The following is a 72,089-nucleotide window of genomic DNA, read 5'->3' on the forward strand; positions in this document are numbered from 1 at the left end:
TAAGAGGAAACAGGGGAGCGCTACAGCGCTGCCCTTCTAGCGCCCCAGCGCTCAAGGCAGAAACACAAACCGCCCAACCTCCCTGCAGGTAGCGCTATAGCGCCCTACACTGGGCGCTGTAGCGCTACCTTCAGCCAGCCAAATCCCAGTTTTTCCTTCCTTCGATTTTACCATTTCTAACCCAAACCAAAAGCTTCCAAATGTCAAATTAACTCCCAAATGAAGCCAAATATCATCTCCACATGTCCTAAGGACCACAACCCCAAGAACCCTAGCCAAAACCCCAACCAATTCCCAAGTTTCCAACCCAAAAACCAGCTGAAACTTAACTTATAAAACAGAGTAAAACCAAGAGTTCTAGTGGCTAGAAACTCACCTTAATCTTGGCAACACACCCTCTTCAATGGTGGAGCACAACCCTAGCTTGGCTAAGCTTGGTTCCTTGGCTCGATTCCTCAAACTGAGCTCGAAAATCCAAAGAGAAAAGAGTAAGAAAATCTATCGGGAGAGAAGAAGGAGAGACTCTGTTTTTCCCCTGTATTTCCACAGCCCTCCAACACTTAAAAGCTGATATAAATCCTTAGGGTCAAAAGACCATAATGCCCCTAAGCCAAATAAACCCCTTTAAAAGCTTCCAAGGGTAAAATCGTCCTTTCCCGCCTATCTCGTTAATTATAATTAACGCTCTCCAATTCCCGCTATCCTCAATATTCCCAAATTCCATTAAATCATATCTCATTACCCTTTAATTCCCGGTAATGCGCTAATCATTAAATTCACCCCGAGACTCACCCAGAGCCCCGAACTTAAACCCGTTATGACTAGACCGAACACTTACATCTCATGATCGTCTCATGTCGATAGCTCAAACCAATCCACCTTATAGTGTGGCTATATTAATTAATCACAATCATGCACCCAAAATATACAATTACGCCCACAGTGGCCAAATTACCAAGATACCCTCACAATGATAAATTCTCCCATATGCATGCATCCACCATCATATAATAATATAATTCACGTAAACATGCATATAATCATTAAATACTATAACAAATCAATTATGGCCCTCCCGGCCTCCTAATCAAGGTCCTAAACCTTATTAGGAAATTTGGGGCATTACATTCATCTCCCGTCTTTGTTGCTCAAACACAGCTTTCTATTTGGTCATCTCTTCAGCGAATGACTCCTGTCGGGTGTTGAATTGTGCCATCTCCTCCTGGAAGGCCCCCATGGCTTCATAGAGTTGTTCAACCTTTGGGGTCATCTCCTCAAGCAAGACCCTGGGCTCATTCTCATGGTCTTGAGGGCTAGGACCTTCTGATCTAGCAGGCTCTTTAGATGAGTCTGGCTTCTTGGAGGCCGCATTGGTGTTCTTGGGCGCCATAATAATACGGTAATTGTGTGTTTTTCTCTTCAGGCTCTCAATGAAAGCACCAAAATGTTGACCACGATTTTGGCCAACGACGAGTAGACATCAAAACTACAATAAACCTTCAAGAGAAAAAACGACATTGATGATTTTTATAGTGGTTTAGCCCCAATGTGTTGGTAATAGCCTAATCCACTTAGAGTTATGATTTATGGATCTACACTCAAGATCAGATGAACTTATGTCAAGTGAGTTTCTTCAGTGTAAATGAAAAGAATACAATATTTCTCTCAGAATACAAACACTCTCTTAGGCAAAATCAGAATTCGAATCCTCTCAATGATGTCATGAGCTCTGTATTTATAGGCCCAGGATCGTACAAACCGAAATCCCTCATAATTGGGATATTTATGCTATTCTTACAATATTTAATTAATAACAAAAGTTAAAATACAACAATATGCGATTTCTTTGGGATAATTTGAGAGATTCCCGCGTAGGTACGACTAATTCTAGCCGAAGGCGTTACTGGAAGTTCGCTGCTTAACGATGATTTGTCTAGTCGGCCAACTTCACTCCTTGAAGAAAGACTGGTCGGCCAAAACACTCCACTAGTCAGCCAAGCACTCCACTGGTCGGCCAAGACAGGTGACTGGTCAGTCAAAAATCTTTACCGGTCGGACAGAAATTCTACCAGGTCGAACAGATCACTTCCAAACCAGATAAATAATTTCCATGTCAGTAATATCACCAGATTAATCTAAAACTTTTGACTCAGTCATTTCTTATCACTTGTCACTTTTATTGCCACGTCATCATTTTCAAATTTTTGGGATAACAGTACTAAATTTAAGTTCTCATCTGGAGTGTCAATTAGAGCTTTGATTCAATGGTTATGTTAGAATCAACACAAGTAGAGAATGAATTGGCCTCTAATTTCTTGTGAACTTTTATGGAAAACTTAACAAAACTTTGTGTAAACATGTTTATAGTTTTTAAATATTTATGTAAAAAATTTGATGGTTTTGCCGTTAGTATTTTAATATGCTAGTTGGTTTTTTTTTTGTCGTTAATTAGGTTCTAGGAACTAAGAAAATTGTGACAGAGTGGGTCTTAAAAAAATTGACGATAATAATAACTAAGAAGTTAATTTTGGTGCAGCTGTAAGTCTATGCCATTAAAACTAAATGAAGACTTGTGTGAAAGCTACATTGTTGGACCTTATTGGCCTAAATCATAATTGATTTATTAAATATTAAAAAGACTATTAAAAATCTATTTTGAAAACTCTAAATACTTAAAAAAAACTTAAATTTATAATTTATTATATATTTAAAAAAACCTATTTTATAATTTATTGAATATTTAAAAAATATAACAAATTTAAAATGAATTACAAAACAAATGATTGAAGCATAAGTTTTAGTATGATTGTTTATTTTAAAATATTCAAATAAAATTAAAACAATTATCAACACATTAAAAACATTAAACCTAACTATCATAATTGATCATCTTCAATCAAAACACACACATATATACCGAAACCTAAGCGTAGTTCAAAAGTTAACAAACCCTACGCGAGTTAGCTTTATTAATAATGAAGCTTTTAGAATCTGAACCATTCAATTGTTTTATAAACTTTCTGATAATATAATATGGCAAAATCTATAGGCAAAGCAAAATATCTACTACCTTCCTATATTGATGCATTTATTAGCCTTGATTAATAATGGCCTCAATAAGTGACAACTATGTTATACGAGCACTGTCTGTATTTGATGAAGTGAAGTATTCTACATGCCTCAAGCACAAATTTTACGCTTTCTAGTTTATTTACTTGTTTAGAAATTATCATCTTTGAGATGTTGGGAACCTGCTTGTTTGGCCAAACCACATGACTAATTAAAAGAGTGATATAATACTATCACATCAATAAATAAATAAAATAATTAATTTGAAAAGTATTTTGAAGGTGGCACCACTTCCAGTCACAATTTTTTATTAATTTTAGATTGCACTGTAGCCTGTTATCCATATTTTTACCAATATTACTAGTAATAGTAATATGAGTAGCCGATTACTCATAAATCAAACATATATGTTAGTGTAACATGTTACCATAATTGGTTAATACATGCAACATTTTACCCATAAGTCAAATACATATACTAAAATTTTCTATTGGTAATAGTTTTTCCTGGTGAAGACAGGTTATCATTATCCATTATTTAACCTAGATATGAAAAAAAGAATGACGGTAATTCTATCCGGAAACAATTTATTTAACCCAAATCTATTTATAAAAAAATAGATCGGAAAACATGAAAGCAACCTGTTATTTAACACAAGTATAAATAAAAAAATTGACAAAAATTACGTAGAATAAAAAATCTAATTTTTTTACATACAGTAAAAAAAATTAAAATAAATAATACAATCATGCAATATAAAAATAATAGAATATACAGTATAAAATATTTATGGAATTGCACATCAATCCTTAATAAATGACGTGAAATGACAAAACTATCCGAAAAATAATCTAATACTTAAATAATTAAACTTAATGATATTATTTTAAAATTACACAAAAACATAATAAAGTTAATTTCATATAATTAATTTATAATTAGAAAAATCATATATTTCATAAAAAATTAAAAGGAAAAATACTAGTTTGAACTATGTGTTTTGTTAAATAACAATTCGGACTATGTGTTTTACAAAATAGATCAAAATAGTACCTTATACTCAACTTCGGTAAAAAATATTTCAAATATAATATTTCATTCTCAGCTCATCGGCCACTTTCTTCATTTCTCTAAACTCATCACATCACTAATGACGTGAGGATTGATTTTATAATTGAAAATATTTTGACCAAAATTGAGTTAATGCCACTATTTTGATCAATTTTGTAAAACACAGGATCCGAATTGTCATTTAACAAAATACAGAGGTCGATCGCATATTCAGAAAAAATACAAGGGCCAAAATAATATTATTTCATATTAATGTAAAAGCTAAAAAAAAGTCCTATATCTTGTAATTTTTTATTTTTTGTTTTAACCAACAATATTTGAATAAATATTGTAAAAAAACAAGATTTGAATAAAATAACTTAATGAAAAATTCATTATAATATTATTGATGAGACTATTTATATTAATTTATTATAATAATATATTAATGTTTTAATATTTAATAATAAGTAATTAAAATGAATTAACTCAACTTAACTATCTTAAATTGAATTAACTCATGTAAAATGGTAGTATGTATGTAGTAGTGTAAAGGTAAGAAAAATCCAATATCTGGTGAATTAATAATATCCCAACAGAAATCCTTCAATAATAATAATAAGAATTATATCCAAATTTTGTCAAAAAATAAAAAATTATGTCCAAGCAGAAATGAATCTTATCCTTAAACCCATAAAATGAATGGCCAAATTAAATAAAAATAAAAGGAAAAGTATAAAAAAGCAAAATGGGTATCACACTTTAGAGACACAGCATAGCCTTCGTTCTCTCCATCCATCTGCACTTTCCTTTCTTCTTCCTAAAGCCCTAATCCCTCTTCATTCTATTTCCTCTCTCGATTCGGGTCCATTTTCGAGCTTCTGTCACTGAGAATCTCTGCTCCAATGGCGGGAAGTCGTGATACTTCATCGAGCAGCAACTCGCCGCCTCCGCCATTTTTGAGCAAAACCTACGACATGGTGGACGACCCGTCCACCAACTCAATCGTCTCGTGGAGCAGTCAAAACAACAGCTTTATCGTCTGGAATGAGCCTCAGTTTGCCAGGGATCTATTGCCTAAGTATTTCAAGCACAATAACTTCTCAAGCTTCGTCAGGCAGTTGAATACTTATGTGAGTATCGCTTCTTCTTTTTCCTTTTTTTATTCACGAGTTCAATTGTATTAGTTTTTATTTTCGATTCGACTGTGGTTTTTCAATTTTTGTTTTTGTTTTTGGGGGTTTTTTTCCCCTGAAATCTTTGATTCATGGAGCTAGATTGGGCTTTTGGGTAGGTTTTAGTGTAAGGATTTTCTGATTTGTGGGAAGTGGGTAGATTTTTGGCAACTGATTTTTATTTTTCCTGAGAAGTTACAATTAGAGTCAGGACTATACGGGACATTTTTTTTTAATTATTTGTTTTGTAGGATTAAGGTTATTGTGATTTGAGTTGAGAGGATGTAGTTGTGCAATATAAGGTATGTGTATATTGCTTCTGTGCTAGATACGTACACTGAACAACCTACGTTCTGCCATGGCGATTTGTTTCAAAAGTTGTGTTAATATTCTTATCCTGTATTGACTTTTAGATTATGTCTATATGTTTTTCCAAATTTGTCTCTCTGTGGTGCCAGCCATTGTGGCTTTATCAAGCCAACTGCTTGATCATTTTACACTTTGATCTGGTTTGAAAGTTTTGGTTCTTGTTAAAAATATTTGTCATTGGAGGATATATATTAATTGACTTGATACAAAATTATTATAATCAAGGATGTCTCGACTCTGACTCTACAGAATCACAGATGACAGCTTTCAAGTAAGGATCCAGTTTTGCTAATTACTTAGTTCGATCATTAATTAAAAACTACCAAGACGCATTGTTGTGTTGCATGGGTGTCTACACCACAGTCCAGAGGTTTGTTTCTTTCCTTTTTTCTCACTTCACTAGAACTTTAGTTTTATTCATCTAGTTAAGTGTCTCAGCGAGTGAAGTGCAACAAACTTTAGATATAAGTAAGCATGGTGAATTTTGTAAGAACAAAAAGTGATTTATTTTGCCCAATATAAGGTCAGGAATTTGGATATTCTTGTGCACGTTATATATAAAACATTGCGATTTTCAGTTGCATGCCTCATTAAAGCATGGGGTTTGCTATTCATTTTTACCTCAATAATTTTTGCTAATATAATATATATTTTTATGGAAAACGTCTTAATAAAATAATACAAGTTATATACAGTCAAGTCAAGCTGATATGACAATATAATTGGCTATTTTTTGTTTTGTTTTTTAGTATGAGCTTTCAATTTTTAAGTTACTGATATCCTTATATGTTTCTTTTTAAAATAATTGGGTCGCATCATGGATCCAAGGCATTCATTAAACCTAAGTTATATCCTTTTGCTTAATTTACTCCAATCCGTGTTTATCTTGTTTCAGCTATTTTTACTTGTTTTGTTTTCAAATTCTTGAAGAGATATAATTACATATATGCATATAAATTTTTGACATGAACAAAAATTACCATCGAAATAACAAAATGCACATAGTACATGGTGACAAGAATACCGTTAAATGGAAGCAAAAGAGAAAAGACCTAGCACGGGCAGTTTAGGATATTTTGTCTTTATAGTGATGGGCTTTAAGGGATTCTTAATTTTGTACACTGTATACATGAACATGTATTGATATAAAGTTCAGTAATTTTTCATTCAAGTCCAATTTCTATTTGGAGGAGAGCTAGTGGTCTATATGCAGTTGTATCTCTCTTGCTTTTTTTTTTCTTTTTCTTTTTTAAATTATCTTGGTGAGTGATAAGTGTATGAGGAGTTGTCTTGAAATTGTGCTTGTATTTTAAGCACTTTGCAATTTAATCCAACCATAGTTATTGTTTTTCTCCAATTTTATGAAGTGAAAGTGGGAGACAAGGTCTTCTCTGCCCTTTTTGCTTGAGAAAGTTATAATATTATATTTTTTCAGTGTTGTTATTAGTTAAGATAGTGTAGGTATTAGTAGTCAGGATATGTAATGTTTTGGCCTTTCTTAATTGAGAGGCATTCTTCTTTCTTTCTTCTGGCAGTGTATGGCGCTACCTGCAAACTTAATTATACAAACAAATGCACTTGGCAGGCTGTGGTAGTGTTTGCATTTTTTTTCTTATTGAAATTTTTGTGAATGACTTGGAACACCCTCCCTTTGCTCTTTACAAGGAAGTAAGAAATGCAAGAATGCTGTAATCAAGAGTTTTTTTTTTTTGGTTACAAGTAATGATGTTATCTACTTTTGGACCTTCATCTCTGACTTTGACATTTCAACGTTTTTGTTTCTTTTTTAGACCTCTATATGATCCTGCACTTTTATCTGTAACTTAAAAGCTTTCATGAATTTTCTCGTACAGGTTTATTTTCACTCTGAGTGACTTTTTTCCTTTTCGAGAAGAGGCTATGATCAGTGTATTATTGAGACTTAAACTATGCTGTTTGACTAGTGAAGCCATCATTTCTTAGCTCAATCTTTGTAGCGGAACTCTAAGCCAAGCATATTTATTTTGGTCAATGTTTTAGTATCTCATGGAGCTATAGTATTTTAAAACTGTTTGGAGCTATAATTCCTTGTGATTGTGCTGTGCCGGGTATATATTAATGGTTAGCTTCATTGGATGTTGGTTATTGTTTCTTTCTATTCTTCTACCCTGCCACATTTTGGATGCACTCAATATAACTTCTGTATGGGTTGGGGCATGGTGTTGTGGTTGCTGAGATAAATAACTGTTGGTGAGTACCCCCTTTGTTTTTTGGTGGGCGTCTTAGTGCTAAACTTTGGCACAGTATTTTCTTGTTTCGTTGTTTTGCGTGAATAAATTTTTTGGGTGTTGGTCTCACTACCTGCAGATTTTATATCAAACATTTATTACACTTGCCTTGTATAGCATCTTGTAATTGAATCTATATTCACGAGTTTTCTATTAGAAGTTATATACAAACTTATGTAGGTGTTCCAAGTTTGAAACTATATTCTTCACCATATATTAATTTGTTAGCAGGTAACTTCAACATTAGGAGTTGTACATAAAGTAAATAGATTAATCAACAAATTTCCATACTGGATACAAGGTGGTAGAGTGCTGGAATTTTTATTTTGGTACCTACCTGTTATTATTGTTTGTCACTATCTGTGTTGCTTGTGCTGCAGAGAGTTAAGCTTTTCTCAAATTAGAAAATGCACGACGGAAAAAAAAAAAAAAGCCATCAATTCATTTGGCTGCTGGTTGTTGGGTAGATAATGATGATTGTGCTTGTTAACCTCTGAGGGGCAGGTCAAACCCATTATCTCCTCCCATGAGGGTCTAGGATTGGGTTCCTTGTGGTTACCTACTTATTGTTCTTATGTAATTGGTTGGTGGTAATATTTTGCAATCTTTTCGCGGGTTTCACCTGAAAATGATGGTATATACTCATTGATTTCAGGGTTTTAAGAAGGTTGACCCAGACCGATGGGAATTTGCTAATGAGGGGTTTCTAAGAGGTCAAAAGCACCTTTTGAAGACTATCAGCAGGAGGAAAACTACTCATGTACATCAACAAGCACAAACTCCAAGCTCTCAGGTTGGAGCATGCGTAGAACTTGGAAATTTTGGGCTGGAGGAGGAGGTTGAAAGACTTAAGCGGGACAAAAATGTTCTTATGCAGGAACTTGTAAGGTTGAGGCAGCAACAGCAAACTACAGATCACCAATTGCAAAATGTGGGTCAACGGGTTCAGGTGATGGAACAGCGGCAGCAGCAAATGATGTCATTCCTCGCAAAGGCTATGCACAGACCTGGTTTGTTGGCCCAGCTAGTACAGCAGCAAAATGAAAGTAACAGGCACATCACTGTAGGCAATAAGAAAAGGAGACTTCCAAGACAAGAAGAAGAAAATTCAGCTAGTGAGCATTTGATTTATTCTCCAGATGGACAAATTGTGAAGTACCAGCCTTCAATGAACGAGGCGGCAAAAGCAATGCTTCGACAGATTTTGAAGATGAACGCATCTCCTAGACGGGAGCCATCAATGAACAATCCTGATGCTTTCCTGATTGACAATGTTCCTTCTTCCAATGCATTAGATAGTGGGAGTAAAGATACCAATAGTAGGATTTCTGAAGTGACCCTTTCAGAGGTTCCGCAAAGTTCTGCACAGTCAGACCCTGGATTTCCTGTCATTTCTTCTTCTAAACCCCCTTCTGAGATCCGGACTTCACCTCTTGTGGGTAGCAATTCTGTGAAGGCAGCTCAATTGCCAGAAGTTAATGTGCAGAGTTCTCATGAGGACAAAACTTTGCCCGATTTCATTCCAATGATAGGAACTCAGCTGCAAAGCACCGAGGAACTCTCTGATGTGAATTTTGTGAACTCTGGAACTACTAATGCAGAAGACGAAGATATGTCAGTGGTTTTGGATGGCTCAACGCTTGTAGAAACTGATGACTTTTCTCCTGATTCTCGTGATGGGGAAATATTGCTGGATGGAGTTCCCAAGCTCCCAGGAATCAATGATTCTTTCTGGGAACAGTTTTTTACAGGAAGCCCACTCACTGGCGGTATGGACGAAATTAATTCAAGTTCTGTAGATTGTGAAATGACGCAGGATGAGGACTTCCTATTAGGGAAGGAGAATGGATGGGATCATACACAACATATGACTAATCTCACCGAAGGAATGGGGCTTTTGGCATCAGAATGCAGAAGGATTTGACTCTTGTCTTCTCAATTGTATATACTTGCCATCTAGAGGTAAATTTACACTGCACCACATTTAATATATGAATGTTAACCATCAACATCAATTTCAAAGGGCCTTTCTTCCTCTTAGGCCATGGATTTATTTATTGTTCTTATACCTTGAGCCTGCCTTTGTATTTTTGTCTCCAAAATTATTTAATACAAATTTATGTTAATTAAGTTTTAAAAAATATATATAGTTTAACTTGGCCAATGTTTAGCGTAATCCTTCTGCTACTTGATATCTGCACTTACAGATTACAAAATTGTTCAACGTGCCATTTTCATCTGCTACTTTCTCATCTTTCATCAAGGGCACGTAATAGCACATATTTTGTTACCATATGATATGACGAGGAGAAACTTATTTTGCTAGTTGATAATTATTGCATGGAACCCTTGGCCTTGGGGCTTGATATCCACAACACGTAGTTCGATCTAGAGATCATTGGGGGCATTTATTGCATTGTATATGAGGGATGATTTAATTGTAGAAGCATAATACTATCGAGTTCCAATTTTGTACATTTAAATGGTTCTTGCAGAGATTGATATTGAGCTGTGCAGCTGTGCTGCCTGAGCATGCAACCTTTTCTTCAAAGAGAATGCCAAGTTACCTTACGATATTGAAGTTTAAATAAATCACCTTTGTATATCACTCTCTCTCTCACTCTCTCTCTCACTCTCTCTCTCACTTATATTCCTTAATACCATCTTATGCAAAGCACTTGTTATAAGGATGTGAAGCTTATTATTACTGTGAAATATGCATATCTTTTTTTCTAATAAATAAATGCTGGAATATCTGGCCAAAGTTGTGTTCCGCAACTCTACGGAATGTCTTGTAGGGAAGGAGGTTTTTGACCATTGCCAGGTATGCTTTGCAGATTTAGGATCGCGTTTGAGCAGGAAAACCTCGTTATGGTTCTTTTTCTTTCTATTTACTAACATACGATTTTAACTTACACGAACACGAGTAACCATGCCATGTGTTCAAAAGTATTGTACTTGTTTGACAAAAAACCATTTTTTTCGAGTTGTTGAAATTATCAAAAGTACTTTAAATTAAATATAGGATATCGTGTTATTTAGAACTACTTAATCTTGAAATAAAATTGACAATGGATATGATTGTGACACAACTACGAGATGGTTGTGTATGAAAATAACATGGTAAAATAAATAGTCAGCAAAATTAGGCATGGTAATGACATTTGAAGATACCTAAGTACTGAGATAATATTAATTACGGTCACGGCAAGTAACTAATAATCAGTCAACGTGTGGCTTGGCAACTTTTATTTTTTGATAAGATGTGGCTTGGCAACTTGCGCGAGCAAATGAATCAGCCCTGAAAAAATATAGTAGTTTAGATGAAAATAAGAAAATATTTGATGTAAGGTTTTGAATACGAGTAATATCATCAGCACAAAATCCACAAAAAAGTAAAATAAAAAGTTATCCACTTTTCATACATAATTATAATGTATTTTTTTTCTTCTAAATATTAATATTAGTAAGGTATAATTTTTTAGTACAGTATATGAATGTGCATCTCAATACAAATATTATAAATACCAGAGTAAATACAACCAACCAATTCACACACAAAATATACACATTATGATGTGTCATTTAATTTAAAATGTGAATTAAGAGTGTCCAGAGTATATGTCTCACCCTAACATTTTTATTCAAATGGAGGAGTCCTAATAAAGTCGAGTAGTCGAAAAGCCTTAAAACTTGCCATAACCATCTTCTCTACCTTTGGCCACTGAAACCAGTTAGTTATTTCATTCATCTTTCTCCCAATTCTCATTGGTGTTTTGTTCCTTACATTCATAGTCGTTAATCGGTTACTGAGTTTTATAGTTTAGCTTCTTCATTAGCTGTTCTTCTTCATTATATTAAGGTCTAAATTGAGTCGAGTACCCTTTTCTTTCAAGGATTCATTTCTGCATTACTTCATAAGCCAAGCTTCGTTTTGGCCATGTCTGGCTGCATAGGTCAAAAGACTTAACTAGAGGAGAGTTTGGTCGAGGATGATTTCAATTTTGTGGACAGACTGTCAAAATGTAGGAGAATTTATGGAACAGTGAATAGCCACTAGATTTTGTTTCTGGGCATGTGGGTTGGAATTTTCTTTACCGTTTTGCAAAGTTTATGTTGCTTAAAAGATTTTTAGATGGATTTGTTATGATTTACTGTGATTTTTATTTTTTATTTTTATGTTTTCAGAGGGGCGTTAATCTCGAGTTTAGGGATAAAAGTGAAGTTGGGTTGAGCTTATCTTCCTCGGGGATGGAAATCAGAAGATAAATTTAGGGACATCTCTAATTTTTAATATCCCTATCGATAGTATAGCCATGAAAATAAGTTCATCATACAATTTGGTGGTCCCAAATTTGTCAATGTTGATGAAGCCTGCTCTTGTTCGTAATCTCCACCGAACTGTTTGCTTCTCTTCTTTAACAACACCACCACCCACCACGCCAAAACCCCAAACTCCACTCTTTCTAAGGCCACCTACACACTCAGCTACCTTGTCTGACCTGCAAAAATGGCACAAATGGGCCAAAAATCTTGCTTCCTCTGTGGGAACAGCATTTGTGGATTTAGATAATGGTCCGGACTCCAGCCTTTTGTGCAGAGAGCTGAAGTGGCTCATGGAAGATGCGACCGAGGAAAGGTTAATACCTTCCCAACTTCATAATGAAAACTTTCAGAGAAATGTTGGGTTGAGGGTGAGTCTGGAAGACCTTTACAGACTATGGAAGCAGAGGATTGAAGAGAGGAGGCCTTTCCAGTACATTGTTGGATGTGAGCATTGGAGGGACTTGGTATTGTGCGTTGAAGAAGGAGTCTTGATTCCGAGGCCTGAGACTGAACAGATTGTTGATTTGGTGGCTGATGTAGTTTCAGGTAATGAAGGATTAAGAGACGGATTGTGGGTTGATTTGGGGACTGGAAGTGGTGCCATTGCCATTGGAATTGGGAATATTGTGAAGAGTTGGGGTAGAGTCATGGCGACAGACCTGAGCCCTTTGGCACTAGCTGTGGCTGCTTTCAATGTCCAGAGGTATGATTTGCAGGTTAGTTTTTACATTAATTTATCAGAAATTTATGTCTGCTGGTTTGAATTTTCACCATGAACATTCGGGTACAGATTTTCATTCAGTGTCTGTCTGGCTTTTCATCATTTTGAGTGAAATATAGATAAAAACATTTGTCGATGCTGGTATGTTGATATTTTTGTGCACGCTGTTCTTTCCCTTTTCCACAAAATCTTAATCTTTTCTTGTCATCTTTTGATTTCACAAATATATAGTGATTTAATGAATAAATTCTCTGAAAAAAGGTATTAGGTTTAATATTATGAGAGCTCATTTTCTTAGTCAGAAGAAATTTCATGGTTCTTTGATATTTACATGATCAACCTCCAACTTTAACGTGCCAATCAGGATGTGATTGAGTTAAGACAAGGATCTTGGTTTGAACCATTGAAGGGTGTGGAAGGAGAACTTGCGGGTATTATCAGCAATCCACCATACATTCCAAGCAGCCATATTTCTGGGCTACAAGCTGAAGTTGGTAGGCATGAACCGAGAACTGCATTGGATGGTGGTATTAGTGGCATGGATGATCTCTTACATCTTTGCAAAGGGGCTGCCTCTATGTTAAAACCTGGTGGATTTTTTGCTTTCGAGGTATTTAATCTCTATTTTATGAAAGAACATCTTTAATCCGCCAAAGTGAAATGCCTAATGCACCTATATTAGCTGAAGTGTGGTAACAGATAAATCTGGTTTGTGGGAAAGAGTACTGTGATTATATTGGTTCCTTAATCTGTGTTCTTAATGAACAGTGCTATATCTTTTGTTAAAAAATATTTTTGGAATTTTACATATTTTTTTCCTTTTGTATGATTATAGAGTAGGCATGTCAAACATTCAGTTGTGCAAGGAAATTGAACTTGTTCAACGGTGATATAGCTAATTATTCTGTTCGTGTTTTTGTTACGTAAATCAATATTTTACAAAAACGTGTTCTTTGCGGATTGCAAGTTAATTTTGTGCAGTGTTTTGTTAAAATAATTCTTTAGGCTGGCATTACATTGTTGAGCTCTTTGAATCTGTACTAACTTCCCTTAACAAAGAATAAGCCAAGCATAAACTAATAGAGGAAGCATAACTGCACATTAAAGTATTTGCTTATATGGAGAGACACATTTGTAATCTCTTTTCTATTGCTTTGTAATTGCAGACAAACGGTGAGGAGCAATGCAAGTACCTTGTTGAGTACATGGCAAATGAAGGTGGAGAGAGTTTTTGTAGTGTAAAAATAGTGCAAGATTTTGCTGGAATTCATAGATTTGTAACTGGATTTCATAAATGATTAATATTTTCTTTGAATATCGGACATTATCAATCCGAGCGCATTCTTTCCATGCCCAAACTGATTAACTAGAGTACAGTTAGATTATGGAACACTTGATTTTGGCTCACTTTAGATAATCAAGCAATGATTTCTATATCTTACAAGAATCTATATGAAGTGGCACTGGAAAGAGTTGGAAAAAAATGAAGGTCTGCACTAAATAAAAGTTTATCAGAGCAAATTATAGCTGTGTAAGAAAATTCATTGAGGTGCTACCACTTATAGATTCGATGCAAGTTGACCTCGTCAGCCTCTTAACTTGTAATGACTGTCCATTGGAATTGAAAGAGAAGAAATGTACAGTGCCAATTGTGCTTTTTCTAAACGTTATTTGCAAATTGTTTGGCAGGCTGAAGGTCGCCAAGTTGAAAATCTTCCTGTTAGCATATAAGTGTAGCACATTTTTACGTATGAATACAAGGTTTCAGGATCATTGCCTTTGTAGAGTTTGTATTGGAGAGAGAAAAAGAATAGTGAGAATTGATGTGCCATCAATTTTTCAAACACCGTTTTGGACATTCTAGTTAGTGACAGTGTAAGTAGGGCTACTATGTGTTAACGTAAGCCTTGAGTGAATCTTATACTGCTGGACTACAATGATTTGATGCAACACACACATGATGCTAGCAAAACCTCTTTCAAATAATACGAGAAAAATTCAGTATGAAAGTGTGATGTGTAGCACCCCATAAAGCATTGATCTTGAATCCAGCATCAGAAAAAAAAAACATGACCAAAGAATAGAAAGGAAAAAAAGTGAGTCATATTGATGACAATTGGTGATGCAATCAACATACATGTGACAGAGGATCTAAACTGCAAGGACACATCCCCAGTTATGAGGTAGGGTAGGGAAGCAGTCAAAAAGGAATAACCACTCTGGTCATAAGCAAGTTAGTTACTAGTCACACGAAATGATTGCGATAAAAAGAACATATATATCGAGAAGTTCTAGTTTTGGAGAGTTCAATTTTCCAAAAATCTGCTTAACCCTACAAAGGTCTAAACTGATTATCATTGGGGTTAGCCGCCACGTGCTTCCCTTCTGGTGGCATCATGCAGTAATTCGACATCTACTCCTTCAGGGGGTAGTTGAACATATCTCACAACTGAACCTCTAATGAAACAATTCCTCACCGAAAGCTGAAACCACGAATAAAAACAGTCTGTTAAATTGGAAAGGTACACACTGCCACCATATCTGAGAGGATTCAATTCAAATGTAAACGAAACATTATGAAGGCTATTGCAACAAAACTTTTGACCATCCAGACGAAATCTTCCATGCGTAAAACAATGAAAGATAGAACAAAATATTAGAAGAACCAAAATTACCACCACGCTAGCTTATCAACTTACAAAAGTAAAGCCTAAAATTCTTGTGAAACTTCATCCCTACAGAATAATGCATAACAAAACACTTTGCAAGTCTTATAAATGACTGAAAAACTGACTAACAAAACTTTTAAAACCATATTAGACTAAGCTACGTTCATTATTCTCATGAGCTACATTATAAAATAAACAAATTGACATACAAAAAAGCTATTTTTGAAAAAACCATAAATCATATATCCTTTTCTCCCTGGCCCACTCCGCTGATAGTCCTGACACTTAATTTTAGAGGAGCTCAAAGGCCTACTCTTACTTTATATGAATGAACCCAGCAATGAAATTAAAGCCAAGATCACCCTTCCTCTAGTATAGTATACGACAATGTCAACAAAATACCATTTTCATTATACATTCAAGTGACCGAAGGACACTATAATTTGATACGCAATGCAATTAAGACAAAATAGGCTAACCCTTCAATGATTTAATAAGATAAAACCTCTCAAGAGAACATAACAAAATATACACTTACATATTAGTCAAAACCAAACATTTGTTGGTAATTAATATCGCATGTAGTATGATATACACCCACCTAAGCACCAACAGGATTCTATCATTTGTGCAGTAAGCAAACATGTGGGTACAGCCCCCAGGGTGAAATATAATTGAAACAACTCATGGAAAAAAAAAAACTACAGAAATTAATCAATTATTCCAACATTTCTGACTATATCACAAGTTCAACATAGTTCAATATTTTACCACTATATTTATCTTCCACAGTGAGCTAGCTAAGGAAAGATTTGGGAAGCAAAAACATGAAATTTTTACGTTATTGTTTATCAAAGTCAAGGTGAGAACAGCCAAAAAAAGGTATAACTTGGCAGTTTATTCGCTAGGAAAAGCACAGAGAACGCAAAACCCTAAACCCTAAAATTCAGAAGAAAAAGAAAAAAAAAAGAAAGAAAATGAATACCATGTGAGGGTACTTGTCTTGATCAACAACCCTAGTGTTCTCGAGCTTGATGTTAAGGTACTGATCGACTGAGTGAAGAGTGCCTTTAATGGCGAGATCGTTCTTGAGCTCCACGGTGACTTCTCTACCCACCAACTCCTTAAAGTAGGAGAAGAACAACTGAAAGAAAACCAAATTCGAAAATCAAATATTAAAAGAAGTTGCAAACTTTGAGAGAAAATCACAAAGAAAAATGAGAGATGTACCATATTTGTAATTGATATTAGGGATTGTGCTTTTGTTTCGAGGGAAATTAGGAATAAAAGAAGAAGAAGAAGAAAAAAAAAAGGTCGTCCTTCTCCTCACCTCAAATCTGCCTCTCTCGTCTTTATAACTTTTATTAAAAGATTGACCACTCGAGCGAATTGCGTAAGCCTAATCACTCGTAAGCTGAGAGATGTTCCAAATAAATAATTGAGAAGCAGACAAAAATTGAAAAAAAATTAAATTCCTATAGAAAAAAAGCTTTATATTTTATTTTAATTTTGTCTATTTAGGATTTTTACCCCAAATTATGACCAATATATTATTGTGCTCTTGTCTTTTTTCAACCCGTTAAAAATTACCCTTAAACTATTCATACTGTTGTAAAGTTGAGCTTCTATTAAGTTTTATACTATGTGGCTAACGGATTACTGGCTTGTCATTGTCATATCAGCGCCACGTGTATAATTTAAAATTAAAAAATATATATTTCTTAAAAGTATTAAAATTAAAAATATTTCAAAATTTAAAAAATATATATCTTTTTCTTTTAAATTCTTAAAATATTAATCTTTTTGAATAAATTCTTAAAAAGATTTGTTTACCGAGTTTTGTGGAAACTAAAAATATGTTATGAAATAAGAGCTGGAAATAAAGGATAAAAGATGGACAATCACAATTTTTACATGGTTGGGGCGTTAATGAGTCTTAGTCCACGAATCACTAGTATTAGGCTTTAGAGATTTTTGACAATGGAGTTTTTCTACAAGTTTTAGCAAAGTTTTTGCTTACAAGAGAAATTTTGGGATCCCCGCTACAGTGCACAACTGGTCCTATTTATAAGCAATCAAGCAGCTCGGACCAGACTAATCCGGGTCTAATAGGGATGTAATTACAATTTGCTCGCTAACGGAGCCATAATACAAAGAAAGTAATGTAATTAGATGTTATTAATCCGGGCCCATTGGACTGACTCAGGCGTGTCCAGGCCTTACAGGTGCCCATTGTACGTTAGCATGGACTGGTCCGCGTGGGCTACTAAGAGGATCCTAGGGACAGGATATGTCAGTGTAGTGGCACTACTGTTTCCTAGGAACAGTGTACGTTCCATGTGTACCATCTTCTGTAGGTTAGTTGGGGAGATCAACTGCCGGATTTCGTGGTGACAGGTCAGCATCAGGGAAAGCTAGGCTTGCCCTATCTGGACGTCTGGTCCGGGTTCATTTACTAATGTTCGGTTCATTTACCGAAGTCCTGGTTCATTCCTGAACTATGACCAATACATTATTGTGCTCCTGTTTTTTTCAAGCCCTTAAAAATTACCCTCAAACTATTCATAATGTTGTAAAGTGGGACTTCTGTTAAGTTTTATCCTATGTGGCTAACAGATTGATGACTTGACATTATCACGTTAGTGCCATGTGTATAATTTAAAATAAAAATGTTGTCTGTATTTTCACCTTCGACACGTGGCGACCCCAGTGGCTGGCTTGGACGTTCATAAACGTCATCAGGACATGTTACTGCCCGAGGACTCTAGTCGGAGTGAGGGTCCTCCTAGGTGAGACCTTGTCTCGGACAGGGGCGTGGGTGCCTTAATAAATTACTTTCTGAGGTTTGTCCTCAGAGATGGAGGTTCTCCTGTTTGGACAATTAAGGCGAGAGCTCTCGTCTCCCAGTCGTCTCACAGGTCAGAGGTTTTGGTTCTCGAACCTAAGATAAGGTGCAACGTGTCAACAAATGTGGGTTTTCAAAGCCAGGTGATCGTCTGACAACCTTTATGGGAGATCTGTCAACAGAGTTGTCGAGTGTACGACTCGACAATTCGCATACCCACTACGCCGTCTGACATGGAGGTACTTACAGCACGCCCTAATAGTACGTGGGGCATGTTCCCTATAAAGTAGGTGCTTTTCTGCAGTGGGCCCCACAAATTTCGCTTGGGCCGTGGTCTCTATTCAATGCAGCCAAACACATTAAATTGGTATTAATCTCCAAATAATGGGAAGAATGTGTATTAATTACATATGAGTAGTATTAATGTGACGCCCCACGTCACCATGGCTGCTTTCTGAAAAGACTCATGTTGGTTTGTAGGGCCAGTCGTCATTCCAGAAAGCAGCCATGGTGACGTGGAGCGTCACAAATGGTATCAGAGCCTTGACCCAGCCGGAAGTGTGGCCGACAAGGACGTCGGGCCCGTAAGGGGGGGTGATTGTGACAGTCAGAATCCCGTGATCCGTAAGGGGAAAGACCGGGTAAGCTGTGCAATCCCACACCTCCTGGGGAAGGTCAAGTGTGATGATTCTACGACTGTGTAGGTATGGGACTACACAGTTGAAGAGGGCTTAAATGGATTGATGGGTACTACCTATATCAACAAGATGCATCTTCTTTTCGGTAGCCCATCACTTGAGAACTCCATGGTTAAGCGTGCTTGACCTGGGGTAATCTAGGGATGGGTGACCTCTTGGGAAGTTTTCCTAGGAAGCATGTGAGTGAGGACAAAGCACGCTGAAAAGACTCATGTTGGTTTGTAGGGCCAGTCATCATTCCAAAAAGCAGCCATGGTGACGTGGGACGTCACAAATGGTATCAGAGCCTTGACCCAGCCGAAAGTGTGGCCGACAGGGACGTCGGGCCCGTAAGGGGGGTGATTGTGACAGTCAGAATCCTGTGATCCGTAAGGGGAAAGACCAGGTAAGTTGTGCAATCCCACACCGCCTGGGGAAGGTCAAGTGTGATGATTCTACGACTGTGTAGGTATGGGACTACACAGTTGAAGATGGCTTAAATGGATTGATGGGTACTACCTATATCAACAAGATGCATCTTCTTTTCGGTAGCCCATCACTTGAGAACTCCAAAGTTAAGCGTGCTTGACCTGGGGTAATCTACGGATGGGTGACCTCCTGGGAAGTTTTCCTAGGAAGCATGTGAGTGAGGACAAAGCACGCTGTAAAGACTCATGTTGGTTTGTAGGGCCAGTCATCATTCCAAAAAGCAGCCATGGTGACGTGGGGCGTCACAATTAATGACCCCAGCCTCTATAAATAGAGTCGGGAGTCTCATTGTAAAGGGTTCGATTTTTTAGAGAGAAAATACGTTGTACTCGGAGCAATCTAAATGCTGCCTAGAATATGCCATTGAAGTTTGCCCTCACAAGCTTCTAAATCTCTTAATACCAGAGACTCGTGGACTAGGGTTCTTTTATAACCTAAACCACGTAAAAATCCTTGTGTTCGATTCGCTTATTTCTTTAATCTCTCTTCTTACTGTCAATAGCGAAAAAGGCAGTCAACAAAAAATAATTTAAAATTATAAAATATTAAAATTCAAAATATTTCAAAATTTCAAAAATATATATTTTTCTTTTAAATTCTTAAAAGATTAATTTTTTTGAATAAATTCTTAAAAGATTAATTAAATAAAATTTTCAAACATTAAAAAAATAGCCAGAAATTTTTTATTTTTTTTTACAAAACTTAAACTATTCTAATTTAAACTTTATTAATTCCATCATTATTAAAATTAAATAATTTCATTTTGTCAAATAAAAAAATTAGACGAGTTTCAGTTTATTTTATTAATATTTAAAAAATTTATTTAATTAATATTTTAAGATTTTATTAAGAAAATTAATATTGTAAGAATTAAAAAGAAAAAAACATTTTTTGAATATTTTTAATTTTAATATTTTATAAGATATATGTAACACCCTAATCTCCAGGGACCGTTACGGTGCGCCTTTAAACGGTGCTAAACTCGCTAATCAAGTCATTTGGCCATAATCGTGTAACTAAGTATGATTAGCAGTTTAGGGTTAAAATTTTTGGTTAAGATGTAACGTTTCACTAAAACGTTTACTATATACATTAGGATCCAGAAAATATAATTTAAAGGTTAATTACAAGAAAATATTTATAACCAGTCGACCTAAGCGGCAAAGTAAGGTTTAACCCTAGTTCCTCTTTCAACCGTCGGCCGTACCGATCGAGTAGCCGCATATGTACACATCGTCACCAAAGCTCTCCAACTCAAGGATGGTCCAGCTTTCTTTTTCCTTTACCTGCACCATATAGCATCCATGAGCCGAAGCCGAGCAAGAAAACTCAATATGCTCATGAACAGTTTTAACATGTCATCATATCATAATGTGCATGCCTACCAATAATAGCCTTAATCACGCATGCAAATAAGTTCAAATAATGATGGTTGTGGGCCCTGCCCTCCTGTATGGATGACTATCAAGTCTATCCTAAATAAATGAGTGATTAACACTTGAGGTTCTAATAACCATGTTGGGGCTTATAGCCCTAATCAAATGAGTGACTAAGGAGTAAGTCACTAACATGGGCTCTACACCCTTGATGAGTGACTCATGAGCAAGTCACTAGTGTGGGTTCCGCACCCTTAGATGAGTGACTGATGAGCAAGTCACTAGTGTGGGTTCTGTGTCCTTAGCGATGTGACAATGCAGTCACCTGGGCCATCTGGCCCTGGCTCTGAGTGACTAGCCATAGGCTAGACAAGCACTAATAGTTTTCATCGAACTTGAGGTCGGTCTGGCATTAATGCTCATGATGAGTCATTCAATGCAGATGTCGATTAGATCTAATCTTTTCGGCTCTGCGTTCATGACGCTTCTGACTCATAGATCAATAACATACGACCAGTGCTCAGTACTGTTGTCGAACTTGACTAGGAAGCCACAACTTCACAGTCAATTCTGACACCATTGCCGATTCTCACTAGTAAGTCAGTGCCACGCACAAGTAAGCAATGCTACCAGGCATATATCACATGTCAAATATCCAAATGTAGGGCATTCAACATGCTTACTTAACAATTGCTAACATAATTAGGATCATGCACAAACACAGAGACTCAAGCCCTGATCAATCTCATATTCAACATTCATGGCATGCCCTAACCACATGTTTCTCATGCATCACATACTGGTGCAGTTTTCTTACCTCTGGTTTGAGCGAGAAATAACAAATGAACGACCCTTGAAAACAATCGATCATTTAATCCCTTAGCGGTCACCTAGTCATAACCAACTATAACTTCCATTAATGAAAATTAACAATAAAATGGTCTTAACCTAAACCTCACTTCTGGGACCCCGAATTGTACCCAAACGGTAAGTATATTCGATTCCGAGCCTTAGGAATTGAAACCCCGAGCCAAAAACCCTCAAAATTGCCCAAAATATGCATCAGGAAAAATAAGGTAGCGCTACAGCCAGAATGAAAAAACCCCTGGCTAGCGCTGTAGCGCTCCCTTTGGGCGCTACAGCGCTAGGACCAGGCAGAATTGCCCTGGTTCTTCCCCTCCTTCGAATCCTCAATTTCCAACCTAAAACTCAAGCTTCCAAACTCCATTTAAACCCCCAATTAAACCCAAAAACCATCTACACATGACCTAGGCATCATAACCTAAGTAACCCTAGCCAAAAACTCCCATTGAAACTCAATTTTCAAACCAAAACCCAACTGAAACTCAAATAGAAAAACAGAGCAAGAACTAAGGTTTTAATGGCCAGAAACTCACCTCAATCTCGGCTTAGAACCCTCTTCAATGGTGGAACACAACCCTAGATTATCAAAGCTTGGCTCCCTGGCTTGGTTCCTCAAAAGAAGCTTCAAAATCCAAAGAGAAATGGAGAGGAAATGATGATCGGTTGAAGAAAGAGGAGGTGCTCTGTTTTGATTAACTTCCACAACCATCTAATGGCTAATATATATTCCTTAGGGTGAAAATTCTAAAATACCCTTAGGTCATTTCAAATTCCCTTAACAGTCACCAAGGGCAAAATCGTCATTTTCTGCCTAACTCGTTAATCATAACTAACGCCCTCCAATTCCCATTATTCTCAATACTCTCCAATGCTAATAAATCACATCCCATTACCCTTTAATTCCCAGCAATGTTCTAATTCTCAAATTACCCCGAGACTCACTCCGAGCCCCGAAACTAATCCCGTTATGACCAGACCGATAACTTGCTGTTTAACACCCAAAACGTGCATCCACTAAGTGGTGGTTGTAGTATAGATCGGGCGGTCGATTCCACAAGGAGACAAAGAAATAAAGTTAATCAATAAATAAATTTAGGAGATAAATAATATGAGGAAAATAGAACAAGTGATATTTTTGTTGTTTTTGAGATTTCTAGATTAGAAATAAAGATAGACTAAAGTGTGATGTAACAATAGGTAACAAGTAGGAAGGATCAAGAGTCACCAATATGCATACTTATTTATTTGGATCTTTGATTCATAAATATTACACAAATGAGAAGTTCACATCCCAACTATTCATTTGGAAGATTTAACATTGAAGCACAAATATGTTTTACAAAAATGTATTCAAGTGATTAATATTCTTTACTATGGAAAGATGAGATAAATCTTATGAGAAATCTATAAATGACATTATATCATTGGCAATAATGTAATAAAAGATTGGACATAAAATCTGACACAAATATTACTTTTACTATTTATAGAATACATAGAAAGAGCATGACTAATTCTATATAGATTTTAGCAAAAGTAAATATATATGAATGAGATGGAGAAAATGATAAAGATATTACCTATATTATTTTCACTAATTTGATAATACATAGAAAGTGCTTGGCAAAATCTATATACTATTAGTAAACATAAATATAGATAACAAGATGAAGAAATAGAAATGAAAGAAAATAAATCACTCAAATATATAAACTTTAAGCATATGGTGAATAAAAAATACTAAACAAGGTCATAGTGCATATAGGATCATCCTAACCTTCCTAAGAAGGTTAGCCTATCATGCTAGACATTCCATGAAATTCTGGAGAAAAAATATGAGAAATGAGACTAAAAGTTGGTAGAGTTTTGCTACCTAAAAATTACATAGAAATTGCGAAAGAAGAGTCTCTATTTATAGAGGGAGAAAATGACTAAAAAGAAATTAAACAACAATTTGAGGTTTACAAAATAAATCTGAAATATTAATAATAAAATATGATTTTGAAAAATCAAATCTTATTATAAATATTAACCTAGTTATTTTGGTGTATGGTCAATATGCCATTTTTCTAAAGCACAAAAAAAGATGAGCTTTAAAGCTCACAATTGCAATTTTGCAAGGCACAATACCCACAAAATATGGGTTGAAGGTGGCTGGTGGCAGATGTGGGTTTTGACCCATTCCCAGCCAATGGGAAGGCGCCACGTAGGCGTTGGCTGGGAGAGGAAAAGGGCTGAGGCGAGTTGGGCTTACGTTGGGCTTGCTATGCTGGGTGAATCTAGGCTTGTTGGATGATAACTCTACAAAATAGAGTTATTTTACCACTTTTTATGTGCTAATTGTTGCTTAATTCTTGAGTTTTTAATTGATTTATTAAGTTTTTAAGTAATTTTGAATTTATTAGGTTTATTTTAATTTTATAGATTTTTTGTGTGTTTTTATAGTTATTTTGTTGTAAAATGTTTGAGTTAATTATTTGAATTATTGTTGTTTAATTTGAGGTAAAAAATGTGGTATTATTGAGCTTATATGTTAAATATAAATTAAGTTATAATTAATATTTTCAAAAAAATTAACTTGATTTATTTTATGGTGAAAATATTTTATTATGATTTATTTTATATTTATTTTGTAGGGAAATTATTGTATTTTTGAGTTTTAAAAAATGAGGAAAAGAAGAAAAAAAAAGTGGTATTTTTGCCTTCACCCATGCTCTGCCAGCCCATGCCTCCTCTGCCCAGCTGTTGGGCCCGCCTGCTACAGTACCCTTCGGCCCAGCACAGAAGACTCCCAAGCCTGCCTGCGCCAGCTGCTTCCCGAAATCACACCACACGCCCACGTTTTTCCACCGCCAGCTGTCCTCACCGACCCAGCAGCTTGACACCAGCTTCTGCCTCACCCAGCCTTCACGCCTAACATTGGCTCCAATTGCTCCAAGCCCACCGTGGGCCTGCTAACCACTCAGGCCTCTTCAACCAGCAAGTCCCCAATCCACATGGCCCAACTCCGAAACTCCACCAAGCTGCCAACACAGCCACCACCAAAAGGCCAAAACTCACATTTTTATTCCCAATGTTTTTTACTCAAATATCAATTATCTCTTCCCTATTTTTCTTACCTAAATAAACATTCCTAATTCATTTTTTTACCCTAGCTTTTCACTAATCTTTTACCCAACCAAACATTTCATCTTTCCAATACTCTTACACTTACTCTATTTATCCTACCACTTCCCAACACAATTAAATTAATCAATTTATTTATTTTAATTTGATTAATTTAATCTCCATATTTTGCCTATAAATAGAGTATTGTAAGACCATTTGGGGAGCTCTTCTTCATCTTTTCAACCTCTCCTACACTTCATATTTTTCTATCTTCTTTTCACTATTTTCTCTACCATTTTCATCTTTTGAAGAGCATGTCAAGTATGTTATTTTGTAATTTTTATTTCAATCTAGTTATGAGCTTCTAATCTTTTTTCAAGATTATTAAGATGATGATGAAGCAAAATGTAACTAGATAGTATTTTTTGTTGTATGTTGATTTCCCATTTGTGCAATATTGTTCATGGATTTTTCTATCAAAGATATGCATTTTTCATCTATTATTGATTGTTAAAGCATATTACACTTAGTTCTTCATTATACAAAAATATGATATTTTTTGATTAAATGTTTTTCATTAAATTGTTCACATCTAATTCTTAGAGCATAAGTATCATATTTTGCCTAAACATAATCTCTTTGATTTTTTGTAGTTTCATTAGGTTGTAACACAACTAATGCTTAGAAATTATATATTATATAAGTGAAGAAAAATCCTACATTTTTTAAAGTAACTTGTGCTTGAATAGAAAATGTATTTTGAAAAAAAATATAATGTGATTTATTTCAACTATATCTAAACTTGGGAATCAATATACTTATAAATATTATTGAACTTGTATTTTGTGGATTCTAATATCTTAATAATCTTGTTTTACATATCTCATTTGAAAATCATTTTTCTATTTAATCATTAATCTTTTTATTACTTGTCTTTTATTTTTCTAAAACAAAATCTCATCAAATATTTGGAACTAGGTTAGAATATTATTGTTTTGTTTGAAATAGTTTCTTTTGATGTTAGTCAACTCCCATGGGTTCGACCTCGTACTTACATGAACATTATATTCCGCAACAATTCGTGCACTTGCGAGTTTAAATATTAAAACACTCTCTTTTGGGATCAACATTGGGATGGAGAAGGCTAGGTCTTTGGGCCTTCGTTGGGGTGCTGGCAACTGAGGAGTTAACCGGGTCAACGGCTGGAGAAGGGAAGGCAGAAGCTGGGCTGCTGGCGGATTGGGCCTTCGAATTTGGGCCAGCTGAGGGAAAAGAGGCTTGCTGCGTTGGGCTTGGAGAAGGGGACCCGAGAGGTTGAGCTCGGCTGGACCTTCTGGGATGCTGAAAGGTGCAAGGCTGTAAACAGGTGGCACTTCAGGGTTGGCTGGCAGGAGGACGCGTGACGTTGCAGGAGCGCGCCACCTGGCGCTGGGAGAGATGAAGGACTGGCTTTGGTGGGCTTGGGGAAGGACGGGCGTGGGCTTCTCCTTCCAATTGGGCCACTTTCTTTAAAGAAAAATACCACTTTCTATTCTTTTTTTTTCCGATTTAATTATTTTAGTTTCTCTTCATTTCAAAGTGTCAAAATACAACTTTAATTCCTACAAAACAACAATAAATTAAATCATAATTAAATATTTTCATTTATAAAATATATCATATTAATTAAATGAAAATAATAATCAAAACTTAATTTATTTTGACATTTAAGATCAATAAAAGTGCACTTTTCACCTCTAATCACTTGCATTCAAATATCGTCTCATGCCGAATGGCTCAAACAAATCCACACATAATGTGGTATTATTCATAATTCACCCACATGCATGAAAATACACAATTACGTCCTCAATAGGCAAAATTACCAAAATGTCCTTATAATTAAAAATGGACGCATATGCATGCATTTATCATCATATTATAATATAACTCACATAAGCATGCATATAATCATTTAATGGCATAATAAATCAATTATGGCATTCTCGGCCTCCTAATCAAGGTCCTAAACCTTATTAGGAATTTTGGGGCATTACAATATATATTTTAAATTTTTTAAAATTATACTCATGGCGCTGACGTGACAATAACAAGTCAACAATCCGTTAGCCACATAGAATAAAACTTAACAAAAGTCCCACTTTACAACACTGTGAATAGTTCAGGGGTAATTTTTAATGGCTCGAAAAAATTAGGGAACACAATAATTTATTGGTCATAGTTCGAGGGACAAAAATCATAAATAACATTTAATTTTTATTATACACTTATAAGAAAAAATATGCGTTTGCATAAAATACTATTTGATTTTTAAAAAAATTCATATGATTTTGGCAATTTCATTATCATTTTAATTAATTTATTATATTTTCTAAACTAATAATAAGTAGTAGTAAAATAAAGTATTTTTAAAACAAAATATCTTATTAATTTTACGAAAATCAAGTACAACATTAATTTTGATATGTATAAATTAAAATTTCTTCCATTTGTTATGAATATGGTGAAGTCATCTTGATTTTCCTAAGTAGGGCAAATATATTTGTGTTTAATCCAAATATAGACTTGATATCTTATGTTTTTAATAATCCTCATCTGATACCTTATAATTTAAAATTGTATATATTTGATACATTTGATGTAATTAAGTAATTAAATTTAGGATAAATACTTATTTAGTCTTATGTGCTTTATCAATACAAACTTGGTATCTGTGTTTTCAATAATACTTATCTAGTACTTTGTAATTTGAAAGCATACATACTGGTACTGGTGTGAAATTTTCTTACTGCGCAAGTATACGCAATCGAATAAACAAGTAATAGTAGTGGAAATATAGTATCGTTCCGTCAGGGAATTGATCTAATAATTACCAATAGCAAACTTTTATTTCTATTTGACCAATGAAAATTTAATGACAATTAACAATGAACAATAAACTAAGAAATCAAGATTTAATTAACGAAATTTAATATAAGCGAAATATTAGAGCATTCTAATTTCATCAACATTCAATTCTATTCAATCAATAATACAACTAATATGTTTCTTTGATCTATGATTATAGCAAGTTTACTATTGACAATTCTATTCTTTCTCAAGATATAAAATATTCAGTTTACCTGTGAATTTTCTATATGTCTGTGATAAATTCAACACATAAACCGCATTAAGAACAAAAACCTAATTGCTACACAAACCAATTTGATACTTTCGTTCTAAATTGAAATCTATGTCTATTGCCTAAAGCTATTCCAATTCGCACTTTTCAGATATTGAATTAAAACCAATTATCATGCAAAATATGGCCAATCAATTACAAGCATTAAACATAAGAACAATAGATAACCATAAATTCAAAAAGTCATAGAAATTGCATTAAAGACGAATATAATATCCAGTGACTACATTAAAATACTCTAAATAAGAATTTAGTTCATAATATTAAACTTCATCACACAATCTAAAATTCAAAAGCATAAATAAACACAAACAAAATAAATGTGGATTCTTCTCTGTTTCTTTCCCTCTGCCGTCAGAATGCTTCCCCTTTTCTCCTTCTTTTGATCTTCTTTTTATTCTTTTTTAAAAATCCAAAAACCTACGAATTTCCATGAAAATTTCCAAAAATGCCCTTGTGCCGATATATCGCCTATGTTGCTGCGATATCTCGCCTGGTGAATGTGCTCGATAAAAACGCAAGTTTCTGATGTCGTTTCTGCTAAGCCAAAAATTGAAACTACTCCTTGTGCCGATATATCGCCCAAGGCAGGCGATATATCGCCTGTACCGAATTTCCCAAATGTTCACCAATTTTGACTACTCAAACAAATATTTATCAACATTCTTGAACAAATCAGAATTATTACGACACACTGCACAAGTTCACCAAACAGATTAAATGGAAACTTTCTCTTGAGAAAAACAACCAAATCAATCTGAAAATATTATAAATAAGCGTATATTTTGTACGCTTATCAGGTACCCTGGCTCAAATTTGGTCAATACAGTTCATGGCTTCGTATGTACTGAAGTGACTGTAGGTCCATTCAGATGCGGCTCCAAGAGAGCTTTATTCGGCCTTTGTATGATCGTCTTCCTCTTCCCTTCCTGACTATCTCCTTCAGTTAGGTAGTTCTGCTTCCGGTGCTAGAGGAAGGATAGAAGGGTAGTTCAGAGCTCGTATCAATATGACCAAACTGCCTTCAATTATATGAGCTTTAAATTCAAATTAATTATTTAATTACATATAATTGTAGGCATTTTGGTCATATTGATCAAATTTGAGTTTAAGGTACCAAGTATGTATGATTTCAAATTACATGGTACCATATCGGCATTATTGAAACATAAGGTACAAAGTCTTTATTTCGATAAAACATTGAGTACCAAATAAGTACATACCCTTAAATTTAAATTTGAAACCCATATAATTGAAGATAGTTTAATTATATTGATCAAATTTGAGTCAAAGTACCAAATATGTACAATTTCAAAGTACCAAATGACCATTATTAAAAAAGAAATTGGTAGGAATGACCTATTTTCTTAAGTAATTTTGCATTCTGTCATACTTTTGATATTTTTTTGCAAAATAACCTCTATCTAAAATTCGATCAGTTGTTTAAATTTTTTGACCAGCTGTCTAAAATTTTCGATTGACTATTTGAATTTTTCGACCAGTTGACAATTTTTAACTAACTATCTAAATTATAAGATGTCATTTTGCAAAAAATTATTAAAACTAGGTTAGACTGTAAAAAGACTTTAAAAAATAAGTTATTTTGCCAAAACAAATAATGTGTAATTAGATAAAACACAATTTCGTTGACACCAATTTTTTGAGTTATCCAAGAATAGTTGTCAACAATTATTATGTATTGAAAAACCACTACAAATTTTATGTATTTTTATTTTCCTAGTTCTAATAATATATACTATTTTACCCTGTTCTTGTACGAAAATAAATCAAATAATATTCTCTTTTGCCTGTATTTTGCTTGTGATTTTGTTACAAATTTAAGTACTTAGCCAATAGTTAGTGATTAACAAATGCAACTCCATGCTAGTCATAATGATTTTTTTTATATATATTTATATAAACTTTACAAAATTACGATAATCCATGGAATAAAATATTATTACCTGGCGGCATGTTTAAGAACTACAGGATCAATTAGATTTTGAACATTTCTTAAGAATTTGGACTGCTTTGCCGTTCAACAATAATTATACCACATAGTTCAGGACACCAGGCCCAATATTCCAGTAAAGTAAGCTCAATTTTAGCATATATCTATATAATCATCATTAACAACCCCATCAATTTTAAAGAAGAAAAAAAATGGTAATATATCCACAAAATTTTAGATTGTAGGCTAAAGATATAATAATGCCAAAAAAGATATATCGTACATAATGAATTAAATTCCTGACTCACATTCTCTGCCATTACAAACTGCACAGCCTCAAGGAGAATAACAAAATCTTTGAATACAGCTTTCCATCTCGATCTGATTTGACAAGGCCAAGCAACCAAAGGCTTTCTTTGCCTCCTCTTCTAAATGAGTTCATTATCCCAAACTTACCACATAACCAACTCTACATTATACACCAAAGCCTCTCCAGGCTCAAGCAATTGATGTCAGCACTCTGCACCCTGCTGCATATACCTTTATTTGTAAAATACGCAAATGTCATCATGTCATTGGGGCATTCCATTTAAGATATAATCATGGTCTACAACATAGTATATTTAGAGTTGACGAAAAACCTACCTACTTGTCTACTTGTCATTTTTCTTGGCTAAACAATTGGAGGCGTTTGATGAGATCTTCTTTCAAAGACTCTGGTATTTGTGAAAGAAAAGTGGATCTGGCATCCGCGATCAACAGCTTCCTGAGTTGTTACAGTGCACAAATGAATTAGACATTGTTGATCGATAGTAAAGACTGGACAGAAAAATAAATCCAAACTCACTTGTCAATTTCACAGTTCAAATCTGAGAAATTTACTAAAAATTAAAACTTGAAACCAAAGTACTTGTATACTATTGAGCTAAATTTTATCTATGAACTCTTTAGTATAAAAGACCCAAGGAGCAACTCAGTGTTTGTTTAATCCTATCCCCGTGTTCTTAGCAATTTGAAAATGTGAACCTTCTACTATGTCGGGTTTTTCCTAGATCACGACACTCTAATTTAGAGCACTCTTGGTAGCCCATCCACAATCCCACACAAAAAAAACAATATATGAAAAAAGCAGATCCCCAATCTTGATCCTGCACGTGACCTGAACTCAACTCTCGGCACAAAATCAAGTTTTGACTTGCTTTGTGGTTAAATAATGAGAAATATTTTTAAGGACTTGTTGCGGGATGGAGTTTCTTTAAAGTAGTTTCTCGTGCTTTAATTTCAGTATGCTTGTACTAGGAAACAGAAGTTAGACAAACATTCACTTTACCATAGTTTATTGTTACTTCACATTGTGGCATTATAGAATATAAAGGAAATCTAGTACTAAAAAGAAATACCACTAAAAATTTCATGACTTGTATAACTGCTACAAGAACATAATTAGTAAAAACTAACCAAGTTTACTTTGTATGGAAATGGAAAATCACAAGAAGCTAGTATACCTTAACACATTGTCAGTTAATGAAGTTGTTCCTGCTTCTTCTGTACGTAACCTCTTCCCTGAACTCATGAAACTATAAACTTTCTCTGACCAACCACATGATCGCAAAACTGAAGAAGCTTCTTTTGCAAGGCTAATGAAATTGATGGGGGGAAAAGGTGTTAAACAAGCATTCATCAAAGTGAAATACACAACAGACATAGTCATCTTCATAAAAGTACATCACGACTCTTCTCAGAACATGTCACAAGACATGATGTAATACCAAATACCAACTTAGACGAATTACAGATTCTGCAGTAAATACTACATACAAACATTTATTTGACAGAAAGAACCATTAAAATACAGACACACCCGAACTGAATAAGTTAGGACTTGACTAACCAGAACACCTAGTTTAAATTGATATATAATTTTGGCATCAATGGGATCAATAATTCTCAATTAACTAGAAAAAAATTTAATCTATAATGTTAATCCCTCCTTTTTGCAAGCATCAGTGAAGTCTCAAGTTCAGAAGACAAACATGATAAAATCGTGATCCACAAAAATAGGAGCATAACAAAAATAAACAAGTGCTGTGTATTTATAATTTGATAACTACTCTACTCGTAATCGCTTAAAAAAGCCAATTAAAAAGGTTAGATTTTATTCACAGTTTTAGTCTAATTTATGCTTCAAAAAAATTATAGATGGATATATGAATTTTTGCTTGATCTTTTAAGTGACTTGAGTATGATGTGAGTGTTTGAGCAAGAAAACACCAGTTAAGGAAACCCACGTCCTGAGTGTTAGAGTCAGAAACATTTATAAAGGGAGTGAGGGAGGGTGAACTTACACTTCTTTCAAATCTTCAATTTTTTTCCGAGACTGAGCATCCTTTGCTAATAAAATGCAAGAATCCTCCCTAGACTTTCTTTTGGAACTAGGCACCTTAACAAGTAAGTTAACACCACCATTAACCAAACCCTGGTGATCGGGCCCGCTTGTTGTTTTCAACTCATCTCTTGTAACATTCTCACTAATCTCCAGTTCTTTTGTATGAGAATTATCACATACTTCTGTGGAAATAGATGCTTGGCTATTCTTACTGGCAATGCCATTAGCTTTCTCATTGTTTTTCATACCATTTTTATTTACTGATATTGACTTAGCCTTCTCTCCTTTCTCCAAACAAATAGTCTCTTTTGCATCCCCGTTAGTTCCCATGGACCCATTCTTTGAAATTTTCCCATTACTGATTGAAGAGGTTCCTTTGGAAATAGAACTTCCATTAATGCTGAACTTAATATGTGGGCTGGAAGCCACTTTATCAACCTTAGACACAGCTAACATATTCATTCGAGAAGATTCTTCACATGGTTTTGCATGCATTCCCTTTAGAGGAAGAGCTGGCTTCAGGCTTTTGGATGTTTCATGACCATTGCAGTCTCGGGACTTTACCCCATTCAAAACACTGCCAGCAAGGGGAGGATTAACAGATTCTGATCTTTGGCTGGTACGAGAAAAGAAAAGAACATAAACCTTTTCTGACAACACATCTTGAACAGTTGAAAGGGAGACATATGAATCATTGCAACAATACCACCGACCCATTGCATCCTACAAAAAGTTAAGAGAACAAGGAACGAATTATTGTTAACTTACAAGTTTTCCTCATACTTACAAATTCAAAAGAGCATTATATACCTTGATATATGCATAATAATGTCCAGATTCAGGCGAGAAGCCTGAATGAACAATGGTACCAAAAAGCTTATACTCTGGTCGTGGATCCTGCATATAAAAGGAGAAAAATGGTTCAGTTAAGATAAAACAAATCTACAAAAATTACTGACTAAAACAAAACACCAATGCCATAAAACTATAGTCTAAATACAGATATCGGAGGAAGAAAATGTTCTTATAACCAAACAGATGAAACAAAAGAAAAAAAGAGACAACAATCTAAGCAATTAAAAACAAAAAAAAAATCAATGAATCAAATGAATGTTATAAAATTTGCAATGTAAAATAAACTCTGAAATTTAAAAATGACAAATGCTCTTCATACATTTTTTTTCTTTTCTTTTGATACAACGGCTTCCCCCTCCCACACACAAACACCCAACCACTTGAGCTAGCCTCAAGTGACCTCCTCCTACATCCAACTGATACACCATCCTTTCATAAGTAAAAAAATTCACTCATTACTTGTATTCAGGGAACCACATGAATACAGAATATAATGCAAAGAATCTCGTGATACTTAAAACCCTTTTATAATGTTATTTGTTAGGGGATAACCTTTTATAAGCTAACAGGAATACAGTATATCCTGTTAGCTTGGCGTGCTTCAAAAGTTTTTGTGAGCTAATTGACTCCTACCACAAATTTGATGGTTTCAGGCAAGGTCATATACATTTTTTTAACGGGGTGAAAGATTACTTTTGAAAAGTAGAATACCAATGTAAGCAACATGATTGATTTCATGAAAAAACAGACCTGCAATACTACCATTTTTTTCCTTTATTAGCAAAAATAAACTTTACCACCCAAAACTTGTGAAAACAATTTATGAGAATATTAGTATAAATTTGAAGTTATGCATACTCTTTGACATGAAGTTCAGAAGTTGTAACTGTTCCCATTCTAAGGAAACTGTGTGCGTGTCGCTTTTAAAATCTATGTTAGCATATCTCTTCTTTCAATGGTAGTTTTCATGGCAAAGTTTGCTTGAAATTAGAAATATATAAAGGGTCTGACTTTGGAAGGATTACTAGATATGGGAAAGAGCTTTTGAAGGATCAATGTCACACACTTTCCAGAATTTCAGAAGCTCATATGGTAATAGACCTATTGCAGTATTCAAGCTCATGAACACAAATACATATGCAGGGGTAGGGGTGGAAATTAAGCTTTGCCTTAGTCAGATTATAGATGACTGAGAAATAGGTTGCGTTTCTGATCTGATTGCAGTACTCTACTTGAATCAGCAAAAATCTGCAGTAGTATATACATAATAGAGGAGTTTTCTTGCAGGTCTTTCATGCATTTCTTAACGACAAATGATAATAGGCATAACTTCCGGCTATTTTATTTACTTTGGAAATCAAAAAGCCCCCAGGTTTAGGTATTCAGCTGGATGTTGGGTTTGAAAGAATTACAAACATAAATTAATGCAGGGGAAAAAAAACGTCCAACAAATTGCTATATATTAAGTGGCCGCTTGCATTCAGTTATTCTAAAGGAAGATGTATAATTAGCCATAGTTTCAATCTAATAGTTAATCAACTAAGGGTAGAGTGGCTGCTGCCTTAGTAATATTAAAGGATTATGGTATGATAAACCATTCAGAAATATGTCATATTCCCGAGAATTTTTCTACGTTCAATTCATAATTAGAAAACTTATATCCTATGAGACTTGCATGGCATTACGTTCCTAGATCAATGTAATATTATGAATCATATAACCATAATTCTAATAAAAAAACCTGAGTTCATTAAATCTACAACTTAACATACCTGGCTTGCTTTACACATGAAGCTTGAAAGCACCAAAACATCTTCAAATGCAATGGACTTATCAATCTTCCCACCAAAAATGCCCTCAAATCTCTAGAAACGAAAACCAAAAAGCGAAAGCAATGAGGTAAAGTTAGAAACAGCAACAATAAAATGGCATCGTTAAGAGAAACATAACAGTTCAAAAAACCATATGTCCACCTTGAGTTGGATCACAAGAATATTTGGGGCTTGACGAATGGACATTTGCTTCCTTGCTGGTACCAATTTCTTGCAACTATACATACAAGCATAACTTCCTCAATCAGAAAATAAGGCCGCAAAAAAGTATAAATGGAAGAATGTAAATATACACAAGTGCGTGTGTGTGTATATACAGGAACACAGGCGCAGGCCGTACCTCTCGCATCTGTATTTATTGTTACCATCCAAAACCTCAGGCTGGAAGAACTTTTGCAAGGCATCTTTAAGAGAATTACTATGCAAAACATCAAGGCTAATATCCATTATCTCATCAACCTTATTGGACTCGGTGCCACAGGAAAGACACTTCACCTGGCTCTGCAAGGCACCCCCAAATATCTCCTTCACAACCGACGTGCTACCGCTGCCACTACCACCGCTCCGCCGCAGCTTTTTAAGGCGGAGGCATGTATTGTGACAGGCGTCAATGACATAGCGGAGAAACTCATGAGCGTCTTCCTGGCGGCCGCCGCGGAAGTGCTCGGAGAAAATCCGAAGGCAGTTCTGAATCTTCATTGGCGCATCGAGGGCGAGATCGACGCTCAAAGACCTAACTATCCGCTTCTCTATAATGCAAAAAGGGCAGTCGCGTTTCCGGTCGGCGTCCGAAGAGTCACCTGAGTGAAAATTACACCAACCAATCAAGCATCAACAATGGCAGAAATTAAATTAAACCTAGGGCACCCAAAAAAAAAAACTTACAGAGAGAAGAATGCTGTTTGCGGAGGCAGAAATTGGCAAGAGGAGGCGTATAGGTGAGACACTGGAGAACGCTATTGAGGTAGCAAGAATTGCCGAGGTTCTTCAACCCTAATGGAGGACCGGTCTTCCGTTTCTGACTCAGTAAACTCGGCTGCCAACTCATTTGCAATTGCAGGCCCATCAACGATGACCTCCCGTTGATGGCGATGCCGCATCGCACGCCGTCGTTTTGATGCTTCCACTCCCCGACCGCCACGCCCGCCCCCGCCGCCACCACCTCAATCGCATGACGCGCCCCCACTTTCCCTCTTTTTCTTTCCCCTCTGTCTCTCTCTCTCACTATTATTTAGCGCCTTCTTCCCAAACCCAAGGCCAACAAAATGTTAAAAATAAGAATAAAAAAAAATAGAATAGAAATAAATCGATTTTTGCTTCGAGGATTTGGAATTATAAGATCTTTATTAATATTATTGATATTACTGCCCAATTTGCAAAGGGAGTTTATTGAAGATGAAGACTAGACTGTAAATATTTATCTTTATTTATATATATATGTGATTTACAAAAAAAATAAATAAATAAATTGTGAAATTGAAGCTGATGGAAAAGGGAAGAAATAATACCAAACCCCAAATCCCTTTTATTTTCTTCTTCTTTAGATTTTGTGACGTTTCACTTCATTTTATTTATGTGTACCGTTTTGTGAGGGGAAAGATGAACATCCTTTTGATTTGAAGAGTCCTTTTTGTAATTTTTAATTAGTAGATCTTTAAAATGTAAAATTTATTGTAAAGCTCAGAAGATATAATAAATAGAAAATATCAAACAAAAACATCATCCTTGATGTCATTTGTACTCTCTAAAATCACACAATCAAACTACATATTTATAGGGCATTTCTAACGTGGGGAAACTTATTTCTTCCCCTTCCATAGGGATCATGACGCATTTTTGGCCATTGGATTAGTTTGGTTGAAAGATAATGTAGGGATGACAACATAGGATTATTTTTTTAAAATTTAAAAATTGCTATTTTTTTTATCTTCCCCGACAAGTTAAATGCCTTTTCAAGTTTCATTTAATTTTTGTGTCTATGGTTGGTGGACTGGAATATTTATTGAGATTGTGAGTGGTAACGAGAAGATAGGGGAAGGGACAGAGTTCAAGAAAACTTTGGATGAGTGTAGACTAATTGATTGTGTAATGACAATTTAGGAAATATATAGTAATGGAACGCAGGATTGGCTCGAGAATTTTCCTAGTTACAGGGTCACCATTTTAGATTGGAGTGGGTCTGATCATAGACCAATTGTGGTTGATGCCCAAGTGATAAATACTGATAACAAATGTGGTAAAGTGAATGAGGAAGCCTGGGTTAGTGATGAGCAGTGCATGAATATTGTGAAAACAAGTTGAAATCGCCTGGGGAGAAGTTCGTGCGCTGGGGACCTAAGACAAACTGAGGAGTTATGGTAGATCTCTGGATAAGTGGAATAGCAGGAAGAAAAAAGAGCTCAGAAAGGAAGTATCGAAATGTAAGAATAGACTTGCTGATCTTTCTAATGTGAATGACCCACGAGTTTGGAGACAGATTAAAGTTGAGGAAAAATTGAATTGTTTGCTTGAGAAAGAGGAAGTGTACTGGAAACAAAGGAGCAGGGCCTTGTGGCTCAGATGGGAAGACAAATATTTCCACCATAAGGGCTCAAGAAGGAGGAAGAAGAATGAGATTCTAGGTCTCCAAGATGAGGAAGCGATTGTTTAGAAAATTATTGGCAACTATTTCCAGAACTTATTCAAGTCTTGTAGGCCTTCTAGGGTGATTATTTTGTCTGTGATTGAGGCTATCACTCCCAAGATTTCCCATGAGATTAACATGGTGTTATTGGCTCCCTTTGTTAGTGAGAATATCAGTCTTGGTGTTAATGAGACGAACCCAACTAAAGTCCCTGGCACCGATGGTCTCCTTCTCTATTTTTTACCTTTTTTTTTTTGTAAATTAATAAAGTTAAACATATATGCACTACTCCCCACTGTAACTTAACTGTACACCACATTTTATCATCTCTTTGATCGTTCATCTGCGCACCTAAATTTGCCCCACCCATACGGACAAAAATAATTACCGTTCTATAGAAGTGCCCCATATTTATACATCCAGTGAGTATTTCATTTGACTATCTTGTCTTTTATAAAAATATATCTATGTATATATTCTCACATACATACTTTAATCAATTTTTTTAAATTTATATTTTAAATTTTTTTGTTTTAATAGTTTTTTATTTTTTTAATGTTAATTTTAACATAATATTTTTATATTTATTAGAATATTCTCATATTTAACTGTAGTTTGTAAACACTTAAACTTAATTAAAATAAAATAAATAATTAAAAAAATTAAAATATAATATTTTTGAGACATTTTACAATGATAATTATTTAAAAATAATAAATAATTAAACAAATTATAATATGATATTTTTTATATATTTTATAATGATAATTATTTTAAAATAATAAATAATTAAACAAATTAAAATATGATATTTTTTAGATATTCTACAATGATAATTATTTAAAAATAATAAAATCATACGTTTTATAACTTAAATAAAATTTAATTAAACTTAAATTAACTTATTAGAATAATATCATATTAAACATATAATATCATCTAATGTGAATTAGCAACAAATTACTTTTTAGAAAAAACGAAACTTAAATTTAAAATCAAGTAAAATATTTAATATTACATTAAACATATAATATATAATCTCTTGTTGTCAGTCTCAAATTCAAAAACTAAAACAAACATAAATTTAAGTAAAAATAAATAAATTATTTAATTAAAATAAGATATTTATTTCAAAATTTATATAACATTAATATAAATTTAATAAATTCTATAAATAAAACTAAACAAGTGTGCATATTGCACGTTACTTATATTTAGTTTATATATACTAGATATAAGTAATGTGCAATATGCACGTTTGCTTAGTTTTATTTATTAATTATTTTTATTAAATTTATATTAATATCATATAAATTTTGAAATAAATATCTTATTTTAATTAAATAATTTATTTATTTTTGTTCTAATTTTTAAATTTGGGAGTAACAACAAGAGATTATATATTATATATTTAATGTAATATTATATATTATACATATATTTTAAATTTAAGTATCTTGCTAGTTTTTTTTAAAAAAAAAATCATTTGTTGCATTCACAGTAGATTATATTATATGTTTAATATAATATTATTCTAATAAGTGAGTTTAAGTTTAATTAAATTTTATTTAAGTTATAAAACGTATGATTTTATTATTTTTAAATAATTATCATGGTAAAATATTATAAATATATCATATTTTAATTTATTTAATTATTTATTATTTTTAAATAATTATTATTGTAAAATATTTAAAAATATATATTATTTTAAGTTGTTTAATTATTTATTATTTTTAAGTAATTATCATTGTAAAATATCTCAAAAATATCATATTTTAATTTTTTAATTATTTTTTTTATTTAAGTTTAAATATTTACAAACTACTGTTAAATATAAAAATATTCCGTTAAAGTTAACATTAACAAAATAAAAAAAACATTTAAAACCAAGAATTTTCGTTATCAATACACTTATTATATAAAAGAGATACAATTGTGAATAAATTTAATTATTATTCCTTCTTTTTTGTCTTATTAATTTTTTTTTTTTCTTTTGTTTTACTAATTTATTTATTTTGTCTTAATTAATCAACTATTTTATCTTTATATGTTTATTTACTTTCTCAATAATGTCTTTTAGCTGCAAAAATTATACTGACTTTTATTTCACACAGTACATATACATAAACACTACTAATGTTTATCTAACATATATATTGCTCAATTATCATCTTGGCTAGGTGCCCATTAAATTTTGTTTTTTTTTAATACTTTCACTTTTATCATAACATATATTTATATACTTTGATTATTTTATTTTATTTCTTCGATTTATAATTATTAGTTTCAATTATTTTATTTTTTTTGTCTTCGTGTGAGTTTTATTAGCATTTTTTTAATAAATCTTTATTTTTTTATCTATCTCTCTAATAAATAAATAAAAATTAATATAAAAATAAAATATGAAAAAATAATTAATTGCAACTAAACTTCATGTACATTTAGTATTTCTTTCTTCTTCTTTTTGTTTGAAAGAGTAGATTTAGTATTTCGTTTGTTAATTTTTAAATTTAGTACAAACTACTTTTACACTAATAAAATTTGCCATATATAATAAAAAAATATTAGATCAAACTTTTTCTTAATAATAAATCAAGATAATCATTTTTTATTGTAATTTTTAAATAAAATGTCAATAAACATTACATGGGAGCACTCCTAACATCTTTTCTACTTTATCTTTCAATATACATAGTTAAAATTCAATTTTTTATTTTATTTTATATTACATCATACAATAATTTCTTTATATTTTTTGTGGGTTCAAAAAATTACAAACTCTAATATAAGGTATGTTGACGCGGTTCTTCGCCAACAGGTAATTATACGTGTTGACGCCGTTTTTCGTCAACAGTGAAAGAAGAGCACGTAAACAATTAACAAATAATGGCCGATTAAAATATGACAATACAAAACACAATTTTTACGTGGTTCAGCAGTTAAATCTGCCTAGTCCACGAGTCTTTGTTATTAAACTCAAGATTATCTCTGAAAATTCTTTAGCATGAATTCTTCAGAGTTTTCTCTCAAGACTCAGAATTTCGGTCATTTACATTGGTGCATGACCTCTCTATTTATAGAGAAGGATGCAGAATACTATCCCACATATTTTGGGTAGTTACTCTTTTTGTGTAAATAAATTAAATGGCTTTAAATGTCTGTAATCCGATATAAAAGGAAACGTCCCCTGAAGACCAGGGGGCGTATAACTAATCAAATAATATCCCATGATTTTATGGGATTTACAATAATAAATGCAGAACACGTCCCTTATAGACAACACTTGTAGATATTCAAGGTCATTATCATATATCTCCAAGCCCTTACTCTACCAGGTTTCTCATCAGCTTTCGAGCTAATGATATCTCCCGAGGTCACATGGCTTTCGAGATCGTACGTGTGTCAGACTCGGAACCCTTGATCTGAGGTCTTTCCTGAGGATAGATGCGTCTCGGAGCTACCCTTCGAGATCGTGAATATTTCGAGGCCACCACGTTCGAGGTCGCCTCAGTCTTGTAGGCTCGATATTTAGTCCTGGAGCATACTTCAAACTTTACGAGTCCATTCGTTGCGAATCTAGCTTTCGAGGTTGCATTTAACATGGCTCGAAATCTGGGTATAACATCTTGCCCCCTCAAAAGTATTTGTTCGAATCCTAAGAGAAGGAAACTTTTGAACTACTTTCTTCGGGAACCGTACCATCATACACTTGAAAATGGACACGCGTCAGTTGGGTATTGCTCATTTTTAGTACTTGAGTACCTTGGAAACATGCCCACGATCATTCGTCTGCCATCTTTTCGGCCACATCATGTCATTGACCCCTGACCGTCGGATTTCATGAAGATCCTGGCCAACGGCCCAGATTAATCATCTTTATCACCTTTCTCCCTTTATATGTTCAAGGTCTTCTTCTTCCTCTTATTTTACACGCATCAGAAACAAAGCAAAGGAAAGGATGAAACCAAAGGCCATCCCAGAGAACCTCTTTCTCGCGCATGTTCTCTCAGCCGAAAAAACAAAGAACCTCCGGTTTGTTCGAGTCCGTGAGCTCATATTTGCAGCCTCTCCTTCAGTCAACGATCTCTCTGCAATCGCCATTATTGTGTAAGTGTGCAATTTTTATTTTCCCTTATGCCAGTTTCTGTCCATAGTGTTCTTGTTATTTCTTGGAATGCGCCGATATATTTCCTTAGTATTATATGCTAAGAAATTTTTGATCAATAGGCTTCTACATTTACGTTCCCATACTAGGTGTTGAATCTTTGGTTTCAAATCCAATTTTTGTGTAGAACAAACCCAAACATGGTTTCTTCATTTTTGGATTTTCAAAATTTAAAAGATGTATCTTGCACACCAAGATATTTGGGTACAAAATCTTGGTTTTTAAAGAATGCACGATACCCCATGTTACCTTTCCTGAATAACCACCACCTTTTTTCCCTGATATTTCGGGATTTTCAAAAAGTTATGTCCATTCTCCTCCTTTTTCCCGTAGAATACACGTTCTGACTTTTTTATAGGGTTTTAGTATCGAGCTCGTTTTGTTCCTAAACTCCGAGCTTGCTATATCGAGCTCGTAATTCTTGCATGCATGGCCCTCACCATTTTTTCTTTCTCGCTAGATGTCATAGAATCTGGAAAAACGGTGGGGGTCGTTGCTGGCAATCCCTTACTCGCCAAAAACCCCGAGCCCGGAGTCGCTGTTCGCTCGGAATCAACGCCGAATTCGGGAGTACGAGCTTGCGCGCGAGCAGGAGGATATCCGAGCTCATTATCGCCGTCAAATAGACGAGGTTATAGAGAAGAAGAGGAGAACTCTTCGGGAGGCCCTTTATCCAGAATCCGACTCAGGGCCTAGGCCGATTCCCCTCGACCCCGCATTAAAGGTCACTATCGCGTATAGTCCAGGAGAACTTCAATTTTCACTAATGGGGGAGCCTTCGTCCTCGCAGCCAAGGAAAGAAATGTTCGAGGCCGAGCACTATTGGAGCTCGGTTACCTCGACTAGTCAGATAACTGACATCTTGGCCCTCCATGGCCTCAGCTTGTCAGGTTCTTTGAAGTGTCGAGCTCCGGCCGCCCATGAACGAAGTTGTTTCGCCCCCGGGGACCGTGACGCCAAGCTGAAATACGCGGCATGGAGCCAGGAACACATGAGGGCGTGGGCACTATTGCCTTTGAATTCTTTTTTCAAGGACTTCACGGATTTTGTTGGGTTGGCTCCGTTCCAACTCAACACCAATTCTTACAGGGTGTTGTCTGCCCTGAGGTCACTTTACCACGAGCTGGAGTGGGAAGGGCCTTCGCCTCAGGAGATTTTATATCTCTTTTGTCTGAAAAGCAACCCCTCCCGAGCTCGGGGAGGAGATGGCTTTTACTATCTTTCGAGCTATCCCAATCATCCACCTGATTTCAAAAAAGCCTTCTTCTGGACAGACGGTCTGTCCCCGTCTTGACACTACTCGTTCAGGCAGATTCATAAGTATTCCAGTTTTCGTTATCTTTGTGCTCGGGATTTTAGCTGTTAGATCCGTACTTAGTTGAAATGTGTCTTGCTTTTCAGCCAATTTTCAGCGTCCCTCTCCTGACGAGGCAATGAAGGGACATAAGGAGACCCTGCTCCAACTCCCTCATGGTAGGAGGTCTCTCCTGTACCTTTTACATGAGGATAAGCTCCGAAAATACGGACTTTTGGGGAAGGGCCAATCCACCTCTAACTGGTCCAATAAAAAGTATGAACACTGGGAGCAGGTGCCTTTGCCCACAAGCGTCCTCCCTCCGAGGAGAGAGGTGAGGCCCCCACTTCCAGTTCGCATAAGGAGTCCGCCGTCGGGGAATGAGGCTAATGATGAAGCCTCGAGCTCAGATTCGGATGAAGGTAAAGCCCTCCTTACCTCGAGAATGTGGTCCCCCACCTTACTAAAGCATAGACCCAATAGGTTAGTCTCATGCCCATATGATGGATACCACTTCTACATATGGAGTTGGATAGACGACTGTGTTCATAGGTTTGATAGTGGGCTCGGGAAGTATGACACCATGTATACTTCGGACGAGGTGTGGAACAAGATAGCTGTCCAATACGGGACCAACGATTATAGGGACCTTTCGAGGTTGTCACCCACCTATAGGGAAGGTACTCCCCCTGCTTCTTCTGAAGATGGGGGAATTTCATGGTCCCCGAGCTCTAGTTCGGGGAAGAGTTCCAGTTAGGTCTTTTCTTTACTTGGTTTTTTTTTTTTTTTTTTTATATTTTCCAAGCTTATTATCATTATGTCTAACTCCGATTGGAACTGTGCAGGTGCCATGGACTCCGACCTTGACAATATCAACGAGAGCGGTGGTGCCAAAAGGACTAAGCGTCCCAGGGCACCATCGGGAAAGGTGGACTGGTCCGCCAAAGTTCCCAAAAGGACCGAGAAGACACCTCATCCCCCAGCTCCTCTCATTACCGGCTCCATCACGACGTCGTCTTCGCAGGTCGGTGCCGCAATTGTGACATCGACTTCGGAGTTCGATGCCTCTAACACGACCGAGCCCCAACTTTCTGCAGTGGTTCGATCGACACTTGGTCCACCTTCTAGAAAGCCTTCTGCTTCTCGAGCTCAGAAGCTGACAGTTTCTACCCACATGGATGCATATGTGGTTGACAATGCCGCTGGGTCCCATGGGTCTACGCTGGTCTCGGATGTTATGTCCCGAATCGGCCAGAGCTTTGGCAGTCTCGAAGCTCCCCAATGGCAATGCTTGAACGACACCCAAGACTGCACTGTCCTTTATGAGAAGAGTATCGAGCTCGTTGCCGCGGTAAGTGTCCTTCTGCAGTCCTACTTCTTGGTTATAATCACACTGTCCTAGAGCTAATGATGATTTCTACCTTTGCCAGTCTCTTGCCTTTACTGCCCAGCTTAACTATAAGTTGAACAACGAGATCCACTCGAGCAAGTCTCATGCTCAGGAGGTGAAGGATCTCCACCTCAAAGCAAGCGATGATCTGAAGGAAGCCAATGCAAAGCTTGATGCAGGAGCTAAGGAGCTTGAGGGCATGGCCTTCGAGCTCGGGAAGCTGAAGGCTAAGCTCGAGGAGCTTGAGAAGGAGAATGCCGAGCTCGAGGATCTTAAGAAGGAGATCACTCGGCTCCAGGAGACCAACAAGAAGCTCGAAGATGAAAAGGCCGCCACCTTTGACATTATGGAGGATGAAAAAGCTCGACTCCTTGCTGAGTATAAAGAGAAGTAGGACCAGGTGGTTGACTCGACCATGTACCAAATGTGGGCCAACAACGAAGACCTGGATACCAGCTTCTTAGGTCCTCACGAGGCGACACTTCTTGACAGGTGGAATGCCCGGCTTGAGAAGGAAGAGGCTGCTCGGGAGGCCGCTTCGGAGGGTGCCCAGAAGGATAGTCATGCTATTCGTCCTGAGGAGTCCGGTGCTGCTGATACTGAGAAGGCCAAGGAGACTCCTCCTTCTTAAATCTGATTTCGGGGAAATCATTTATTGGGGCTGCCTCCCCTTATCTTTGTAATTATTTTAATTTATGCCCACGGGGCTGATACAATTTATTTTATGTTTTACATTTCTCAGCTCGAAATATTTTGCACATTTTATATTGATGAATCATTTATGTTTATTTATTCATACAAACATAGTGTGGATTTAGGTTCGAAACTCGATGCATTCATGCATAGTTTGTTCAAATTATCCGTTTCCGACCTCGTTATTCATCAAAGTCGGATATTACTTTAACCATGAACCCGAAAGTACTTATATGGTATGTAATGTGAATGGTTTGGTTATATCTATTTTGCTTAGTTACTTTTCCTCGTCCTCGGTTTTTACTCCAAGGTTAAGAGTTCGAAACTATTTTTCTTTAAGATATTCCAGCCTCGATCTCGACTTATCCCGAAGTAGGTTTAGGTTCCTACTTATCGTCGATTAGTTTTTTGGCTGGTTTGTTCCAAACCTGTTAAGTTTGTACATCTGGTTAACTCCAAACGTTTTCTGTTTTTGATAATTCGGTTATGTCCGAACTATCTAAGCTTGCGTATCTGGTTATATCCAAATACTTTATGTTTTTGATAATTCGGTTATGTCCGAACTATCTAAGCTCGCGTATCTGGTTATATCCAAATACTTTATGTTTTTTATAATTCGGTTATGTCCGAACTATCTAAGCTCGCGTATCTGGTTATATCCAAATACTTTATGTTTTTTGATAATTCGGTTATGTCCGAACTATCTAAGCTCGCGTATCTGGTTATATCCAAATACTTTATGTTTTTTGATAATTCGGTTATGTCCGAACTATCTAAGCTCGCGTATCTGGTTATATCCAAATACTTTATGTTTTTTGATAATTCGGTTATGTCCGAACTATCTAAGCTCGCGTATCTGGTTATATCCAAATACTTTTATGTATTTTTTTTATTTTTTAAGCTGATGGTATATATACCAACGATGTCCCCTTAATATCCTATGAGTGTGACCATAGGTTATTAAATTAAGAGAGATTGCAAAAATAAAAAGAGATAATATATTGAACGAAATAGATCTTTATTTGATGGAATTCAAAAGCAAACAAACTAATACAGAGAAAATCATGGTTATAGGCAACACTCTTCCTATACTACTGATAGTAAGGTCTAAGGTGTTCGCCATTCCATGCTCGCGGTACCAGGCTCCCGTCCAATCTCGCAAGTTTGTACACACCGGGACGGATGATTGACTCTATCTGGTATGGTCCTTCCCAATTCGGCCCGAGCACTCCAGCTGCTGGATCTCGTGTTGCCAAGAATACGCGTCTCAACACCAGATCTCCCATTCCGAACTTTCGATCTCGAACCCTCTTGTTGAAATACCTGGTAGTTCGTTGCTGGTAAGCAGCGTTTCTCAGCTGAGCCTCTTCTCTCTTTTCTCCAATCAAGTCTAAGGTTTCCTCGAGCTGAGTGTGGTTTGAACTTTGATCGTAAATCTGAGTTCGGATCGTTGGGATTTCGACCTCGATGGGCAACATTGCCTCGCAGCCGTATGCTAGAGAGAACGGGATATGCCCTGTTGATGTTCGAGCTGTGGTCCTATATCCCCAAAGGACTTGGGGCAATTCTTCGGGCCACCGTCCCTTCGCTTCTTCCAAATTTTTCTTCAGAGAACTTTTGAGAGTTTTGTTTACAGCCTCGACCTGGCCATTCGCTTGAGGGTGGGCTACTGATGAAAAACTCTTTATTATACCGTTCTTTTCACAAAAGTTGGTGAACAAGTCGCAATCGAACTGGGTTCCATTGTCGGATACGATCTTCCTTGGTACCCCATATCGGCATACGATGCTTTTTACCACGAAATCAAGGATCTTCTTTGAAGTTATAGTCGCCAATGGTTTAGCCTCCGTCCATTTTGTGAAGTAATCCACGGCGACCACAGCATATTTTACTCCGCCTTTGCCAGTCGGGAGAGAGCCTATGAGGTCGATCCCCCATACCGCGAAAGGCCATGGTGAAGTCAACATGGTCAGCTCGGATGGTGGAGCTCGAGGTATCATGGCGAATCTCTGGCATTTGTCGCATTTCTTCACATACTCAAAAGAATCCGTTTTGATGGTTGGCCAGAAATATCCTTGGCGTATGATCTTCTTGGACAGGCTATGACCCCTGGTGTGATCTCCGCAAAATCCTTCATGAATTTCTTCGATGATCTTCTTAGCTTCGGGAGGGGTTACGCACCTAAGTAACGGCATGGAATATCCCCTTCTGTATAGCTTCCCGTCCAAAATGGTGTAACGGGGAAGTTGATACATCAACTTTCGAGCCTGGTTCCGATCTTTTGGAAGGACTCCGTTCTCGAGATATTCAACTATTGGGGTCATCCAAGTAGGCTCTGTGTCGATCATACATACATCTTCCTCTTCTGGCTCGTTAATGCTAGGTGCTGATAGGTGTTCTATGGGTACAACATTTAGCTCTTCATTTTCGGTGGATGTGGCGAGTCGAGCTAAGGCATCTGCATTTGAGTTCCGTTCTCGGGGAACCTGTTCGATTGCGTAAAACTCGAAACACTCCAATGCGGATTTTGCCTTCTCCAGATAAGCTGCCATTTTTGTACCACGAGCCTGGTATTCTCCTAGGATTTGATTAACCACGAGTTGGGAGTCACTGTAGCAATGTATAGCTCTAGCTTTGAGCTCCTTTGCTATACGAAGTCCCGCGAGTAAAGCCTCGTATTCGGCCTCATTATTCGACGCTTTAAAGCCAAATCTTAAGGCAGAATGAAATCTGCTCCCTGCGGGGGTAACCAAAATGACCCCTGCCCCCGCTCCATTTTCATTTGATGAGCCGTCGACGTAAAGTTTCCACAGCTTGTGGGCCGTGGTTATTACCTCGTCGTTGGCTATTCCAGTACATTCCACTATAAAGTCCACCAATGCATGTGCCCTAATGGTCGTTCTTGGGTGGTAGGTGATCTCGAACTGTCCGAGCTCAACAGCCCATTTAAGAAGTCGACTTGAAGCTTCTGGTTTAGACAAGACTTGCCTAAGCGGTTGATCAGTCAGCACATGGATGGGATGCGCCTGAAAGTAGGGGTGGAGTTTACGAGATGAATGAATTAAACTGAGCGCGAGTTTCTCCATCAATGGGTATCTTGACTCTGCCCCCAGTAATCTTTTACTGATGTAGTAAACGGGTCTTTGCACCTTCTCTTCTTCTCGAACGAGCACTGCGCTTATCGCGTGTTCGGTGGTTGAAAGGTATAGGTACAGTATTTCTCCTGTTTCAGGTTTTGACAGGATGGGTGGTTCTGCAAGGTGCTTTTTGAGCTCCTGAAAGGCCAGCTTGCATTCCTCCGTCCATTCAAATTTCTTACCTCCTCTTAATAAGTTGAAAAATGGAAGACCACGATCTGTAGATTTCGAGATGAATCTGCTTAGGGCTGCCATCCTGCCAGTTAAACTTTGGACATCTTTGTGCCTCCAAGGTGAGGGCATGTCAATCAGGGCCTTAATCTTGTCGGGGTTAGCCTCGATTCCACGAGAGTTTACAATAAAGCCCAGAAATTTTCCTGAAGACACCCCAAAAGTGTACTTCTGAGGATTTAGCTTCATGTTATACTTTCTGAGCACGTCGAAGCACTCTTCGAGGTCATCAACATGGTTCTTGTTGAGTTGAGACTTGACAAGCATGTCATCAACATAAACCTCCATGTTGTTCCCTATTTGTTCTGAAAACATCATGTTTACGAGCCGCTGGTATGTGGCCCCAGCATTTTTTAGCCCGAATGGCATGACATTATAGCAGTATAGCCCTTTATCCGCAATGAAGCTCGTATGTTCTTGGTCGGGGCATGCATGGGAATCTGGTTATATCCAGAATAAGCATCCATGAACAACATCAGGCCATGCCCCGCAATGGCATCCACGAGCTGGTCAATCCTTGGTAACGGAAAACAATCTTTTGGGCAAACTTTGTTGAGGTCTGAGTAGTCAATACAGGTTCGCCACGTCCCATTGGGCTTTGGGACCAACATCGGATTGGCTACCCAGTCAGGGTAAAAGGCATCCTTAATGAATCGGTTTGCCTTTAACCTGTCAACCTCCTCCTTTAGTGCTTTCTTTCTGTCTTCGTCCAGCTGTCTTCACTTTTGTTGCTTCGGGGGGAAGCTTTTGTCTATGTTCAGTGCGTGGCTTGCTATATTCGGGCTTATCCCCACCATGTCTGAGTGTGACCACGCGAAGACATCCTAGTTTTTCTTCAAAAAGCAAATTAATTGCTATTTTGTCTCATCTTGGAGGTGTTTTCCGACCTTCACCTTCTTCGAGGGATCAGCTTCCTCGAGTTGAATTTCTTCGAGCTCCTCTAAAGGTTCGAGGTCAACTTTCTCCTCAATTCTTGGATCAATCTCTTCGTCAATCTCTAAGACCGTTCAGTCTTTGTTTTGTACGATGACAAGTGCTTGTGCGCTCGTCTGTTTCTTTCCTCTCAAGGAGATGTTGTAGCATTCCCTCCCTGCTAATTGGTCTCCTTTCAATGTCCCGACTCCGCTAGGGGTTGGGAACTTAAGAGCCAGATGCCTTACTGATGAAACTGCCCCCAGCCCGACCAGGGCGAGTCTCCTAAGTAGCACATTGTAGGCTGATGGTAAGTCTACTACCACGAACTCCATCATCTTGGTTGCCGAGACTGGGTAGTCTCCCAAGGTCACGGGGAGCTCGATGGATCCCATGCAGGCGGTTCCTTCTCCTGAAAAGCCATACAAAGTAGTTGCACACGCTTTCAGGTCGCGAAAGGAGAGTCCCATCTTCTCGAGGGTTGCTTTGTAAAGAATGTTGACTGAGCTCCCATTACCCTTTTGTTGGCCAGCTGAAGAGTAATGACCAGCGGATCATGGTGAGGAAACTGGACATGGGACGCGTCTTCCTCAGTGAAGGTTATTGGTTGTGTCTCAATCCTCTGGCTTTTTGGGGCCCTAGGTTCAGGTTCATAAGGAGACCCGTCCCCGGTCTTCAGTTCGTTAACATATCTCTTTTGGGCGTTCTTGCCCACTCCTGCGAGATGAGGCCCTCCCGAGATGGTTATTACATCCTCTCCATCTATCGGCGGGGGCCTGTCTTCTTCCCGAGCTCGGGAACTATTGTTTAGTGTCGTCGGAGGCGCGGCTACTCTCTGGCTCGCGGCCGCCTGACTAGTACTCTGGTTTTTGACATATTGCCGGAAGTAACCTCTCGAGATCAATCCTTCGATCTCGTCCTTCAATTGTCGACATTCATCGGTTGTATGCCCGGTGTCTCTGTGAAATCGGCAATACTTACTGGAGTCCCTCTTGGATTTTTGATTTCTCATCGGGTCCGGACGCCTAAAGGGGACCTGGTTTTCATTAGCCAGGTATATGTTCTCCCGAGACTCGTTGAGCTCGGTGTATACTCTATACACGGAGAAATATCTCTCCCCTTTCTTTTTCTTTCCTCCCTCGGCTTCGGGGTTAATTCCTTCGTTCTTTTTCCTCTTGGAGGGGTTCTCCGTGACAGGTTTTGGAGCTGTTGGGTCCGCCGAGGTTGAGGCAGAGTTGACGTTTATCGTTGTAGTTTAGGGCTGGGAAGTCGCATTGAGCGTTGACCTCGCTTCCTCTACATTGACAAACCTCTGCGCTCGTCTGTTAAACTCGGTTATGGACCTTACTGGTTTCCTTTGCATGTCGTCCCAAAGGGCACTTCCCGGAATTACGCCGGCTCGGACAGCTATTAGGTGCCCACTGTCATCCACGTCCCGAGCTCGGGCGACTTCCAAATTAAACCTCGTTAAGTAACTTTTTAGTGTTTCGCCTGGCTGTTGTCGGACGTTAGTCAAAGTGGATGCCTCTGGTCTGACCCCCATCATTGCTTTGAACTGCTTCTTAAAGTCTTTAGACAATTGCTCCTAAGAAGTTATCGAGTGTCTCTTGTATTTTTCGAACCAACTTTTGGCATGTCCTGTTAATGATGCTGGAAACAACATGCACCTGAGCTCGTAACCCACGTTACTGGCTCTCATGATGGTGTTGAATGTGCTCAGGTGACTGCACGGGTCGGTCTTTCCTTCAAACGTTGGGACGTGAGGGATCCGAAACCCTTGAGGAAATGGAGTATTGGAAATATGAGGAGCAAACGGTTCAAGCTCCTCGTCAGAGTCTTCATATCGATCATTCCTTTGCTCATTTTTCAAAAGCTTAAAAGCCTTTTCAAGCTGGTCAATTCTTTCTTGGACTGGGTCCGCAAGAGGCATTGTCTGGAATCGGATGTCATCGATCACAATCCCAGGCTCGCGTCTCCGCAAGGGATCTCTACGCCTATTCAAGCGATTCCTCAAGTCCGGATTTGTTTGGTCACCATTACCCCGACTTTGATTCAGGTGATCTCACAGGTCGGGACGATTTTTGCGGCTTCCAGTATTCTTACGACCTCGATCATGCTTACTGACCGACCTGGTATCTCCGGAATCATCACTGGTAAAACTCGTTGTTTGGTTATTTCGTGATGGATTCTTCCCACGTCGTCTCGTCTCCGCCGTGCGAGACCAAGACGTTTGACTTTTCTCAGATGGGGTGCCTCTCCGCTCCTGGAAAGCCTCCCCAATTCCTTGTCTTCCCCCCATACGCCCTTCGCCCTGATCTCGAACAGGTTGAGCGTTCCTGCAAGGGGGCGAAGGATATCTTATGGGTGATGGAGGGAACCGTATAGGCGACGGTGGCTGCCACCCATGTCGCGGCCTAGAGGGTCCAGAATTTGCCCGAGATGGGTCGGTCACATTTGGTGCGCTCCCAGGTATCTGAGTCCGAGCCTCTGTAGGGGTTCGGTTATTCTCAGTTCCTGCAGGCACTTCCACAGGCGGGTTAGCCGGGGCTCGAGCTCGAGTATTCCTCTGGGGCCTAGGTGGAGCGGATGGCTCTACTGGTGCCGGAGGTTGAGTTGGCCTCCTTGTGGCAGCGTCTTTTCATGGACGCCCACGGGGTGTACGGGGAGGAACATGCACGTCCCTCGGAGGAGGGACTTGGTTTTCGCGCAGAGGCGAGGGCTGAGCCACCTGCGCCTCTGCGGCTATCCTTGTCAACTCCTCATTCCGTTTGTTGGCCTCTGCCAACAGCTGATTCAATTGTCGGTTCTCAAGTTCCACAATAGGAACATACCGCTCAGGATTGTAATACATATCCTCATCTCTTGGTGGAGGAGGTGGTCCCCGGGAATCAAAAGACCCACTTCTCTCTTCAACATCCGGGTTCTCCATTGGCTGTTTTCCAGGACGTCTTGGGTAATTTTCTTCAGGTGTGTTCTGATTGTTAGTGGCCATGACTTTTTCAAAGATGAATGCTTAAGGCTCTCAATGAAAGCACCAAACTGTTGACGCCGTTTTTCGTCAACAGTGAAAGAAGAGCACGTAAACAATTAACAAATAATGGCCGATTAAAATATGACAATACAAAACACGATTTTTACATGGTTCAGCAGTTAAATCTGCCTAGTCCACGAGTCTTTGTTATTAAACTCAAGATTATCTCTGAAAATTCTTTAGCATGAATTCTTCAGAGTTTTCTCTCAAGACTCAAAATTTTGGTCATTTACATTGGTGCATGACCTCTCTATTTATAGAGAAGGATGCAGAATACTATCCCACATATTTTGGGTAGTTACTCTTTTTGTGTAAATAAATTAAATGGCTTTAAATGCCTGTAATCCGATATAAAAGGAAACGTCCCCTGAAGACCAGGGGGCGTATAACTAATCAAATAATATCCCATGATTTTATGGGATTTACAATAATAAATGCAGAACACGTCCCTTATAGACAACACTTGTAGATATTCAAGGTCATTATCATATATCTCCAAGCCCTTACTCTACTAGGTTTCTCATCAGCTTTCGAGCTAATGACATCTCCCGAGGTCACATGGCTTTCGAGATCGTACGTGTGTCAGGCTCGGAACCCTTGATCTGAGGTCTTTCCTGAGGATAGATGCGTCTCGGAGCTACCCTTCGAGATCGTGAATATTTCGAGGCCACCACGTTCGAGGTCGCCTCAGTCTTGTAGGCTCGATATTTAGTCCTGGAGCATACTTCAAACTTTACGAGTCCATTCGTTGCGAATCCAGCTTTCAAGGTTGCATTTAACATGGCTCAAAATCTGGGTATAACAATACGAATAAACGGGATGGATTAGTGCTAAATAGTGAACCGTACTATGAAAATGTCGTAACTCTAAACTGGCGAAATTAGTATCGTGGGAAGGTTATCACTCCTTTTCTTTTTAGGTGGTTCGAAGGTTAAAATTATTCTAGTCCACCAGCCAATATTATTGATATCTCTTGAGTATTCCTTACAGAGTGTTTCTTTACCACAAGAACGCCAGCCATTTGCAACGCCCAGGATCTTGGTATTTATAGGGAGAGGATACTTGGGTGTTGGTAAATGGGGTCATCCCGTGACCTTCTTACCCATCATGTCATCTCTGTGACACTGATGATTAATTCCTAAAACCTGACAATGAGGTGTTGTCTAATCAATAGGTAAGGGGGGATAATGGGCCGCATGGCCCAAACCAGTCATGGGATGCCTGAACACGCACGTTTATACTGCGTGTCCAAGAATTCAGGAATGGAATAGACACGTGATGTCTGATATGTGCACGTTTACATTGCGTGGTAACTTTTACAAGGATTCGAGTATCAAATCTATGCAACACCTCGAGCTTGATGTAGCGCCAGCTCGTGATATCCATACTACTGATCCACTGCCTTCGAGTAGACTGTTAACTCTCTGATCATCTCGGGCTAGGGAGGTGGAGACTCATAACAGCAGCTCCGGGTGGACGATTTACACGTGGCGGACTGAATTATGCTATTTTCCAGCTCGCTAATAACTCGCGAATATTTAGGGCGTACAAGGTATATGACATCAGAAGATCTAAATCTAAATGTTGATAGATTATGATTGAGGTGGAAGAAAAAATAAATTATATGTGCAAACAAATTTTACACGAGAAAGGATAAGTAATAGTTTTTTTTTTTTTAAATATGAAGTGGCAATAAAAAAACAACGGTACGTGTAAGAAAAAAAAGCAAGGTGAGAGTTTTTTTTTTTTTTTTTTTAAAAAGGTTAGAAAAATTGTAGGGTAGGGATATAACTTTAGCCCCTATGGGTTGGGTCTTTTCTCATCTCAGAATGTTTAGAAATTATAATATAATTATTTTATATGATGGTATACATTACAGTTATAGTAGGCATCCTACTAATTTTTAATTAGTTTTCAAACAGTCTGTTGCACACGTGCATGTTTTTTTATACAAGTATAAAATATATTTTTTGAACTTTGATTTCGGCACCGTAAACTATTTTGATTTTTCTAAAAAATTTGTAGGATGCATACTAAAACTGCAATGTACAATGTTGTATAAAAAAATTACGCTATAATTTTTCTATATGCCGAAAACAAAATAAGTCTTCCTAGTAGGGAAAGTGACAAAATAAGTCTTACTAGTTGGGAAAGTGACACCCTTTCACAAGAATCACCTTAAAAAATTATATATTTTTTTAATCATAATAAAAGAGAAAATAACAAACAAGAAGGAATAACTTTTTTTTTTAATTAATGGGTTTTGCACGAATATAAAACGAATATATATATATTTTTAATAAACGGGCTATTAGCTTTAGACACGTATCAATTGACTAATATATATATATATATAGGTGCACTTTTAATAGTTACTTTACTTTAATATAAACCATTGGATTAAGATCAATTGTTCATATTTATAGTTGTTAATTAATATTTCTAAAAATAAATTTTGATTTTTTCAAATTTTTGGAAGGGTTACATGATGAAAAATGTGTATTTATTATGAAAATATAATATTGTAAACTTTTTCATTTTTCAAATGTATGTCAATTTCTAAATATAACTAGTGTTTCTCATTGGTTGAAAACACCATTAATTATGGCAAAAAATAAATAAATAAATTCGAAATTAATATAGAAAATAAATATTTACTTGTTGGTGACTTGCTATACCAAGTCACTATGTTGTCACATCATCATAATTGTTAGTACACATCAATGGGTAGTAACCATTGAGAAGTCTTCCACATATATATATATATATATCTTCTATATAAAAAGTGTGTAGATAACGAAAATTCTTTGTTTTAACGGTTTGTTTTGTTAGCTTTAACGGAATATTCAAAATATTTAACGGAATATATTTTTAAAACTAATTAAAAATATATATTTATTAATTATATTAATATAATTCAAATTCAAATGCTGTAAAATATCATTATTATAATAATATATTGTTGGGGTTTTATGCCCTAATTAAAACCCAAATTCTTTGTAATCTCGTTTTATTATCAATAAAATAATAGAAATCATTTTTTGACTTGGTCAATTACTTTGCTCACATGTTTTATTTTCATGATTATTTGTTTAATATAAACTTCTATTAAATCCCGAGCATATAGCTAATCTTATTTATAGTGACGTAATCACAGTGGAATATAAATATGATTATATGTTCAAAATAAGTTAGTCCTAAAATTAGTCAGTGCACCGGATTTACACTGACTTGCCAATCTACGATATGATCTACTTACACATTACAGTGTTATGTTCTTTCCAGAACATTAGCAAAGTAGATAAGATCGGATGTATTTGTTACATCGGACAGGACCGATATTGACAGTTGATAAGATAAGTAAACATACCGTTATTATCTATTCTAGTCATATCATATAGTTGACCATAGGTCAATTCAATCTCAATTCTGAGTGGTTAGTATTCTAACTGATTGTATTATTTGAGTTCTTTGACTTGTTCGTTACCAGCTTACCCTACGGACTAGCCCATACTTACATCTTGGGAACTCGGTAGTATAATTGAGTGGGAGTGTTAATAATAGATATGAACATCTATAGCTTCTGATGAAGAAGTGAAACGATGGTTTCCTTTTAGTTTGGTTCAAGGTGTTAAATGATAGAGATCTCATTTCAGTAATTAAATTAGTTTGCTGAAATATCATTTACAAGGAACTAAGTGTTTTAAGGATAAAATATAATGAGGGGTAAAACGGTATTTTAGTCCTATCTCATTGTAGACTGTCTATAGAGGATTGAGTGACAATTATGGTTGTAACAATGGATAATTAATAGCGTATCTATATTTGTTATAGAGCGTTCTATGAATTCAAGAGTACAATTCCAAGTCTATAGTAGATTCACGAGGAATTAATAAGTTAGTAAATTTATTTGTTAGATTCATGATAACTTATTGGAGCTTTATTTCATAGTGTTATCCAATAAATTAGCATTTGTGACGTGGCGGATAATCACTTGACACGTGGTTGATACCTGGACGGCGTTTGCTAGAGTATCGACCAAGAGAAACAGCAGAAGCAGGACAAGCCTGTTTTTCCCACGACCAGGATTTATGGGAAGATCTTTGTGAATCCCGAATTTATCTCACGCAATCTTCTGGATATCCCATTATTCAGGGGATAATATCTGTAACAATATTTTGTAACCCTCCATGAGCCTATAAATAGCAAGATATAGCTCAAGGGAAATGACTTTTGGCAGCTGAATCATAGAGATATAGAATTTCTTCTAGGAAATTTGTATTGTTTTGTGAGAAGTGTTGAAACTCATTGAACCCAAGTTCTCTGATCACATTTCTGATTTCATATCAATATAATTCTGAGTGGACGTAGGTCATTACCAGATCCTGGGGCCGAACCACTATAAATTACTGTGTTTTCTTTACTTTCGTCATTACATTATTCTCTTTACATTTGTCCATATCGTTCATATTTTGACTCTGTGTCAGTTGGCTAAATCGTGGTTCAACATTCTGGTGCTTTCATTGAGAGGACGATTCATTGTTGTTAAGAAAACTAATGGCGAAAGCAGGAAGGAAAGCTGGCCAAACTGTCGCCGCTGCACCGTCTAATCCGCCACCTCCTCCTCCACCCGCAAGCATGGCGGAAGATGAGCCGCAACTAGATTTTGAAGAGGAGGAAATGGACGATGCAACACTGAAGAGAACCCTGGGCGCGTTGCAGGAAGAATTGGCTACTCTGAAGGCCAATCAAAAGACTGCCGCAGAAGTTATGGCGCGACAGCAGCAGGAGCTTGACCGTCAGCGGGCGGAGTTAAGCGAGAGACAAGCGGAGGTGGACCGCCGCCAGACTGAGGCCATGGCAGCCCTCGAAGCAGCCTTGCTATTGGCTAGAAATCAAGCCACACCTGCCTCGTAGCCTAACCAACCTGGAAATGGACCACCTCAGACGGGTCCCAATCCTAGCCCACCAATCCATCCTTCAAGTCCGCAAAGGCCCGAGCAGCCTCAGATGCCCCATGACGAAGTCCCACTGGACCCCGAGGCAAATCCACCATCCCAGGTTGCTCGAGGTAATCCCCCGCAGCAAAGGCAGAATAGGGCCGAGCGTCAGCCTCGTAGTCCTAGACGCCATGAAAACGATGGGCCAAACCAAGCGAACAGAGGTCACCACCCTCCTGGTAACAGGAGAGACTCGGAATTAGGCTCTGCGGTCCGTGGACCCCCACGGCATAACGATGCACGGGGATACCGCGACCAGCGCAGGCCACCCTCTAACGCTCGAGGTGTTTCTGCCAGAGACGGTCACAGGGGGAACAGTCAGTCTCACCACAGCCAGTCAAGGTTCAGAGATGGTCATGGGTACAATGAGGCTGACTCAGGCAAGGGTAATGCTGAGGGGAGAAACGGAAATGGAGGTAAAAGCAGGAGCCAAGTACCTCAAGGTGACCAACCGAATAGACAAGAAGCTGGGGGGCAACCTAAACAAAATAATGTCTTCAACCGGCTCGGAGGTAGCGAACAACGGAGAAGAGAGGAGGACCTGAGAGATGCACTCAACGATCGTCGAGAAAGGCACAGCGAGAGCATCCCCCCAGCCACAGAGGCCACCGCAATTCCTGCCACAGTGCAAGCCCAGATAGACGCACTCAATCAGGCTGTGCAACAGCTGGTCGGAGGAAGGACTTCTTACATCGATCACGACAGGAGGAAAGGTACCCCTTTCGTCCAGAGGATAGCTAATGCCGAAACTCCCAGCAAGTTCAAAATGCCTACGCTCCCGAACTTTGATGGATATGGGGACCCAGTCTCGCATGTGAATAAATTTGAGATTCAGATGGACATTCAGAAAGTGTCCGAAGACGCTCGGTGCAGGATCTTCCCTGCAACACTTTCTGAAGCAGCACAGGAGTGGTTCTTTAAGTTCCCCCCTGCAAGCATAGTTTCCTGGGAAATGTTCGTGAGGGAGTTCTACGGACAATTCTATGCGGGGCGTGTGCACCCAACCGAGGCAAATCAGCTGGTTGAAATCCGCCAGCAGGATGGAGAATCCCTGAAAGACTACATCCAGCGCTTTATGCGAGCAGCAGCTGGAGCAAAGACTGTCGGAGACAAAGGAAAAATGATGGCTATAACCGCAGGAGTGAGGCGCCGTTCTCCTCTATGGAAGAGTCTCCGTAAATATGGGGTTAGAAACGTTCGCACAATGAGCCTTCCACTTCTGACAATAAACGAGCCAAGGGTAATTGTTATGAACCTAGGTTCACTAACTACACTGCCCTCATCGAGTCCCGGGGAGAGGTTTACCAGGCCACAAGCTCTAGTGTTCCTTACAAGAAACCTGGGCCCATTCGAAAAGACATTTCGAAAAGAGACACTACCAAGTTCTGTCGTTACCATAATGACTACGGACATGACACCAATGAATGCAACCAGTTAAAAGACGAAATCAAGTTCCTTATTAGACAAGGACACTTGAGAAGGTACGTACGGGCCTCGGGAACTACCCAACGAGAAGCTCCAGGTGGCAACGAGCAGACGTCTACACGCCAACGCTCGCCACCATTATAGCCTGCCCCCGTAGCCGGAACACTCTTAACCATCTGTGGAGGCCTGCACCTCGCGGGAAATAGCGGAAAGGCTAGAGAACGATATGCTCGGACTCTGTGCCACGACCAGGACATCGAGATGATGACTATGGAGGACCGTGCGCCGAAAAAGGCTCGCTCAGAGGAGATCGGGATAACCTTCTCTGAAGGTGATGCCCAACACGTCCGGTTCCCACATTCCGATCCGCTGGTCGTAGATATCCAGATGGCCAATATGATGGTAAAAAGAGTACTGGTCGATACAGGAAGTTCAGTGAACATCTTGTATAAGTCAACACTGGAATGCATGAAGTTATCCGTAAAGGACTTGGAGCCCTGCAATCAAACCATAAACGACTTCTCTGGAGAAGGACTCGCCCCGGCCGGAATGATCAAACTCCCAGTAACCACGGGTACAGCGCCTACCTCAAGGACATTACTCACCACTTTTGTAGTGGTCGATTGTCCTTCAGCATATAACGACGTTATTGGAAGACCCGTACTGGTCGATCTAAGGGCCGTCATCTCCATGTGGCACCTAGCCATGAAGTTTCCAACAGACGCAGGAGTAGGATACGTCTTAGGAAACCAAAGGGAAGCCCGGGAGTGCTATAACGCTTCGATCTCAATGGCAAAGAGTGGAGCGTCGAGGAGCGCTACCCCAGACCGATTGCAGATGGCAGAAGACAGACAAGCCCAACCAGGTGGTAACGTCACCAAATAAGGCGTTGCCCAAAGTGAGGATATAGATTTGGATCCTCGCTTTGGGGATTTTGAAGAAAATGTTGGACCCATCGAGGACCTAGAAGAGGTCCAACTCGATGAAAAAGACCCGGCCAGAGTTGTGAGGGTTGGGAAGAGTTTAGAGCCTACCACAAAGCAGGCACTGGTGAAATTCTTGCAAGAGAACCAGGAAGTCTTCGCCTGGTCGCATAAAGACATGGTTGGTATAGACCCAGAAGTAATCAGCCATGTCCTGAACATAAACAAAGCCTTTCCACCAGTGCAACAAAAAAGAAGGCTGCTCGATAAAGACAGATCAAAGGCCTTAAAAGAAGAAGTTGAAAGACTTAAAGAAAATGGGTTCATCAGGGTAGCGTTTTATCCATCGTGGGTCTCGAATCCGGTGCTGGTCCCCAAGCCTAACGGCAAGTGGCGGACCTGTGTGGATTTTACAGACCTCAATAGAGCCTGCCCAAAAGACTGCTTCCCACTCCCGAGGATCGACCAACTAGTCGATGCAACTGCAGGACATGAGACCCTCTCGTTCATGGACGCATATTCAGGATACAACCAGATCAGCATGCATCCCCCTGACGAGGATCACACCAGCTTTCGGACCGATACGGGCTTATATTGTTACAAAGTGATGCCCTTCGGACTGAAAAACGCAGGTGCGACCGACCAGCGACTGGTCAACCACATGTTCAAGGAGCTAATTGGGGTAAGCATGGAGGTATATGTGGATGACATGCTTGTAAAATCCAAGAAGGCAGAAGGACATGTGAGGGATTTGAAGAAATGCTTTGATGTCTTGAACAAGTATCAGATGAAATTGAACCCCCTCAAATGCTCCTTTGCAGTCGGGTCAGGGAAGTTTTTGGGGTTTATAGTAAATTCAAGAGGAATCGAAGCCAACCCTGACAAGATAAAAGCCCTGATCGACATGAAGTCGCCGAAGAAAATCAAAGATGTACAAAGCCTGACCGGGAGGATCGCTGCCCTAAGTAGATTTATCTCAAAGTCAACTGACAAGTGCGTTCCATTCTTTAATCTACTCAGAGGGAATAAGAAGTTTGAATGGACGGAAGACTGCGAGCAGGCATTCCAGGCCTTAAAAGCTCATATGTCGCAACCTCCCATCCTATCAAAACCAATCGAAGGAGAGACTTTGTATATTTACCTGGAAATTACCGAGGTTGCTGCTAGTGCGGTATTAATACGGGAGGAAGAATGCGTACAGAAAGTTGTTTACTATGTCAGCAAAAGGCTTATCGGAGCAAAATTGAAATATCCACCAATCGAGAGGTTAGCATATTGCTTAATTCTAGCCTCCAGAAAGTTGCGTCCATACTTCCAAGCCCATCCTATCACAATTCTGACTGACCAACCCCTTCGGCAGGTCCTCCAAAAACTTGAGGCGGCTGGACAACTGTTAAAATGGGCGGTCGAATTAGGACAGTTCGATGTAACTTATTCACCACGAACAGCAATAAAAGGGAAAGTCTTGGCCGATTTCATTGCGGAGTTCACCGAACTCCCCAACAGTGAGATATGCAAACAGCCTGAAGCGCCCATGCCTCAAGACGAGGCTCCTTCGTGGAAACTATTCACGGATGGTTCATCCAATGAATCCCACGCTGGAGCAGGAGTGATATTGATGACGCCCGAAGGGCATCGATTTCACTGCGCAATCAGGTTTGACTTCGCAGCATCAAACAATGAAGCAGAATACGAAGCACTCCTCGCTGGACTGAGAATGGCCAGAGACATGAGCATCAAAACGATCGATATTTACAGTGACTCCCAGCTGGTCGTGAATCAAGTCCTGGGAGAATATCAAGCGCGAGGGTTAAAGATGATGGCCTACCTTAATAAAACGAAAGATGCGCTAGCCCAGTTCACAAAGTACACCCTCCAGCAAATCCCGCGAGACCAAAACTCCAACGCAGACGCCTTAGCTAAACTCGCAAGTGCGAAGGATGCTGACACCTTGAACATAGTCCCGGTAGAAAGGTTGAGTAAGCCAAGCATTGAAGTGGCCAATGCCAATATGGAGATTCGCGCAGAAGATACGTGGATGACGCCTTACATGGAGTATTTGACAAATGGAACATTGCCAGCAGATAGAAACAAGGCCAGAACTCTGCAAAGGCGGGCGGCTAAGTACATATTTCTCGACGGTATTATGTACCGAAGAGGATATTCATTGCCACTACTCAGATGCATTACATCAGAAAAAGCTAAGGAACTCATGAAAGAGGTGCATGAAGGCTTCTGCGGGGATCACGCTGGGGGGCAGAGTTTGGCGAAAAAAGTTCTAAGACAAGGCTACTTCTGGCCAACAATGAACGAGGATTCAATGGAGTACGTACGAAAATGCGATAAATGTCAGAGGTTCTCCAAGATCCCACGAGCAGCTCCAAACGAGCTAAAGCAGATGCAGAGCCCGTGGCCTTTCGCGATATGGGGAATAGACTTGATTGGATCACTGCCAACCGGAAAAGGAGGAGTAAAGTACGCAGTCGTGGCAGTCGATTATTTCACAAAATGGGCTGAAGCTGAACCACTCGCAACCATCACAACCAAAAAAGTTCTTGACTTCATTATCAAGAACATTGTATGCTGGTATGGATTGCCCAGGAAGATAGTTTCAGACAACGGGACCCAATTTGATAGCGACCTGTTCACCGATTTCTGCGAGAGGCATGGAGTTATTAAGAGCTTTTCTTCAGTCGCACACCCCCAAGAAAATGGGCAAGTCGAAGCTGTAAACAAAACTCTCAAGGATACCCTGAAAAAATGACTTGAAGAAGCTAAAGGAGCGTGGCCAGAACAGTTGCCTGAAGTCCTCTGGTCGTATAGAACATCTCATCGAACAACGACAGGGCATACCCCATTTCCTCTAGCCTACGGATATGAGGCGATGTTACCTGTCGAATTAGATCCCCCCTCACATCGGCGTTTGACTTACGACCAGGATGCGAACAGCCAGTTGATGATGGAGTCCTTAGACTCGATCGATGAGATAAGAGAAAAATCTCAACTTCGGGTTGCTGCTTACCAGCAAAAAGTCGCCCGGTACTTTAACTCCAAAGTTAAAGAAAGAAAATTCAACGTCGGAGATTTGGTGCTACGACGAGTTTTCTTAAATACCCGCGACCCCACTGCTGGCGTGCTCGGACCTAACTGGGAAGGGCCTTACCAGATTGAAGAAGTCCTTCACCCAGGCACCTACAAACTTTCACGCTTAAACGGAGATCTCGTTCCGCGTTATTGGAATGGAGAACACCTGCGCAAGTATTATCAATGAACAGCCCTTCTTAAAGGACTGGCTTGTTTACATTTCTCTTTTAATTTTTACAAGTTTTGCAAAGAGGGTTAGCCACGATGTATGGCTAACTGCTCGTATATGTAAGATTCTATTTCAGAATCACTCGTAAAGACATGTTTAGTCCATTTTTAATACGAGATTATAAGGGACTGTGCTCAGCCAGTCATTCTTGCCAACCTTTGTGAATTTATATTTACAAGTATTTGTTCATTACGTGTGTTGTTTTGCTGTATTACAAGTATAACTTTGATTACGAACAGGAGCGTTCGAACAGGTTATGGTCAAGGCAAGTGACCAAGGACCTAAAGCTCCTCGATCACTTGGGGGGCATATAAGGCACATCGATAGCAAAGCATACTCGCAAGGTATGTAAACACATGAACAAAATAAGTGAAAGCATACTACAGTTCTTAGAGTATTTTTCAAAATTTACGTTTTGTTAAAACTATGCCAAAGTACTATGCTAAGTTCGGTCATACGGACAAATGTTATAATAAAGTAAAAATATTATAGCACCAGGAGTTAAGCTTTTACACCTCAAGCATTGCTGCTTGGATGTAACTGTTCAAACAAAAAAGATTTACTGCCCGTGCAACAAAGTTTAAAAAGAAAACTATTGTCTTTACATCACGACCCGTGGGTCGTGTGTTCAAAAAGAAAGGAAAATAGTCAATAAAGATTAAGAAGCATAAGGGGCAGGAGGATCCTGGGCAGCATTCGGGTCGGTCGCTTCCTCGATAGTTTCCTCTTCCAAACCAACGGCGCTTGGAGTTGCAGGAGTCCCAGCTCTTGCCTCCTCTTCGGCCAGTTGGGCAGCGCACCGGGCCAACTCCGCAGCTCTGACTTCCTCTGAAAGGTAGCTAAAGTCAGCACCCTGATTGTGTTTCCAGAAGTTATAGAAACATCGGAGTGTCGTCCTTTTGTACTTTTCCAGATTCTTGGAGTTGTCGAGCTCCAACTGCTGCACCTTGCTCTTGAGGGTGGCAATAGTCTTGTCCTTGGTTTTGACTACCCCATCCAGATGCTTGATTTCGCGGAGATGAGTTTTGTTGTACGACCGATACTCTTCCCTTAGCTTAATCGCTGCATCTTTTACAGCTTCAACCGCAGACAGTTTGGTCACCGCTGCATCCCTCTCTCGGACCATTGCTTCCAACTCCGTAGCATGCCTGGCCTCAGCAGCCGAAAGCTCCTCGGCTGCCTTCACCTGATATTTCTCGATAGCTTTTGCCTCGACCTGCTCGACAAGAACCTGAGCTTGGGTACGAGCAGTAGTGGCAGAAAGCAAGGCCTGTGCACAAAGAAAAAGGAGTTAGGACTTATCACAAGGTTTAAAAAACTACAAGACTTGAAGAATAAAGAAACACTTACGTTGGAGATTTCGTTCAGAGCCCTGTTCAGGATCTGGTCGACCGGTAACTCTTCAGCTTGGATCATGGCGGTCCCAATATGCTCGCCTTTGCCTATGCGGTCAAGGCGATCCTTGGCAGATTTGATGGCACGGCTCACGAGTCTAGCCCCATGGGCCTCTTCACGAGAAAGATGCTCCCTAGCAGGCGCAGCTGGAGGATTGGCCGAACAGGAGTATTTTGCTGTTCAGAAGGAGCAGGAGGAGGAGTAGGAGTTCGCCCAGTTGGCGCAGGATTTTGCCCAGTTGGTGTGCCCTGAGGAGGGTCTTCTGGTCGACTCTTTTTGGTCGAAGGGCCCCGACTGGATTCACCAGCCCTCTTTTTCGATCTCCGTGAGAGTTGGGGGACTTCTTCTTCTTCCTCGGCCTGGTACATGTCGAAGATGTTGGGAGTCGACATATCTGCACGAAGGTAAACGCAAGGGGTTAATAAGGAAAGAGAAAGGTGAAAGTAAGTAATACAACAGAAAGAAGATAGCAAAGTAAATACCCGAGCTACAACTACTGGTCGTTACATTATTGACTCTATTAATCATAAACTCATTTTCTGGCATGAAGAAGTCTGGCCCTAAATTTGGAGCATATGTAAAGTTACCGTCCCCGTCAAACATATGACAGGGAATTGGCAAACCATTTAAAAGCGAAATAAAGTTACCATTGTCATCAGAGGACTCTCCCAAGTCAACAACAGGCTCTGTGGCCTTTTCTTTCCCCTTGCCTTGGGGAGCAGAGGGCCTTTCGGCAGAAGGGCTACCTGTGGGTTCCCTGATCGTAACTCCTGTTGGCCTCCTCCTGGGAGAAGGCACAGGAGGTTGCTGCTCGGGAACCCCCTCGGCAGTGGCTTCGTCCACCACGGACCCTCTATTTTCATGGCGAGGAGCCAGGAGGCCAGACGACCTCAAGTTCTTTTCAATGATCAGGGCCTTAATGCTTTTCGCTGCGTCAGACATCCTGGCCAGAGCATTGGACCTCAACACCATGTCTGGTGTTGGAGTCGGACGTAGCCAAGGGCCTGAAAAACGGGTCAAGTTTGAGAAAAAATGAAAGAGTATACTCTGGGGAAAAGTATCGACCAGGGAAAGATAAGCTCTTACCTCCTCTCGCGAAGGCCAAGTTGTTACTGGCTATGTCCGGAGTAAAGAAGTACTCCTTATTGTAATGAACCACGTTCGAGATATGGGTAGTGCCACTCAAGAACGTCCGGCCGGTTTCCTGGTGACAGAAGTGAAAAAAGCCAGTCCCGTTGTGCTGAGGATTGGACTTGAGATCAAAGAGGTAGTTGACCTCATGAGGTGAAGGTTCTGGCCATTTGTTGAGTTTGTAGAGGATATAGAGCGCGGCCAGCATCCTATATCCATTGGGAGTTATTTGAAAAGGGGCGACACCAAAGTAGTTGGCCACCCCCACAAAAAACGGATGAAGAGGAAGATAAGCTCCCGCCTTAATGTGGTATCGGGACCAGGCACTGTTCGCCCCTCCTGGGTGGTTAGCTCTCTGGTCCGCAGAAGGACGTGTAATGGTTACCCCCGTGAGGGGGAATTTTCTGAAGTAGTTGGCAACCATTCGAAGGGTCACCGAACTAGCTGGGGAGGTGTACCACTCGACATCAGGCGGGTTCCGATGACGAGGACGAGCCCTAGTTTGGATATTAGGGTCAGGAATAAGGATTTCTCGACCACTGGTCGAGGGAACCCCAGCCTGTGAGCCAGGCTGGGCAGGAGAAGTAGGGTTACTTTCAGACTCAGGCCTTTTCTTGCCCGAAGACTTTGAACGGGCCATGGGAGGAGAAGGATGTAGTCTGGAAGAGACTCGCGAGAAAGGTATCTGGTGAATACGATCGGTTGGTTGTTCTTCTCCCTCAAGCAGCTGGGCGAGGAGGTCGTCGTCTATGGGTCTCTCACCTCCCCACAAATCTGGCATTAAAGTCTGCAAACAGAAGAATGGGAAGGTGAGATTAAAGGATTCTAGAAGGCTTTTTGAATATCGCTGGTCGAGTATAAAAGACAAGCCTTTATACAACAGCATTCTAACAAAGAAACTAAATCTTTCTACGCGAACAGTTTGAAAAATGGATCAAAGGGAAAACGTGAAAAGTTTTCCTGAAAAAGTTTTTTTTACTCCCCTTGGGCGGGAAAAATTATTTTTCAACCGGCTTAAAAATCGAAACGTTACTTCGGTTTTACGTCCTAAAAAGCATGATCCCGAGTTTTAAACTAAAGCATAAGCCTACTCTGCCTACAAAAACATTCTATCTACAGGCGCCTAAGAACCCGAAGCCAAGGGACTTAGACAGTACACCATTAAAGAGCATGCAACACAAGAAATTAGAAGCATGGGGTTTTCAGTAGCATACCAGGGAAAATGGTCGTGAAGGTGGAAGAAAGGACTTCGGAAATCAAGGAGCCCACCGTCTGAGTCTTGAAAGCACAAGAGAACGTTCGCTGGAGAAGGTAAAGCTCTGGTTTTTAGGGTTTTTTGGCAGAATAATGGCATGCGTGAAAAGAAAAGAAATGAATCTGGTGGTCTTATATAAGTTTGTCTCTGATATTAAAAAGGCGTAATCATTAGTTTTCCTTTTTTGAAGTATGGGGGAACGTGATGGCCGTCGAAATTGTTTCTGGGGAACTGAAAAGTCATGATTAGACAGAAGTGGGTTACTTTTTTCAAGAACACACGAAGGGTTCTGACACGTCAGGAGGGGTTACCGAAGGGTCGCTCGTTCAACTTTGGGGGGCAAATGTTATCCAATAAATTAGCATTTGTGACGTGGCGGATAATCACTTGACACGTGGCTGATACCTGGACGGCGTTTGCTAGAGTATCGACCAAGAGAAACAGCAGAAGCAGGACAAGCCTGTTTTTCCCACGACCAGGATTTATGGGAAGATCTTTGTGAATCCCGAATTTATCTCACGCAATCTTCTGGATATCCCATTATTCAGGGGATAATATCTGTAACAATATTTTGTAACCCTCCATGAGCCTATAAATAGCAAGATATAGCTCAAGGGAAAGGACTTTTGGCAGCTGAATCATAGAGATATAGAATTTCTTCTAGGAAATTTGTATTGTTTTGTGAGAAGTGTTGAAACTCATTGAACCCAAGTTCTCTGATCACATTTCTGATTTCATATCAATATAATTCTGAGTGGACATAGGTCATTACCAGATCCTGGGGCCGAACCACTATAAATTACTGTGTTTTCTTTACTTTCGTCATTACATTATTCTTTTTACATTTGTCCATATCGTTCATATTTTGACTCTGTGTCAGTTGGCTAAATCGTGGGTCAACACATAGGCCCATGGTCCCCATTGTACCTTGGATAAAATCATCTAGATAGTCTCAATTAATTGATTTAATTATCAATTAGAATTATCAAAGTTGACCAGGTCAATTTTGGATAGTTTCACAGAGTTGTGTAATTTTGAGAAGAAAAGAGAAATTATGGCAGATTTATTAATTAAGATAAATTGGTATCTAAATGAATAAATAAATTTAAATCAAGGTTCAAATTATAAATAATTAATTTGATAAAGGATTTAAATAATTATTTAATTAATTAAATCAATAGAAAATAATACAGGCTTTGATTTTAAGTCCAATGGGCTTATAATCAAATGAGAAATTTCACAGGCCTATAGCCCATGATAATTTCGACCTAGGGCTTCAAAATGGCTGTTATTTTATTGATTTTTTAATTAAATAAAATGGATTAATTGAGTCTATAAAAGGAGTGCTTAGAGAGAAGTCAAAAATTAAGTTTGATAAGTCACAGGTCAGATTTTCTGATAGTTTTAGATTCTCTCTAAACACAAGTCCTTTTCTAAGCCACTTTGTTATTTTCTCTTCTTCTCTCTATATCTATCTCATGTGTTGAGAATTGCCCACACTAGTCTAGGTGGTTCTAAGGATACATTGGAAGATTGTGAAGAAAATATAAGATCGGTTCAGTTTCTTGATAATACTCTGCGACAGAAAGGATACAAGAGTTAGAGAAACTGAAGAAATGACTCTTAATTCCGCTGCGTATACTGTAAGAATTATATTATTTGTTTCTCTTTGAATTCAATTTTAGAAACATGTTTTAGGCTATCTTGTATTAATTTGTTTAATATTAGATATACATGAAAATAAATAAAGATCCTGTACGCCCTGGTTTTCCCACGGGCTGTTTAGCAGGGCGAGCCTCGGACTAAACCTGATTTAGTCCGAGGCTCCCGCAGGCCAGAGGCTCTATTTCCAGGACGGGCCCTTGTCAGCTCGAGGGGGTCCTGTTCCAGCTCGCATTTGTTGCCCCAAGAGCTGAGAATGACATCCGAAGGCCACGGACGGAGCAGCTCGGGTTATGAACTGCTCCGGTCACGAGCTTCTCAGGAAGCTCCGACCCTATGGGAAGTCAACACGCAAGATAAACGTGCATATTCCTGCCATCACGTGTCCGATATCCCCCTGACTTCTCGGATACGCAGCAGGAATGTGCGTATTCAGACACCCACGGACGGGTTGGGCCGTGCGGCCCATTATCTCCTTCCATACTGATTAGACCACACTTGTGTGTCAGGTTTAGGAATTAATCATGAATGTCACAGATTTGATATGACAAATGGTAAGGTCACGGGATGAGCTCCCTACCAACTTCCAGGTGCCTTCTCCTATAAATAAGGAGACCCTGGGAGTTGATAGGGGTTGGAAAAAATAGTCTTTGAAGAACTATATACTTTGTAAACCCAATACCCAGAGAATATCAATAATATTGACTAGTGGAGTAGAAGGATTTTAACCTTCGAACCACTTAAAAACGTGTCTTGAGTCACCTAGTTATGGCACAAAGATTTCATATCTGCGACGGTTCTATTTTTAGTACTAATCTCTTTCTCTTCTTCTCTTAATTACCTGTTGCCGAAGAACCGCGTCAACAGTTTGGTGCTTTCATTGAGAGCAAGTCCGATTAGTACTACCACAAACATACAACTATGGTGACCATTCGATCCAAACATGGCAACGAGACAGAACAGCATGATGGGCAGGAGGCCCACCATGTTGCCCTCCCTGATGAGCAAATTCCTGAAGTCCAGCAGAGGCCAAGGAAGCAGCCGGCGGGCCAAGACGACACTGGTAGTTCAGCGCCCCGGCCGCCTAATACGAATCCATGTTATTACACTGCGGTGGAGATGGAGAATGCTCAGCTGAGGAGCCAGTTAGCAGCAGCTGGTCAGCAAATCCAGGATATTCTGAGCCGACTACCCCCTCTCACAACCAACGGTAGCGTTGGAGAGAGGCAAGGCGAGGCTCCTAAGTCTCGCCGGAGTAATCGATCCAGGCATAGCCGTTCGGGTAGACTTCCTGCAGCCAACTCCACCCCTTCATCACACCATCAAGAGGCGAACTTCAGGGAAATGCCTCGGACCGAACAGCAGCAGTACAGCCGTTCGGTTAGGACGTCAACCCCTAGCTCTCAGCCTTCCTCGAGGACGCCCAGAAGAGATCGAGGAAATTCCCAAAGAAGGGCCGAGGAGATCCGGAGACGTCAGCCCGTCCCCGAAGAACGTCCAGTTCCTCGTCCAGCTCGCCCAGCGCGAAACCAGCAAGCTGGCAGGGCCGAGAGGCCCCCACCAAATTTAGTCCGACCAGACGGTACCAGGATCGCCTCCCCGGTCAGGCATCCTCCTTCTCCCATCAGATATCCGTCTCCGCAGCCCGTCAGAGACATCCCGACCTACGGAAATAGTAGAAGAGACCCGCCATCAGCCGGGCCCTCCCGGCGCAGCAGGATGCCGGGGGAGGGATCAGGTCGGAGCCGCCAAAGACGCACCCCGAGCCTGTCCAGCAGGAGCCACTGGACCGGTAGTACACGGAGTGATCTCTCGGGAGGAGACCTGCGCCAGCGACTAAGTTCAGCACAAAGTCACCATACTACCCAGGGAGGCGACCTTCGAGATCGCCTCAACTCTCACAGAGAGGATCGAGTTAGGGATGGTAGCCAGGCCCGCTCAGTTGGGGTCCGATCCGAAGTACGTAACGGCGGGAATGCCCCAAATGACCTATCTCAAGATAGGAGGGGCAACAACCCGCCTAATATGTACAACAGGTCCGGAGCTGTTGAACAGCCCCGGAATAACCCAGGATCTCAGGACAAAACCCTAGAGCGCTTAACTCAGATGGAGGAGTTGATGAAGAAGCTCCTATCGGAAAAGGAAAATGACGAATATGATTCAGGGGATGAGATGGAACTCTTCGCCCCCAATATAGCAGCAACGGCATACCCTTCTGGTTTTCGTATGCCCCACTTGTCAAAGTTCAACAGGGATGGAGACCCGTCTGACCACTTAGGGATGTTCAACACCCTAATGATGGCCCATAACATCGGACCGGAGCTTCGTTGCTTGATCTTTCCTTCCACCCTAACTGGACCTGCCAGGCAGTGGTTCAAGCACAGTAAAAGGCAGTCAATCAGCTCCTGGAAGACCTTTTCGGCTGACTTCAAGAGGGCATTCCGCGCCTCTCAGGCCGCTCGAGTCCAGGCCGACTCCCTAGCTAACGTGAGACAGCAACCTGGTGAGACGCTGAAAGCCTACTTGAGCAGATTTGCAAATGTCGCTGCTCGAGCCAGAGACGCTGACGACAGCTCCAAACTCATGGCCATGAGGACCGGGATCCTAGTCGGCAGAGATCTGTGGAAGGATATTCAAAGGAGGGGGGTCAGTTCGGTTAGTGAATTCCTTAACAGAGCCCAAGAGTGGATAAACTTGGAAGAAGCGGAAGCTTCAGCTGCAGGGACCAGCCAGGTCCCCGAAAAGCCCGCTGGGACAGGAACAGAGATCGTAGTGGCGACTCCCGACGTCGCGCAGAATAACCAGCCCGGTGGCGGCAAAAGAAAAGGAAATGGTGAAAACAGCCAGCTCGGTCAAAAGAAGAATAAGTCTGTGGATAAATTCAAGCCCGTGTTCACAACATATACTGAACTCACCCAGACCAGGGAAAATATTTTCCTGGCCAACGCTACTCGAGTCCCCTGGAGGAGGCCGGAGCCATTAAAACGCTTCCAAATTCGGCCGTTTTCATAACGACGTCGGGCACAATACCGACGACTGCAGGCACCTCAAAGATGAAATCGAGACTCTAATCCAAGCAGGTCCATTGGCGCAATACTCGCGAAACAGGGTCCCGGCAAGTCGACCCGCTCCGGAGGTCCCAGCCAATCAGCCCGGACCTCGGGTAGATCAGGATGTCCTTCCCCCCGCGGTCGAGGGGGAGATCTCCACCATCTCTGGAGGACCACACATGGCTGGCACGAGTAGAGGCGCCCAGAAGAGGTACGTGAATGAGTTGAAGGCCCACAATGGAGCGG

The 72,089-nt window shown here is 38.9% G+C and overlaps 4 protein-coding genes across 6 annotated transcripts; 2 read left to right on the plus strand and 2 right to left on the minus strand.

Annotated features, from left to right (window-relative positions):
* Positions 1–4,872: 4,872 nt before the first annotated feature.
* LOC133796817 (heat stress transcription factor A-1b) lies at positions 4,873–10,713 on the plus strand. 2 transcript variants are annotated; one of them, XM_062234484.1, is made up of 3 exons: positions 4,873–5,252; positions 8,586–9,892; positions 10,426–10,713. In XM_062234484.1, exons 1-2 carry the CDS (start codon positions 5,025–5,027, stop codon positions 9,852–9,854), a joined length of 1,497 nt encoding a protein of 498 aa, XP_062090468.1. In that variant the 5' UTR covers positions 4,873–5,024; the 3' UTR covers positions 9,855–9,892; positions 10,426–10,713. The 2 variants fall into 2 exon arrangements, with proteins under 2 accessions (XP_062090468.1, XP_062090469.1); XM_062234485.1 differs by having other exon boundaries at positions 10,138–10,522.
* Positions 10,714–11,502: 789 nt separating this feature from the next.
* Positions 11,503–14,321, plus strand: LOC133796818 (uncharacterized). Of its 2 annotated transcripts, XM_062234487.1 has the most exons (4): positions 11,504–12,007; positions 12,119–12,972; positions 13,342–13,587; positions 14,144–14,321. In XM_062234487.1, exons 2-4 carry the CDS (start codon positions 12,247–12,249, stop codon positions 14,273–14,275), a joined length of 1,104 nt encoding a protein of 367 aa, XP_062090471.1. In that variant the 5' UTR covers positions 11,504–12,007; positions 12,119–12,246; the 3' UTR covers positions 14,276–14,321. The 2 variants fall into 2 exon arrangements, with proteins under 2 accessions (XP_062090470.1, XP_062090471.1); XM_062234486.1 differs by having other exon boundaries at positions 11,503–12,972.
* A 737-nt stretch (positions 14,322–15,058) lies between these two features.
* On the minus strand, positions 15,059–17,045 carry LOC133796819 (sm-like protein LSM2). The gene is made up of 3 exons (XM_062234488.1): positions 16,877–17,045; positions 16,632–16,790; positions 15,059–15,460 (listed from the first exon to the last, which is right to left on the minus strand). The coding sequence occupies exons 1-3, from the start codon at positions 16,877–16,879 to the stop codon at positions 15,341–15,343; spliced, it is 282 nt and encodes a 93-aa protein (XP_062090472.1). The 5' UTR covers positions 16,880–17,045; the 3' UTR covers positions 15,059–15,340.
* A 13,223-nt stretch (positions 17,046–30,268) lies between these two features.
* LOC133796821 (ubiquitin carboxyl-terminal hydrolase 25) lies at positions 30,269–36,733 on the minus strand. The gene is made up of 9 exons (XM_062234489.1): positions 36,096–36,733; positions 35,551–36,010; positions 35,352–35,427; positions 35,151–35,243; positions 33,334–33,420; positions 32,483–33,246; positions 31,643–31,774; positions 30,783–30,903; positions 30,269–30,677 (listed from the first exon to the last, which is right to left on the minus strand). Exons 1-8 carry the CDS (start codon positions 36,274–36,276, stop codon positions 30,798–30,800), a joined length of 1,899 nt encoding a protein of 632 aa, XP_062090473.1. The 5' UTR covers positions 36,277–36,733; the 3' UTR covers positions 30,269–30,677; positions 30,783–30,797.
* Positions 36,734–72,089: the final 35,356 nt, after the last annotated feature.

This window comes from Humulus lupulus, chromosome 8, assembly GCF_963169125.1.
Source record: "Humulus lupulus chromosome 8, drHumLupu1.1, whole genome shotgun sequence".
In the NCBI taxonomy this organism is placed as follows: Eukaryota; Viridiplantae; Streptophyta; class Magnoliopsida; order Rosales; family Cannabaceae; genus Humulus; species Humulus lupulus.

Coding starts and splice junctions, on each gene's coding strand:
- LOC133796817 (XM_062234484.1), top strand. CDS start 5,025: ATGGCGGGAAGTCGTGATACTTCATCGAGCAGCAACTCGCCGCCTCCG. Junction 5,253..8,585: donor TCAGGCAGTTGAATACTTAT/GTGAGTATCGCT, acceptor CATTGATTTCAG/GGTTTTAAGAAGGTTGACCC.
- LOC133796818 (XM_062234486.1), top strand. CDS start 12,247: ATGAAAATAAGTTCATCATACAATTTGGTGGTCCCAAATTTGTCAATG. Junction 12,973..13,341: donor TCCAGAGGTATGATTTGCAG/GTTAGTTTTTAC, acceptor CGTGCCAATCAG/GATGTGATTGAGTTAAGACA. Junction 13,588..14,143: donor GTGGATTTTTTGCTTTCGAG/GTATTTAATCTC, acceptor TTGTAATTGCAG/ACAAACGGTGAGGAGCAATG.
- LOC133796819 (XM_062234488.1), bottom strand. Junction 15,461..16,631: donor AAGACAAGTACCCTCACATG/GTATTCATTTTC, acceptor TCGTGGTTTCAG/CTTTCGGTGAGGAATTGTTT.
- LOC133796821 (XM_062234489.1), bottom strand. CDS start 36,276: ATGGGCCTGCAATTGCAAATGAGTTGGCAGCCGAGTTTACTGAGTCAG. Junction 35,428..35,550: donor AATAAATACAGATGCGAGAG/GTACGGCCTGCG, acceptor TTGTATGTATAG/TTGCAAGAAATTGGTACCAG. Junction 35,244..35,351: donor TTCTTGTGATCCAACTCAAG/GTGGACATATGG, acceptor TTTCGTTTCTAG/AGATTTGAGGGCATTTTTGG.